The sequence below is a fragment of the Lissotriton helveticus genome, chromosome 8 (assembly GCF_964261635.1).
Source record: "Lissotriton helveticus chromosome 8, aLisHel1.1, whole genome shotgun sequence".
NCBI classification, from domain to species: domain Eukaryota; kingdom Metazoa; phylum Chordata; class Amphibia; order Caudata; family Salamandridae; genus Lissotriton; species Lissotriton helveticus.
In genome coordinates, this window is record NC_136069.1 from 1,348,478,107 (window position 1) to 1,348,550,195 (window position 72,089).

The window sequence follows — 72,089 nt, forward strand, 5'->3', positions numbered from 1 at the left end:
CCAGTGCATCAAAGATATCCCATGAAGGGACAGATATCCCATGAAGGGACAGATATCCCATGAAGGGACAGATATCCCATGAAGGGACCAGTGCATCAAAGATATCCCATGAAGGGACCAGTGCATCAAAGATATCCCATGAAGGGACCAGTGCATCAAAGATATCCCATGAAGGGACAGATATCCCATGAAGGGACCAGTGCATCAAAGATATCCCATGAAGGGACAGATATCCCATGAAGGGACAGATATCCCATGAAGGGACAGATATCCCATGAAGGGACAGATATCCCATGAAGGGACAGATATCCCATGAAGGGACAGATATCCCATGAAGGAACAGATATCCCATGAAGGACCAGTGCATCAAAGATATCCCATGAAGGGACAGATATCCCATGAAGGGACCGGTGCATCAAAGATGTCCCATGAAGGGACAGATATCCCATGAAGGGACCAGTGCATCAAAGATATCCCATGAAGGGACAGATATCCCATGAAGGGACAGATATCCCATGAAGGGACAGATATCCCATGAAGGGACAGATATCCCATGAAGGGACAGATATCCCATGAAGGGACAGATATCCCATGAAGGGACAGATATCCCATGAAGGGACAGATATCCCATGAAGGGACAGATATCCCATGAAGGGACAGATATCCCATGAAGGGACCAGTGCATCAAAGATATCCCATGAAGGGACAGATATCCCATGAAGGGACCAGTGCATCAAAGATATCCCATGAAGGGACCAGTGCATCAAAGATATCCCATGAAGGGACCAGTGCATCAAAGATATCCCATGAAGGGACAGATATCCCTTGAAGGGACCAGTGCATCAAAGATATCCCATGAAGGGACAGATATCCCATGAAGGGACAAAGTGCATCAAAGATATCCCATGAAGGGACCAGTGCATCAAAGATATCCCATGAAGGGACCAGTGCATCAAAGATATCCCATGAAGGGACCGGTGCATCAAAGATATCCCATGAAGGGACAGATATCCCATGAAGGGACAGATATCCCATGAAGGGACCAGTGCAACAAAGATATCCCATGAAGGGACAGATACCCCATGAAGGGACCAGTGCATCAAAGATATCCCATTAAGGGACCAGTGCATCAAAGATATCCCATGAAGGGACCAGTGCATCAAAGATATCCCATGAAGGGACAGATATCCCATGAAGGGACCGGTGCATTTAAGATATCCCATGAAGGGACAGATATCCCATGAAGGGACAGATATCCCATGAAGGGACCAGTGCATCAAAGATATCCCATGAAGGGACAGATATCCCATGAAGGGACCAGTGCATCAAAGATATCCCATGAAGGGACAGATATCCCATGAAGGGACCAGTGCATCAAAGATATCCCATGAAGGGACCAGTGCATCAAAGATATCCCATGAAGGGACAGATATCCCATGAAGGAACCAGTGCATCAAAGATATCCCACGAAGGGACAGATATCCCATGAAGGGACCAGTGCATCAAAGATATCCCATGAAGGGAGCAGTGCATCAAAGATATCCCATGAAGGGACAGATATCCCATGAAGGGACCGGTGCATCAAAGATGTCCCATGAAGGGACAGATATCCCATGAAGGGACAGATATCCCATGAAGGGACAGATATCCCATGAAGGGACCGGTGCATCAAAGATATCCCATGAAGGGACCAGTGCACCAAAGATATCCCATGAAGGGACAGATATCCCATGAAGGGACCAGTGCATCAAAGATATCCCATGAAGGGACAGATATCCCATGAAGGGACCAGTGCATCAAAGATATCCCATGAAGGGACCAGTGCATCAAAGATATCCCATGAAGGGACAGATATCCCATGAAGGGACAGATATCCCATGAAGGGACCGGTGCATCAAAGATGTCCCATGAAGGGACAGATATCCCATGAAGGGACAGATATCCCATGAAGGGACCGGTGCATCAAAGATATCCCATGAAGGGACAGGTATCCCATGAAGGGACCAGTGCATCAAAGATATCCCATGAAGGGACAGATCTCCCATGAAGGGACCAGTGCATCAAAGATATCCCATGAAGGGACCAGTGCATCAAAGATATCCCATGAAGGGACAGATATCCCATGAAGGGACCAGTGCATCAAAGATATCCCATGAAGGGACAGATATCCCATGAAGGGACCAGTGCATCAAAGATAGCCGATGAAGGGACCAGTGCATCAAAGATAGCCGATGAAGGGACCAGTGCATCAAAGATAGCCCATGAAGGGACAGATATCCCATGAAGGGACCAGTGCATCAAAGATATCCCATGAAGGGACAGATATCCCATGAAGGGACCAGTGCATCAAAGATATCCCATGAAGGGACCAGTGCATCAAAGATATCCCATGAATAACAGATATCCCATGAAGGGACAGATATCCCATGAAGGGACCAGTGCATCAAAGATATCCCATGAAGGGACAGATATCCCATGAAGGGACCAGTGCATCAAGGATATCCCATGAAGGGACAGATATCCCATGAAGGGACCAGTGCATCAAAGATATCCCATGAAGGGACAGATATCCCATGAAGGGACAGATATCCCATGAAGGGACAGATATCCCATGAAGGGACAGATATCCCATGAAGGGACAGATATCCCATGAAGGGACAGATATCCCATGAAGGGACAGATATCCCATGAAGGGACAGATATCCCATGAAGGGACAGATATCCCATGAAGGGACAGATATCCCATGAAGGGACAGATATCCCATGAAGGGACAGATATCCCATGAAGGGACAGATATCCCATGAAGGGACAGATATCCCATGAAGGGACAGATATCCCATGAAGGGACAGATATCCCATGAAGGGACAGATATCCCATGAAGGGACAGATATCCCATGAAGGGACAGATATCCCATGAAGGGACAGATATCCCATGAAGTGACAGATATCCCATGAAGTGACAGATATCCCATGAAGGGACAGATATCCCATGAAGGGACCAGTGCATCAAAGATATCCCATGAAGGGACCAGTGCATCAAAGATATCCCATGAAGGGACAGATATCCCATGAAGGGAACAGTGCATCAAAGATATCCCATGAAGGGACCAGTGCATCAAAGATATCCCATGAAGGGACCAGTGCATCAAAGATATCACATGAAGGGACAGATATCCCATGAAGGGACCAGTGCATCAAAGATATCACATGAAGGGACAGATATCCCATGAAGGACCAGTGCATCAAAGATATCCCATGAAGGGACAGATATCCCATGAAGGGACAGATATCCCATGAAGGGACAGATATCCCATGAAGGGACAGATATCCCATGAAGGGACAGATATCCCATGAAGGGACAGATATCCCATGAAGGGACAGATATCCCATGAAGGGACAGATATCCCATGAAGGGACAGATATCCCATGAAGGGACAGATATCCCATGAAGGGACCGGTGCATCAAAGATATCCCATGAAGGGACCAGTGCATCAAAGATATCCCATGAAGGGACCAGTGCATCAAAGATATCCCATGAAGGGACCAGTGCATCAAATATATCCCATGAAGGGACAGATATCCCATGAAGGGACCAGTGTATCAAAGATATCCCGTGAAGGGACATATCCCATGAAGGGACCGGTGCATCAAAGATATCCCATGAAGGGACAGATATCCCATGAAGGGACAGATATCCCATGAAGGGACAGATATCCCATGAAGGGACAGATATCCCATGAAGGGACAGATATCCCATGAAGGGACAGATATCCCATGAAGGGACAGATATCCCATGAAGGGACAGATATCCCATGAAGGGACAGATATCCCATGAAGGGACCAGTGCATCAAAGATATCCCATGAAGGGACCAGTGCATCAAAGATATCCCATGAAGGGACCAGTGCATCAAAGATATCCCATGAAGAGACCGGTGCATCAAAGATATCCCATGAAGGGACAGATATCCCATGAAGGGACAGATATCCCATGAAGGGACAGATATCCCATGAAGGGACAGATATCCCATGAAGGGACCAGTGCATCAAAGATATCCCATGAAGGGACCAGTGCATCAAAGATATCCCATGAAGGGACCAGTGCATCAAAGATATCCCATGAAGAGACCGGTGCATCAAAGATATCCCATGAAGGGACAGATATCCCATGAAGGGACAGATATCCCATGAAGGGACAGATATCCCATGAAGGGACAGATATCCCATGAAGGGACAGATATCCCATGAAGGGACAGATATCCCATGAAGGGACCAGTGCATCAAAGATATCCCATTAAGGGACCAGTGCATCAAAGATATCCCATGAAGGGGCAGATATCCAATGAAGGGACCGGTGCATCAAAGATATCCCATGAAGGGACAGATATCCCATGAAGGGACCAGTGCATCAAAGATATCCCATGAAGGGACAGATATCCCATGAAGGGACCGGTGCATCAAAGATATCGCATGAAGGGACAGATATCGCATGAAGGGACAGATATCGCATGAAGGGACAGATATCGCATGAAGGGACAGATATCGCATGAAGGGACAGATATCGCATGAAGGGACAGATATCGCATGAAGGGACAGATATCGCATGAAGGGACAGATATCGCATGAAGGGACAGATATCGCATGAAGGGACAGATATCGCATGAAGGGACCGGTGCATCAAAGATATCCCATGAAGGGACCGGTGCATCAAAGATATCCCATGAAGGGACCGGTGCATCAAAGATATCCCATGAAGGGACCAGTGCATCAAAGATATCCCATGAAGGGACCAGTGCATCAAAGATATCCCATGAAGGGACAGATATCCCATGAAGGGACAGATATCCCATGAAGGGACAGATATCCCATGAAGGGACAGATATCCCATGAAGGGACAGATATCCCATGAAGGGACAGATATCCCATGAAGGGACAGATATCCCATGAAGGGACAGATATCCCATGAAGGGACCAGTGCATCAAAGATATCCCATGAAGGGACAGGTATCCCATGAAGGAACCAGTGCATCAAAGATATCCCATGAAGGGACCAGTGCATCAAAGATATCCCATGAAGGGACAGATATCCCATGAAGGGACCAGTGCATCAAAGATATCCCATGAAGGGACCGGTGCATGAAAGATATCCCATGAAGGGACCAGTGCATCAAAGATATCCCATGAAGGGACCAGTGCATCAAAGATATCCCATGAAGGGACCAGTGCATCAAAGATATCCCATGAAGGGACCAGTGCATCAAAGATATCCCATGAAGGGACCAGTGCATCAAAGATATCCCATGAAGGGACCAGTGCATCAAAGATATCGCATGAAGGGACAGATATCCCATGAAGGGACCAGTGCATCAAAGATATCCCATGAAGGGACAGATATCCCATGAAGGGACCGGTGCATCAAAGATATCCCATGAAGGGACAGATATCCCATGAAGGGACAGATATCCCATGAAGGGACAGATATCCCATGAAGGGACAGATATCCCATGAAGGGACAGATATCCCATGAAGGGACAGATATCCCATGAAGGGACAGATATCCCATGAAGGGACAGATATCCCATGAAGGGACAGATATCCCATGAAGGGACCGGTGCATCAAAGATATCCCATGAAGGGACCAGTGCATCAAAGATATCCCATGAAGGGACCAGTGCATCAAAGATATCCCATGAAGGGACCAGTGCATCAAAGATATCCCATGAAGGGACAGATATCCCATGAAGGGTCCAGTGCATCAAAGATATCCCATAAGGGACCGGTGCATCAAAGATATCCCATGAAGGGACCAGTGCATCAAAGATATCCCATGAAGGGACCAGTGCATCAAAGATATCCCATGAAGGGACCAGTGCATCAAAGATATCCCATGATGGGACCAGTGCATCAAAGATATCCCATGATGGGACCAGTGCATCAAAGATATCCCATGAAGGGACAGATATCCCATGAAGGGACCAGTGCATCAAAGATATCCCATGAAGGGACCAGTGCATCAAAGATATCCCATGAAGGGACCAGTGCATCAAAGATATCCCATGAAGGGACAGATATCCCATGAAGGGACCGGTGCATCAAAGATATCCCATGAAGATACAGATATCCCATGAAGGGACCAGTGCATCAAAGATATCCCATGAAGGGACAGATATCCCATGAAGGGACCAGTGCATCAAAGATATCCCATGAAGGGACAGATATCACATGAAGGGACCAGTACATCAAAGATATCCCATGAAGGGACAGATATCCCATGAAGGGACAGATATCCCATGAAGGGACCAGTGCATCAAAGATATCCCATGAAGGGACAGATATCCCATGAAGGGACCAGTGCATCAAAGATATCCCATGAAGGGACAGCTATCCCATGAAGGGACCGGTGCATCAAAGATATCCCATGAAGGGACAGATATCCCATGCAGGGACAGATATCCCATGCAGGGACAGATATCCCATGAAGGGACAGATATCCCATGAAGGGACAGATATCCCATGAAGGGACAGATATCCCATGAAGGGACAGATATCCCATGAAGGGACAGATATCCCATGAATTGACAGATATCCCATGAATTGACAGATATCCCATGAAGGGACAGATATCCCATGAAGGGACAGATATCCCATGAAGGGACAGATATCCCATGAAGGGACAGATATCCCATGAAGGGACCGGTGCATCAAAGATATCCCATGAAGGGACCAGTGCATCAAAGATATCCCATGAAGGGACCAGTGCATCAAAGATATCCCATGAAGGGACCAGTGCATCAAATATATCCCATGAAGGGACAGATATCCCATGAAGGGACCAGTGCATCAAAGATATCCTGTGAAGGGACAGATATCCCATGAAGGGACCGGTGCATCAAAGATATCCCATGAAGGGACAGATATCCCATGAAGGGACAGATATCCCATGAAGGGACAGATATCCCATGAAGGGACAGATATCCCATGAAGGGACAGATATCCCATGAAGGGACAGATATCCCATGAAGGGACAGATATCCCATGAAGGGACCAGTGCATCAAAGATATCCCATGAAGGGACCAGTGCATCAAAGATATCCCATGAAGGGACCAGTGCATCAAAGATATCCCATGAAGAGACCGGTGCATCAAAGATATCCCATGAAGGGACAGATATCCCATGAAGGGACAGATATCCCATGAAGGGACAGATATCCCATGAAGGGACCAGTGCATCAAAGATATCCCATGAAGGGACCAGTGCATCAAAGATATCCCATGAAGGTGTGGAAAAGTAAATTTTGCCATGTTCTGTGTCCCTACGTGTTCCCCATGTTATGTTATATGTGCACGATTAATATGCATATGTATTCCCCATGATCGATTAAAGACGCAATTACAGTTGTGTCCATCTCTAGTATGCCAGTTTCCAGTTCTCGTGAAAGCTACGAGTATTAGGCCTATGTAAAGCTACGTTGCCACGTTTCTCAGTGTGCACGTTAAATTCATTGAAAAGTCTCCGTTTCTAGGCCTCAAAAGGGCCCGGACTCGGATTCAGCTCCTGTCTCCTGAACCCTCTCCGAGGAGCAATACAGCCCCCACCTGTATCCCTGACCCTTCACTTACTTCATGCCTCACAGTGCCCGGCTCGGCCTGGCTCTGCCTGCCAGTCTGCCAAGAGTATGTTATGATTCCAGTTATCAGTCCAGCCCTCCTTCTCTGCATTCCTAAAGCTACTGAATCGCATCAATAGTTTCAGTCATCGTCTAGCCTTTACGTCTCCATGTAAGAGAAATACTGTATTTATGGTCATTTAATATTCCTCAACACACACTACATGTAGAATAATGCATGCACCAGTCTTAGTGTCTGTTAGCCTTTGCCCTGATAACTTTTGGATTCTATCAACATGTTCTCTAAACATCAGATACTAGATAGTGTTTAGGTACATGTCGCTCTGACTCTCCAGACTTTCGTCTCTCCTTCTAGCTCAGAAGTCATAGCCCCCAGCTTCTCCTAGTTACACGTCATTGCCAGCTTGCGCGCACCACTAGGTTAGAGGTCCCGGCTCCTTAGGTAGCCCCCTCCATGTTTCCGCCCCATTTGTGACATATTCCGTTACGTTTACATCACATGTCTATGTACACGCCTCCTGTCACACCTACTTTCACCCTTATCTTTCGCGACTGTTACAGCCCCCACCCACTGTTCCGCCTATTGTATGTACTGTAATGCAATTGTTTTAGTATATATACTCGTGTACTGTTATTAAAGGTCAGCGCGCTCATTCCAGATCCTGCCCGACAGCTGTCGGGGCCCCCTGTTGGCTAGCCATCCCAGATCTTGCCCGTGCAGGTTGTCCTGTTCCTGTCCTTATGCTGTATTAAACCTGCAAACTCCTACTACCTCGAATCTTGACTCTTATTTATTGAGCTATCTGATTATTATTATGTCCAGTCAAAAATAGAGGTATTTATTTATTTACCACAAAGGGACCAGTGCATCAAAGATATCCCATGAAGGGACCGGTGCATCAAAGATATCCCATGAAGGGACCGATATCCCATGAAGGGACAGATATCCCATGAAGGGACAGATATCCCATGAAGGGACAGATATCCCATGAAGGGACAGATATCCCATGAAGGGACAGATATCCCATGAAGGGACAGATATCCCATGAAGGGACAGATATCCCATGAAGGGACAGATATCCCATGAAGGGACAGATATCCCATGAAGGGACCGGTGCATCAAAGATATCCCATGAAGGGACCGGTGCATCAAAGATATCCCATGAAGGGACCAGTGCATCAAAGATATCCCATGAAGGGAAAGATATCCCATGAAGGAACCAGTGCATCAAAGATATCCCACGAAGGGACAGATATCCCATGAAGGGACCAGTGCATCAAAGATATCCCATGAAGGGACCAGTGCATCAAAGATATCCCATGAAGGGACCAGTGCATCAAAGATATCCCATGAAGGGACCAGTGCATCAAAGATATCACATGAAGGGACAGATCCCATGAAGGGACAGATATCCCATGAAGGGACAGATATCCCATGAAGAGACCGGTGCATCAAAGATATCCCATGAAGGGACAGATATCCCATGAAGGGACCAGTGCATCAAAGATATCCCATGAAGGGACCAGTGCGTCAAAGATATCCCATGAAGGGACAGATATCCCATGAAGGGACCAGTGCATCAAAGATATCCCATGAAGGGACCAGTGCATCAAAGATATCCCATGAAGGGACAGATATCCCATGAAGGGACCAGTGCATCAAAGATATCCCATGAAGGGACAGATATCCCATGAAGGGACCAGTGCATCAAAGATATCCCATGAAGGGACCAGTGCATCAAAGATATCCCATGAAGGGACCAGTGCATCAAAGATATCCCATGAAGGGACCAGTGCATCAAAGATATCCCATGAAGGGACCAGTGCATCAAAGATATCCCATGAAGGGACCAGTGCATCAAAGATATTCCATGAAGGGACAGATATCCCATGAAGGGACAGATATCCCATGAAGGGACCAGTGCATCAAATATATCCCATGAAGGGACAGATATCCCATGAAGGGACAGATATCCCATGAAGGGACCAGTGCATCAAAGATATCCCATGAAGGGACCGGTGCATCAAAGATATCCCATGAAGGGACAGATATCCCATAAAGGGACCAGTGCATCAAAGATATCCCATGAAGGGACAGATATCCCATGAAGGGACAGATATCGCATGAAGGGACAGATATCCCATGAAGGGACAGATATCCCATGAAGGGACAGATATCCCATGAAGGGACAGATATCCCATGAAGGGACAGATATCCCATGAAGGGACAGATATCCCATGAAGGGACAGATATCCCATGAAGGGACAGATATCCCATGAAGGGACCAGTGCATCAAAGATATCCCATGAAGGGACCAGTGCATCAAAGATATCCCATGAAGGGACCAGTGCATCAAAGATATCCCATGAAGGGACCAGTGCATCAAAGATATCCCATGAAGGGACCAGTGCATCAAAGATATCCCATGAAGGGACAGATATCCCATGAAGGGACCAGTGCATCAAAGATATCCCATGAAGGGACCAGTGCATCAAAGATATCCCATGAAGGGACCAGTGCATCAAAGATATCCCATGAAGGGACCAGTGCATCAAAGATATCCCATGAAGGGACAGATATCCCATGAAGGGACAGATATCCCATGAAGGGACAGATATCCCATGAAGGGACAGATATCCCATGAAGGGACAGATATCCCATGAAGGGACAGATATCCCATGAAGGGACAGATATCCCATGAAGGGACAGATATCCCATGAAGGGACAGATATCCCATGAAGGGACAGATATCCCATGAAGGGACAGATATCCCATGAAGGGACAGATATCCCATGAAGGGACAGATATCCCATGAAGGGACAGATATCCCATGAAGGGACAGATATCCCATGAAGGGACAGATATCCCATGAAGGGACAGATATCCCATGAAGGGACAGATATCCCATGAAGGGACCAGTGCATCAAAGATATCCCATGAAGGGACCAGTGCATCAAAGATATCCCATGAAGGGACCAGTGCATCAAAGATATCCCATGAAGAGACCGGTGCATCAAAGATATCCCATGAAGGGACAGATATCCCATGAAGGGACAGATATCCCATGAAGGGACAGATATCCCATGAAGGGACAGATATCCCATGAAGGGACAGATATCCCATGAAGGGACCAGTGCATCAAAGATATCCCATGAAGGGACCAGTGCATCAAAGATATCCCATGAAGGTGTGGAAAAGTAAATTTTGCCATGTTCTGTGTCCCTACGTGTTCCCCATGTTATGTTATATGTGCACGATTAATATGTATTCCCCATGATCGATTAAAGACGCAATTACAGTTGTGTCCATCTCTAGTATGCCAGTTTCCAGTTCTCGTGAAAGCTACGAGTATTAGGCCTATGTAAAGCTACGTTGCCACGTTTCTCAGTGTGCACGTTAAATTCATTGAAAAGTCTCCGTTTCTAGGCCTCAAAAGGGCCCGGACTCGGATTCAGCTCCTGTCTCCTGAACCCTCTCCGAGGAGCAATACAGCCCCCACCTGTATCCCTGACCCTTCACTTACTTCATGCCTCACAGTGCCCGGCTCGGCCTGGCTCTGCCTGCCAGTCTGCCAAGAGTATGTTATGATTCCAGTTATCAGTCCAGCCCTCCTTCTCTGCATTCCTAAAGCTACTGAATCGCATCAATAGTTTCAGTCATCGTCTAGCCTTTACGTCTCCATGTAAGAGAAATACTGTATTTATGGTCATTTAATATTCCTCAACACACACTACATGTAGAATAATGCATGCACCAGTCTTAGTGTCTGTTAGCCTTTGCCCTGATAACTTTTGGATTCTATCAACATGTTCTCTAAACATCAGATACTAGATAGTGTTTAGGTACATGTCGCTCTGACTCTCCAGACTTTCGTCTCTCCTTCTAGCTCAGAAGTCATAGCCCCCAGCTTCTCCTAGTTACACGTCATTGCCAGCTTGCGCGCACCACTAGGTTAGAGGTCCCGGCTCCTTAGGTAGCCCCCTCCATGTTTCCGCCCCATTTGTGACATATTCCGTTACGTTTACATCACATGTCTATGTACACGCCTCCTGTCACACCTACTTTCACCCTTATCTTTCGCGACTGTTACAGCCCCCACCCACTGTTCCGCCTATTGTATGTACTGTAATGCAATTGTTTTAAGTATATATACTCGTGTACTGTTATTAAAGGTCAGCGCGCTCATTCCAGATCCTGCCCGACAGCTGTCGGGGCCCCCTGTTGGCTAGCCATCCCAGATCTTGCCCGTGCAGGTTGTCCTGTTCCTGTCCTTATGCTGTATTAAACCTGCAAACTCCTACTACCTCGAATCTTGACTCTTATTTATTGAGCTATCTGATTATTATTATGTCCAGTCAAAAATAGAGGTATTATTTATTTATTTACCACAAAGGGACCAGTGCATCAAAGATATCCCATGAAGGGACCAGTGCATCAAAGATATCCCATGAAGGGACCGGTGCATCAAAGATATCCCATGAAGGGACAGATATCCCATGAAGGGACAGATATCCCATGAAGGGACAGATATCCCATGAAGGGACAGATATCCCATGAAGGGACAGATATCCCATGAAGGGACAGATATCCCATGAAGGGACAGATATCCCATGAAGGGACAGATATCCCATGAAGGGACAGATATCCCATGAAGGGACAGATATCCCATGAAGGGACAGATATCCCATGAAGGGACAGATATCCCATGAAGGGACAGATATCCCATGAAGGGACAGATATCCCATGAAGGGACAGATATCCCATGAAGGGACAGATATCCCATGAAGGGACAGATATCCCATGAAGGGACCGGTGCATCAAAGATATCCCATGAAGGGACCGGTGCATCAAAGATATCCCATGAAGGGACCAGTGCATCAAAGATATCCCATGAAGGGAAAGATATCCCATGAAGGAACCAGTGCATCAAAGATATCCCACGAAGGGACAGATATCCCATGAAGGGACCAGTGCATCAAAGATATCCCATGAAGGGACCAGTGCATCAAAGATATCCCATGAAGGGACCAGTGCATCAAAGATATCCCATGAAGGGACCAGTGCATCAAAGATATCACATGAAGGGACAGATATCCCATGAAGGGACAGATATCCCATGAAGGGACAGATATCCCATGAAGAGACCGGTGCATCAAAGATATCCCATGAAGGGACAGATATCCCATGAAGGGACCAGTGCATCAAAGATATCCCATGAAGGGACCAGTGCGTCAAAGATATCCCATGAAGGGACAGATATCCCATGAAGGGACCAGTGCATCAAAGATATCCCATGAAGGGACCAGTGCATCAAAGATATCCCATGAAGGGACAGATATCCCATGAAGGGACCAGTGCATCAAAGATATCCCATGAAGGGACAGATATCCCATGAAGGGACCAGTGCATCAAAGATATCCCATGAAGGGACCAGTGCATCAAAGATATCCCATGAAGGGACCAGTGCATCAAAGATATCCCATGAAGGGACCAGTGCATCAAAGATATCCCATGAAGGGACCAGTGCATCAAAGATATCCCATGAAGGGACCAGTGCATCAAAGATATCCCATGAAGGGACCAGTGCATCAAAGATATTCCATGAAGGGACAGATATCCCATGAAGGGAGAGATATCCCATGAAGGGACCAGTGCATCAAATATATCCCATGAAGGGACAGATATCCCATGAAGGGACAGATATCCCATGAAGGGACCAGTGCATCAAAGATATCCCATGAAGGGGCAGATATCCCATGAAGGGACCGGTGCATCAAAGATATCCCATGAAGGGACAGATATCCCATAAAGGGACCAGTGCATCAAAGATATCCCATGAAGGGACAGAATTCCCATAAAGGGACCAGTGCATCAAAGATATCCCATGAAGGGACAGATATCCCATGAAGGGACATATATCGCATGAAGGGACATATATCCCATGAAGGGACAGATATCCCATGAAGGGACAGATATCCCATGAAGGGACAGATATCCCATGAAGGGACAGATATCCCATGAAGGGACAGATATCCCATGAAGGGACAGATATCCCATGAAGGGACAGATATCCCATGAAGGGACCGGTGCAAAGATATCCCATGAAGGGACCAGTGCATCAAAGATATCCCATGAAGGGACCAGTGCATCAAAGATATCCCATGAAGGGACCAGTGCATCAAAGATATCCCATGAAGGGACCAGTGCATCAAAGATATCCCATGAAGGGACCAGTGCATCAAAGATATCCCACGAAGGGACAGATATCCCATGAAGGGACCAGTGCATCAAAGATATCCCATGAAGGGACCAGTGCATCAAAGATATCCCATGAAGGGACCAGTGCATCAAAGATATCCCATGAAGGGACCAGTGCATCAAAGATATCCCATGAAGGGACCAGTGCATTAAAGATATCCCATGAAGGGACCAGTGCATCAAAGATATCCCATGAAGGGACCAGTGCATGACAGATATCCCATGAAGGGACAGATATCCCATGAAGGGACAGATATCCCATGAAGGGACAGATATCCCATGAAGGGACAGATATCCCATGAAGGGACAGATATCCCATGAAGGGACAGATATCCCATGAAGGGACAGATATCCCATGAAGGGACAGATATCCCATGAAGGGACAGATATCCCATGAAGGGACAGATATCCCATGAAGGGACAGATATCCCATGAAGGGACAGATATCCCATGAAGGGACCAGTGCATCAAAGATATTCCATGAAGGGACAGATATCCCATGAAGGGACCAGTGCATCAAAGATATCCCATGAAGGGACCAGTGCATCAAAGATATCCCATGAAGGGACAGATATCCCATGAAGGGACCAGTGCATCAAAGATATCCCATGAAGGGACCGGTGCATCAAAGATATCCCATGAAGGGACCAGTGCATCAAAGATATCCCATGAAGGGACCAGTGCATCAAAGATATCCCATGAAGGGACCAGTGCATCAAAGATATCCCATGAAGGGACAGATATCCCATGAAGGGACCAGTGCATCAAAGATATCCCATGAAGGGACAGATATCCCATGAAGGGACCAGTGCATCAAAGATATCCCATGAAGGGACAGATATCCCATGAAGGGACAGATATCCCATTAAGGGACCGGTGCATCAAAGATATCCCATGAAGGGACAGATATCTCATGAAGGGACCAGTGCATCAAAGATATCCCATGAAGGGACCGATATCCCATGTAGGGACCGGTGCATCAAAGATATCCCATGAAGGGACAGATATCCCATGAAGGGACAGATATCCCATGAAGGGACCAGTGCATCAAAGATATCCCATGAAGGGACCAGTGCATCAAAGATATCCCATGAAGGGACCAGTGCATCAAAGATATCCCATGAAGGGACAGATATCCCATGAAGGGACCAGTGCATCAAAGATATCCCATGAAGGGACCAGTGCATCAAAGATATCCCATGAAGGGACAGATATCCCATGAAGGGACAAGTGCATCAAAGATATCCCATGAAGGGACAGATATCCCATGAAGGGACCAGTACATCAAAGATATCCCATGAAGGGACAGATATCCCATGAAGGGACCAGTGCATCAAAGATATCCCATGAAGGGACAGATATCCCATGAAGGGACAAGTGCATCAAAGATATCCATTGAAGGGACAGATATCCCATGAAGGGACAGATATCCCATGAAGGGACCAGTGCATCAAAGATATCCCATGAAGGGACAGATATCCCATGAAGGGACCAGTGCATCAAAGATATCCCATGAAGGGACCAGTGCATCAAAGATATCCCATGAAGGGACCAGTGCATCAAAGATATCCCATGAAGGGACCAGTGCATCAAAGATATCCCATGAAGGGACAGATATCCCATGAAGGGACCAGTGCATCAAAGATATCCCATGAAGGGACAGATATCCCATGAAGGGACCAGTGCGCATCAAAGATATCCCATGAAGGGACCAGTGCATCAAAGATATCCCATGAAGGGACCAGTGCATCAAAGATATCCCATGAAGGGACCAGTGCATCAAAGATATCCCATGAAGGGACAGATATCCCATGAAGGGACCAGTGCATCAAAGATATCCCATGAAGGGACAGATATCCCATGAAGGGACCAGTACATCAAAGATATCCCATGAAGGGACAGATATCCCATGAAGGGACCAGTGCATCAAAGATATCCCATGAAGGGACAGATATCCCATGAAGGGACCAGTGCATCAAAGATATCCCATGAAGGGACAGATATCCCATGAAGGGACCAGTACATCAAAGATATCCCATGAAGGGACAGATATCCCATGAAGGGACCAGTGCATCAAAGATATCCCATGAAGGGACCAGTGCATCAAAGATATCCCATGAAGGGACCAGTGCATCAAAGATATCCCATGAAGAGACCGGTGCATCAAAGATATCCCATGAAGAGACCGGTGCATCAAAGATATCCCATGAAGGGACAGATATCCCATGAAGGGACAGATATCCCATGAAGGGACAGATATCCCATGAAGGGACAGATATCCCATGAAGGGACAGATATCCCATGAAGGGACAGATATCCCATGAAGGGACCAGTGCATCAAAGATATCCCATGAAGGGACCAGTGCATCAAAGATAACCCATGAAGGGACCAGTGCATCAAAGATATCCCATGAAGAGACCGGTGCATCAAAGATATCCCATGAAGAGACCGGTGCATCAAAGATATCCCATGAAGGGACAGATATCCCATGAAGGGACAGATATCCCATGAAGGGACAGTGCATCAAAGATATCCCATGAAGGGACCAGTGCATCAAAGATATCCCATGAAGGGACAGATATCCCATGAAGGGACCAGTGCATCAAAGATATCCCATGAAGGGACAGATTTTCCATGAAGGGACAGATATCCCATGTAGAGACCGGTGCATCAAAGATATCCCATGAAGGGACCGGTGCATCAAAGATATCCCATGAAGGGACAGATATCCCATGAAGGGACCAGTGCATCAAAGATATCCCATGAAGGGACAGATATCCCATGAAGGGACCAGTGCATCAAAGATATCCCATGAAGGGACCAGTGCATCAAAGATATCCCATGAAGGGACCAGTGCATCAAAGATATCCCATGAAGGGACCAGTGCATCAAAGATATCCCATGAAGGGACAGATATCCCATGAAGGGACCAGTGCATCAAAGATATCCCATGAAGGGACAGATATCCCATGAAGGGACCAGTGCATCAAAGATATCCCATGAAGGGACAGATATCCCATGAAGGGACAGATATCCCATGAAGGGACCAGTGCATCAAAGATATCCCATGAAGGGACCAGTGCATCAAAGATATCCCATGAAGGGACAGATATCCCATGAAGGGACCAGTGCATCAAAGATATCACATGAAGGGACAGATATCCCATGAAGGGACCAGTGCATCAAAGATATCCCATGAAGGGACAGATATCCCATGAAGGGACCAGTGCATCAAAGATATCCCATGAAGGGACAGATATCCCATGAAGGGACCAGTGCATCAAAGATATCCCATGAAGGGACCAGTGCATCAAAGATATCCCATGAAGGGACAGATATCCCATGAAGGGACCGGTGCATCAAAGATATCCCATGAAGGGACAGATATCCCATAAAGGGACAGATATCCCATGAAGGGACAGATATCCCATGAAGGGACAGATATCCCATGAAGGGACAGATATCCCATGAAGGGACAGATATCCCATGAAGGGACAGATATCCCATGAAGGGACAGATATCCCATGAAGGGACAGATATCCCATGAAGGGACAGATATCCCATGAAGGGACAGATATCCCATGAAGGGACAGATATCCCATGAAGGGACAGATATCCCATGAAGGGACAGATATCCCATGAAGGGACAGATATCCCATGAAGGGACAGATATCCCATGAAGGGACCAGTGCATCAAAGATATCCCATGAAGGGACGGATATCCCATGAAGGGACCAGTGCATCAAAGATATCCCATGAAGGGACAGATATCCCATGAAGGGACAGATATCCCATGAAGGGACAGATATCCCATGAAGGGACAGATATCCCATGAAGGGACCAGTGCATCAAAGATATCCCATGAAGGGACAGATATCCCATGAAGGGACAGATATCCCATGAAGGGACAGATATCCCATGAAGGGACAGATATCCCATGAAGGGACAGATATCCCATGAAGGGACAGATATCCCATGACGGGACCGGTGCAACAAAGATATCCCATGAAGGGACAGATATCCCATGAAGGGACCGATATCCCATGAAGGGACCAGTGCATCAAAGATATCCCATGAAGGGACAGATATCCCATGAAGGGACAGATATCCCATGAAGGGACAGATATCCCATGAAGGGACAGATATCCCATGAAGGGACAGATATCCCATGAAGGGACAGATATCCCATGAAGGGACAGATATCCCATGAAGGGACAGATATCCCATGAAGGGACAGATATCCCATGAAGGGACAGATATCCCATGAAGGGACAGATATCCCATGAAGGGACAGATATCCCATGAAGGGACAGATATCCCATGAAGGGACAGATATCCCATGAAGGGACAGATATCCCATGAAGGGACAGATATCCCATGAAGGGACAGATATCCCATGAAGGGACAGATATCCCATGAAGGGACCAGTGCATCAAAGATATCCCATGAAGGGACGGATATCCCATGAAGGGACCAGTGCATCAAAGATATCCCATGAAGGGACAGATATCCCATGAAGGGACAGATATCCCATGAAGGGACAGATATCCCATGAAGGGACCAGTGCATCAAAGATATCCCATGAAGGGACAGATATCCCATGAAGGGACAGATATCCCATGAAGGGACAGATATCCCATGAAGGGACAGATATCCCATGAAGGGACAGATATCCCATGACGGGACCGGTGCAACAAAGATATCCCATGAAGGGACAGATATCCCATGAAGGGACCAGTGCATCAAAGATATCCCATGAAGGGACAGATATCCCATGAAGGGACCAGTACATCAAAGATATCCCATGAAGGGACCAGTGCATCAAAGATATCCCATGAAGGGACCAGTGCATCAAAGATATCCCATGAAGGGACAGATATCCCATGAAGGGACCAGTGCATCAAAGATATCACATGAAGGGACAGATATCCCATGAAGGGACCAGTGCATCAAAGATATCCCATGAAGGGACAGATATCCCATGAAGGGACCAGTGCATCAAAGATATCCCATGAAGGGACAGATATCCCATGAAGGGACCAGTGCATCAAAGATATCCCATGAAGGGACCAGTGCATCAAAGATATCCCATGAAGGGACAGATATCCCATGAAGGGACCGGTGCATCAAAGATATCCCATGAAGGGACAGATATCCCATAAAGGGACAGATATCCCATGAAGGGACAGATATCCCATGAAGGGACAGATATCCCATGAAGGGACAGATATCCCATGAAGGGACAGATATCCCATGAAGGGACAGATATCCCATGAAGGGACAGATATCCCATGAAGGGACAGATATCCCATGAAGGGACAGATATCCCATGAAGGGACAGATATCCCATGAAGGGACAGATATCCCATGAAGGGACAGATATCCCATGAAGGGACAGATATCCCATGAAGGGACAGATATCCCATGAAGGGACAGATATCCCATGAAGGGACAGATATCCCATGAAGGGACAGATATCCCATGAAGGGACAGATATCCCATGAAGGGACCAGTGCATCAAAGATATCCCATGAAGGGACGGATATCCCATGAAGGGACCAGTGCATCAAAGATATCCCATGAAGGGACAGATATCCCATGAAGGGACAGATATCCCATGAAGGGACAGATATCCCATGAAGGGACAGATATCCCATGAAGGGACAGATATCCCATGAAGGGACCAGTGCATCAAAGATATCCCATGAAGGGACAGATATCCCATGAAGGGACAGATATCCCATGAAGGGACAGATATCCCATGAAGGGACAGATATCCCATGAAGGGACAGATATCCCATGACGGGACCGGTGCAACAAAGATATCCCATGAAGGGACAGATATCCCATGAAGGGACCGATATCCCATGAAGGGACCAGTGCATCAAAGATATCCCATGAAGGGACAGATATCCCATGAAGGGACCAGTGCATCAAAGGTATCCAATGAAGGGACCAGTGCATCAAAGACATCCCATGAAGGGACAGATATCCCATGAAGGGACCAGTGCATCAAAGATATCCCATGAAGGGACAGATATCCCATGAAGGGACCAGTGCATCAAAGATATCCCATGAATGGACAGATATCCCATGAAGGGGCCAGTGCATCAAAGATATCCCATGAAGGGACAGATATCCCATGAAGGGACCAGTGCATCAAAGATATCCCATGAAGGGACAGATATCCCATGAAGGGACCAGTGCATCAAAGATATCCCATGAAGGGACAGATATCCCATGAAGGGACCGGTGCATCAAAGATATCCCATGAAGGGACAGATATCCCATGAAGGGACAGATATCCCATGAAGGGACAGATATCCCATGAAGGGACAGATATCCCATGAAGGGACAGATATCCCATGAAGGGACAGATATCCCATGAAGGGACAGATATCCCATGAAGGGACAGATATCCCATGAAGGGACAGATATCCCATGAAGGGACAGATATCCCATGAAGGGACAGATATCCCATGAAGGGACAGATATCCCATGAAGGGACAGATATCCCATGAAGGGACAGATATCCCATGAAGGGACAGATATCCCATGAAGGGACCAGTGCATCAAAGATATCCCATGAAGGGACGGATATCCCATGAAGGGACCAGTGCATCAAAGATATCCCATGAAGGGACAGATATCCCATGAAGGGACAGATATCCCATGAAGGGACAGATATCCCATGAAGGGACCAGTGCATCAAAGATATCCCATGAAGGGACAGATATCCCATGAAGGGACAGATATCCCATGAAGGGACAGATATCCCATGAAGGGACAGATATCCCATGAAGGGACAGATATCCCATGACGGGACCGGTGCAACAAAGATATCCCATGAAGGGACAGATATCCCATGAAGGGACCGATATCCCATGAAGGGACCAGTGCATCAAAGATATCCCATGAAGGGACAGATATCCCATGAAGGGACCAGTGCATCAAAGGTATCCAATGAAGGGACCAGTGCATCAAAGACATCCCATGAAAGGACAGATATCCCATGAAGGGACCAGTGCATCAAAGATATCCCATGAAGGGACAGATATCCCATGAAGGGACCAGTGCATCAAAGATATCCCATGAATGGACAGATATCCCATGAAGGGGCCAGTGCATCAAAGATATCCCATGAAGGGACAGATATCCCATGAAGGGACCAGTGCATCAAAGATATCCCATGAAGGGACCAGTGCATCAAAGACATCCCATGAAGGGACAGATATCCCATGAAGGGACCAGTGCATCAAAGATATCCCATGAAGGGACCAGTGCATCAAAGATATCCCATGAAGGGACCAGTGCATCAAAGATATCCCATGAAGAGACCGGTGCATCAAAGATATCCCATGAAGATGTGGAAAAGTAAATTTTGCCATGTTCTGTGTCCCTACGCCTCATCCATCATGTGTTATGTGTGCATGACCAATATGCATATGTTATTCCCCATTTCTGATTGAAGACGCAATTCCAGTTGTGTCCACCTCTAGTATGTTAGTTTCCAGTCCTCGTGAATACTACGAATATCAGGCCTATGTAAGTAATGTTGCCACGTTTCTCAGTGTGCACGTTATTCAATTATAAAGTCCCCGTTTCCAGGCCTCAAAAGGGCCCGGACCACAGATTCAGCTCCTGTCTCCTGAAAGCCTCGCTGAGGAGTGATACAGCCCCCACCTGTATCCTCGACACTTCATTTACTTCCTGCCTCGCAGTGCCCGGTGCACCCCGGCTCTGCCTCTGAGTCTGCCAAAAGTATGTTATAGTTCCTGCTATCAGTTCAGTCCTCCTCCTCTGCATTCCTAAGCTACTGAACTGCATCAATAGTTTCCGTCATTGTCTAGCCTTCTCGTCTCCACGTTAGAGAAATACTGTATTTAATGGTCATTCAATATTCTTCATCACGTACTACATGTAGAATAATGCATGGTCCAGTCTTAGAATCAAGTTAGCTTTTCCCCTCATGACTTCTAGTTTATATCAACATGTTCCCTAAACATCAGATACCAGATAGGGTTTAGGTACATGTCGCTCCGACCCTCCAGACTCTAGTCTCTGCTCCTAGCACAGAGTTCGTAGCCCCAGCTTCTCCTAGTAACACGTCATTGCTAGTTTTCGCGCACCATTAGGTTAGAGGTCCCGGCTCCTTAGGTAGCCCCCTCCAATGTTTCCGCCCATTCATGACATATTCTGTTACGTTTTGCATCACATGTCTAAGTAAACTCCCAGTTACACCTCTTATTACTGTTATCTCTCGCGACTGCTACGCGTCACGCCTTCTACTCCACCCACTGTTACGCCTATTGCAATGTACTGCTATGTATTTGCGCTATGTATATAAGTCAATGTTTTGTTATTAAATGTTAGCGCGCTCATCCCAGACCAAGCCCCGGCAGCTGCCGGGCCTTATTGTCCTATTCCTATGCAGGTTGTCCTGATCCTGTCCTTATGCTGTAATAAACCTGCAGAAACTCCTACTACCTCGAATCTTGACTCTTATTTATTGAGCTATCTGTTATGCTATAAGTCTAGTCAAAAATAGGGTATTATTTATTTATTTACCACATAATGGCGCCCGAATAGGGACTTGCCCTTTCCCCACGCGTCGGTGAAGCCACGCCGACCCCCTGACCCTCTGCAGTCGTGACGGAACCATACTGGCCAAGTGCAGATATTTCTGCTTCAAGTATCCCTCAGGCCCACGGAGGAGACGGAGGAGGCGGTCCAGCATCCGAACGAGACGGTGGAGGAACGCGGCGAGTCCCGACCAGAGCCCAAGCCGAGAGTCCAAGGTCCGAGGTATCCGGAGGCCCACCCGTAACTGAAGTCCGAAGTTCGTCGTCATAGTCCAGTCCCGTTCGAGGCCTTCCGTTCCGTGCTGCCCGGTGAGTACCATTGCTGGGGTAGTGTCTAGACAGGGTCAGTCTAAATTGACTCCTGGTCCGTGGGTTGGTGGTACCCAAGCCCACAAACGAAGTGTTCACCTAGGTGGATACGGGTCTTGATGCGTTCCTTTATGGGACCGGTATGTTCCGTACTGTTATAGCAGTGCATCCAGTAACTCTAGTCTGTTCCGTTCTCGAGAATTCTGTTCTGTTTTCAGTATTTTCAGGAAGTATTCTGTTCGAACTGTTATTTATAATGTTGTTTAATGTATTCCCAATGTCGTGGTATGCCTGAATTGTTTTCCCAATTGTTATTGTTTTTCGTGTATTGTATTGTGTTCCGATTCAAGTTTAGAATGCCGCTCTTTTCCAAGTTACGTCAGTTAAAAACTAGAAAGGGTCTGCTGGAAGCAGCAGTTCCTGTTCCGCCTAGGGACAGTCCAGGTCACTTTATGTATCAGAAACATGGCATAAGCGCCATATTGTATCTAGATTTATGGGTAGAGTATACCAAACAGTTAGAAGAAAAGTATAGATGGCCCGTATCGGGTACATGGGATGCCGAATGTATCATGCGAGTAGAAGAAGCATTATGGAAAAAGAAAGCCAGACAGTCACAGAAAGATGCCATCGAGTTATGGCGTAAGGAAGCGCATAGAAGAACGGAAAAGGAAGTCAGAAAGTCAGAGTTAAGTAGAGAATCCCAAGAACGAGCCCAAGAAAGAGAATTAATCGAGATAGGTGAACAAGTCAAAGCCGAACAGTCAGACAGAGAGAGGCATGCCCTTATTAAGGGTATGTATCCTCTCCTTGCCGAAGGCTTGCCAAAAGCGACCCCAGAGGCACCCAGTAATTTCCCGCCGCCATTAGTTCCGACCAAGTTACGTCACAAACCGACCGCAGCTGATATTTTTATTTTCGTCCTATTTGGACGACACAGTTCCAGAATATGCCAATCCTGTTCGCGCTCCGCCTGTCCCTGTAAATCAGGCACTTCCCGTTTCTCCAGACACCGGAGTACCTGTTACGGTACCCCCGGGTCAGCCAGCCATACAAGTTCAGCCCACGTTACAATTACCGACCCTGCAAGCACGAAGAATGTCAGTCGACGATTCTAGTCTAGGGGCCGCAGGAGGAGGTCCTCCTCAAACCCCGCCGCCACACAAGCGTTTGTCAGCACTCGAATTACATGCTCAAGCATCACAGCGTACTCCTAAAAGTAATAAGTCAGTTACAGAAATCAGACAAGCCCTTGCCGAATGTGTCTATGACACAGTCCCAGGCGAGTATAATATGGTTTTATATTCCGTACGCGTAAGAAGGGTGACCGAGTATCTAGTCACCTTACCAAATATGAAAGAAGATCTAGACAGAATATATCGTTTCATCCGTACAGGGGATGATCCAGAAAGTATTCACGAAGCCATGTCTCAAAGGAAAGCCGAGATTCAGCTCATGATATTAAAGTTCCTGATCAATTGTCTAATAAGAGAACAAGATTACCCGTCTAAAGATCCCGCCGAAATGAGAATCCTGACAAGGTGGAGTGATAATATAGCCGAGGGTAAGCACAAGACCATTAGTGCCATGGAAAGTATGTACAAGAAAATTCGTAAAGAAGTAATAAGGTTACACGAACAGCGTAAAGCAGCACAAGTAGGCGAGAAAGAAAGTATCTCTGATCCTGAAGAGGAAGACGAGAATCCCGCCAGAATAGCGTATGTAGGAAAATCCAGATTTCCAGATCGCCATTTACGTCTAGAACCCAAGTCTATGTTTCATCATCCAGCACCAGAACGAGGCTCTCTAGAACAAGTATTTCAAGCTACCGATCACATTCTGAAATCACGAGTCGGTTATAGCGAATTAAGTACCATGCACGAACAAGAACTAGCCCGATCAGCAGTCCGATGGATTACTGATTCTACCACTTTTCCAGACGAAATAGTGGCACAAATGTTTCTGAAACTGCCCCCAGCCGAGCAACGACTGGTGGGTATGTATATGATCCAGCACCTCATTACCCTGTATGAGGGTCAACATTCTGATCCAGGCCCGTTACATGATATCCTGAACGAGTTACTCCAGTACAGATGGAGAGGTCTAGGTACCGATTTAATTAGTGTCATTCTAGAACAGCGCCACAAGTATAGAACGTTCCTGAACCCGCATTTTGTTCATGTTTCACCCCCAGAAAGTAAACCATTCTACATAGACAGACAGAATCCGCTACGAGAAGTCCACCCAGTCCAAGGGGCGGGTGGCGTAATGCAACGAGTGTTTGTATACACTCCGATATCAAAGATGGAACTTCTTGAAATGAAGAAATTAATTCCCAGTCATGACAAAGATCCAGCAGGGTTCCATCGAGAATTAAAAGACATGCTCCGTATGGGAGAATACACTTACCCAGATATCATTAAAATGTTAAAGGTCCTGCTACCCGCAGGGGTGTATGAAAAGTTAAAGGAAAAAGAATGGGAGGTGGGAGAGAAAAAGATCGATTGGACAGCTCTAGAAGCTGAAGACAAGGCACGAGTACCAGGTACCGGTCTTGGAGATAAATGTAAAGAACTACCAGAATTATTGATTCAAGTTTTACCCAGATTATTGACAACTAGGAAAGAAGACTGGGATGCAATCTCAGCCTGTAAACAGAAACAAGATGAGGATATTAGTGATTTTTATTCTAGATTTGAGAAATGTTTCAGTATTAACAGTGGTCTCAAGACAAGTAGTGAGTCATACCCTCATCTTTTCGTTACCAAATTAGTCGAGAATTCAAGTCCACAGATTAAAAACCGAGTTTTGAAAGTCGAAAGCACCTGGCAAGCAAATACTCCGTCCCAGATGCTCCAGATGCTCCAGTACCACCAGAACAGAATTAGAGAAGAGCAAGAACACGAAAGAAAACGTATGAAAGACACGAAAATGAAAGTGCTAGTTGCACAATCTATTCCTCAAGACAGTCAGAAGAGGGGTCCGAATCAAGCCAGTCATCCTGCAGCTCCCGTTAAAGGGAACTGCAACTATTGTAAACAGCCAGGTCATTTTATAAACGAGTGTGCAGTTCTGAAGCACAACATAGCTACTGGTAAGACTAAAGAAAGACCACGTCCGCCGAGACAAGAACAAGTTTCACAGACTCCTCAGTCACAGAATGCACCACAGACAGTTACAGTACCGCAGCCTATTGCTGCAACACAGCACGTTACATCGCAGATGTACCAGTATGCACAGTCCGAGTATCCAGAGTACCAGTCATATTCATGAAACAGCCTAGAGAGGGAGGTAGGCTTGCCTCTCATCGAGATACCTGTAGACCAAGAAGGTCCCTATGTTCATAGTCAAGTATTAGGGAAAGACAGAAAGTTTTTGATCGATACAGGGGCAAGTAGGACCACAATTAGTCACGCCGAAGTTCCAGGGGCTCCGCTCTCAGGCTCAAGAAATGTTTCCCTTGGATTTTCAGGAAAACCCATAGTTAATGAGATATCAAAGCCAGTTACTCTAGAAGTAGGTCCATTGTCCCGTACTACTGATCTGTTACTTACTAAGTCATGTCCAGAAAATCTATTAGGCATTAAGACACTGAAAGAGTTAGGTGCAGTTATTTGCTGTTCCCCAGAGGGAATACGTCTGTTCCTACGTGACTTTAAGGGTCACTATGTATTACGAGATTTTGATTCAAGATTGTCTAATGTTCCGCAGCATTTATGGGCGCAAGGTCCAACTGATGTAGGTTACATGCAAATCACACCCTATCGTGTGACTCTCAAACCAGGTGTAGTGTTACCACGAATCAGGCAGTACAGATTGCCACCTGAGGCCGTAGCAGCCTTATCCAAAATTATTGACGAGCTCATGGCTCAAGGAGTAGTTGTAGAAACTGACTCCAATGTATGTAATTCTCCGATCATTCCAGTCATGAAACGTACTGATCCAAATGCACCGCCAGTATATCGATTAGTGATTGATTTACGAGAGCTTAATAAATGTATTATTCCTCAGTACCCAGTTGTCCCAGACATTTCTTCCCTGTTAACAGCCATTGATTCCGAAGCCATGTTTTTCACTGTTATTGACCTCAAGAATGCATTTTTTAGTGTTCCAATTCATCCAGACAGCCAGTTTCTTTTCGGATTTTGTTTAAATGGAAGGAGCTATATGTTTACACGCGCTCCTCAAGGTTTCACAGAAAGCCCTAGTATTTACAGTCAAGCACTCAAGAGACAACTAGACAACATTCACATGCCAACTGACACTGCCCTGCTCCAGTATGTCGATGATCTACTGATCACGGCCCGTTCTGAACATGCTTGCGAACGAGCATCACTTACAGTTCTGTATTTTCTAGCCGAGATGGGGCACAAGGTGTCACCTTCGAAGCTTCAATTCTGTGTCCAGCAAGTGGTATACTTAGGACACTTGCTGTCCAAGAGGGGTAGGCAGTTGACACCCGACCGTATCCAGTTAATAGCGAGTCTTCCCCAGCCCAGAACCCAGAAGGAGGTACGTGCTTTTATCGGCCTTACTTCTTATTGTAGACAATGGATTCCCCAGTATGCATTCCTAGCCAAGCCACTGATACAGTTAACGACACAGGAGGCAGCCGTATCGACTGTCCTCCCTTGGACATCTGACCATACACTTAGTTTCAACGAGTTAAAGAAAGCCCTATGTCAAGCTCCAGTTCTAGCTACACCGAACTACAGTAAGCCTTTTACACTTTTCGTTACAGAACGCGAAGGTACAGCATTATCTGTTCTCACACAAGATCAAGCAGGTCAATACAAGCCCTGTGCTTATTTTTCGAGCACATTAGATCCAGTCGCCCAGGCGTTGCCTGCGTGCCTCAAGTCAGTTGCAGCCACAGCACTAGCTATCAGACAAAGTGATTCTATAGTTTTAGGACATTCCCTGACAGTACAAGTCCCACATTCAGTAGAAGTTCTTTTAAACCAAACACAAACTCAGCACTTGACAATTGCACGTTTAACAGGTTATGAATTGACACTGTTCCAGCCACACATAGAAATCAGACGCTGCAACGTCCTGAATCCTGCTACACTGTTACCATCAGTTAGTTCAAACCCAGACCCACATGATTGTGTGGAAGTAGTTAACATTACGACAAAGCCAAGACAAGACCTGACAGACATTCCGTTACCAGATCCTGACCTGACACTTTATGTGGATGGTTCATGTATGAGAACTAGTACAGGAGAACTAGTCGCCGCGTATGCAGTGACTACTGACACTGAAGTTATTGAAACACACCGTATTGATACTCTGTCCGCTCAAGCAGCAGAGCTAGTCGCTCTGACACAAGCCTGTATACATGCCAAAAACCTGAAGGTTAATGTTTACACAGATTCACGTTACGCATTCGGAGTTGTACACGACTTCGGAGTGCTCTGGCAGGAGAGAGGTTTTATGACTTCTCATGGAACCAAGATTCAGCATGGTCTCCTTATTCAAGCCCTGTTAGATGCCATACATTTACCGACATCTATTGCTATCATGAAGTGCAAAGCACATACGAAAGTCACTGACATTATTTCCCAAGGTAATGATTTAGCAGACCGCACAGCCAAGCTTACAGCACAGACTCCAGACATTCCAGTTAATCTGACACATATTCCAGATCTGACTACATGCATGACAGTTAAGGACCCTACTCAAGATGCCATAGATATCCAGTTACATGCTACTCCCGATGAAATCAAGAAATGGTCTGTACAAGGAGGGGTCCAGACAGATCAAGGATGGTTAACGAAGGGTAGAGCCACATGGTTTCTCCCCGATTCTATGGTTCAAGTCATTATCAATACCGCACATAGTCCAGCACATTTAGGAGAAAAAGCTATGTTAGACAGTATCCAGAACATTTGGTTCAACAAGCATTTACGAGCTGCAGCCAAGCAGAAAGTCCGTACCTGTATGATATGTTGTCAGTTTAATCCAGGTAAAAGTGTCCCGGTGGAACAAGGTGGTTTCCAGCCCCCTGACCACCCTTTTGAGGTCCTCCAGATGGATTATATTCAAATGGAGCGATGTCGAGGTTTCAAGTATGTCCTTGTAGTTGTATGCGCTTTGTCCAGGTGGACAGAAGCATATCCAGTTCCAGATTATACAGCCGCGACCACTGCCAAGCAGTTGGTTCGTGAATTCTTCCCTAGATATGGACTCCCTAGAGTCGTATATTCTGATAACGGCCAGCCATTCTCATCTGAACTCATGAAACATGTTTCCCTTTTGTTAGGGTACCAGTGGAAGTTCCATTGTGTACGCCATCCAGAAGCAGCTGGACTAGTTGAAAGGCATAATCAGACTCTGAAGATCCGTATAGCTAAAGTCTGTAAAGACAAGGGTGTGGACTGGCTAGTAGCTCTGCCAGTCGCTTTGTTTTACATGCGTATGGTCGCACATTCCAGATCAGGTCTGTCCCCGTATGAGGTCGTTTTCGGCCGCCCCCCTAATATGTGGGGTACTCCTAGACCCCGAAGTATTACCGATGTTTCATGTAATATGCTGACAGATTACCTAGCTTCCTTGATGTCTGCCCTCAACTCATGTCGTTCACAGGTTGCCGCCGCATTTCCAGACAATACCGAGGTGGCACCGCACGAGATCGTTCCAGGGTCCCTTGTGATGATCAGAAATTTCGACAGATCAAGTCCGCTGGAACCACGTTGGAAGGAGCCACGCCAGGTCCTCTTGACCACCCGAACTGCCGTCAAGTTGGAAGGCAGGAAGGGGTGGGTCCACCTTTCTCATGTAAAACTTTTCAAAGGACCGAAACCAGTCTTCAAAAACATTTCCAAGAACATTTCCCAGGATTCGAAGGATTGCCAGAACATTGTTTTAAAGGACTGTCCCGCACAAGACATTATTACAACCCCTCCCTTGTTAGAGAAAACTCCGCAACAGGAGTATAAGTTAAAGCTCAGGTCTAATAAGTCAGCCAGTTTGATTGTATAAGTCCTCCCCTAGGTGAAACGGTTAGACTGTTTCTGACATGTATAAAATAGACCCCCATAGTGAGAGAGTCAGTCGAAGTTCACTTCAATGTATCGTTTTTCTGAGTTTCGTATTATTCATCAGCCTAATGGTTTCTTGCACCAGCTATGCTTTCTATCTGTGTTTTTCAGTTCCTCATGTAAATATGTCTGCTCATGCTACAGTAGAGCACACGTTTAGTGATCTGCCTCCTCACGAATATTCATACCGCCTCGCCATGCGTAATAACACATTTATCCGTATGTTACATTATTCACACCAGACCAGCAATGCCACAAATTGTTGGGTGTGTGGTCGACTCCCCCCTTTCCAGACACCGAAGGGAGTTCTGCCACTCTTTCCTTATCCATTCTCACACAATGGTTCGTGTGGAGCATGGTCCACGTTAACGTCATCCTCAACAGATATGTCTTTTCTTAACAGTACATGTTTCCCAGACAAGCAAGGTTTCCCCCACAGAACAGGTTTAGATTTAGAAAATGAAGTATATAATTTAGGAAATTATTCGTCGAATTTCATGGTTCTGAATGTTCAGTCTGATACTACTCCAGACTCACCCGCTATTTCAGTACTACCAGTCAAAGGCGAATTATGTGTCCGTAGTTATGGTTCTGTACATATAGGTCATAGTGAATGTACTACTGTTATCAAGTATAGTGACAGTAGGAAATCTATTTTCAAAGCTTCACGTCATTCTTATTTTGTTTGTGGTCAAACTGCATATGTCCGTCTGCCCCTCGATTGGGAGGGAACCTGTTACATTGCTTTCCTACTGCCACCTGTTTTTCTAGCCCCACCTGACTATCATAGGAATTCTTTCTTAGTACACACTAGACACAAGAGAAATCTCCCGATTGTCGATTATACTGAAACCGCCGCAGAGCAATTCATTGATATAGATAAAGGTGTTTTCCCTTATTTAGGCACAGTTGTAAACAGTAAGCTAATCCGTAGGTTAACAAGAACCCTTGAAGCAGTAGTAGATGAGACTGCCTCCGCTCTAGGTAACTTAACTGAAGAGCAATCCTTTATGAGAATTGTCGTTTTACAGAATCGTCTCGTCCTTGACGTCATACTGGCCGATAGGGGCGGGGCCTGTAGAATTCTCGGATCCAGTTGTTGCATTTTCATTCCAAATAACGCGCCGTCTGTTTATTCAGCTATAACCAGACTCCATAAAATTGCCCATCTGTTACACCAAGATCCAGGCACCTGGACATGGTCCGGTTGGTTCTGGAATGTAATTTCCGCATGGGGATGGAAAGTCCTGTCCTTTCTAGGTATTGCAGTAGCGATCATATTTAGCTGCTGCCTCTGTATACAATGTGGCCCTGCGATTTGCAGCATGTGTGCTACCTCTTGTATTCCCAGTCCCAAGCCCCGTTCTAAATCCCGTTCCAAGACAATTCGAGACGAGCAAATGGTACTGTATGAAATGATAGACGGTATCATGAATATTGATGTTTCCTGATGGAAACGTAGTGACAAGGAGGGAATGTGGAAAAGTAAATTTTGCCATGTTCTGTGTCCCTACGCCTCATCCATCATGTGTTATGTGTGCATGACCAATATGCATATGTTATTCCCCATTTCTGATTGAAGACGCAATTCCAGTTGTGTCCACCTCTAGTAGGTTAGTTTCCAGTCCTCGTGAATACTACGAATATCAGGCCTATGTAAGTAATGTTGCCACGTTTCTCAGTGTGCACGTTATTCAATTATAAAGTCCCCGTTTCCAGGCCTCAAAAGGGCCCGGACCACAGATTCAGCTCCTGTCTCCTGAAAGCCTCGCTGAGGAGTGATACAGCCCCCACCTGTATCCTCGACACTTCATTTACTTCCTGCCTCGCAGTGCCCGGTGCACCCCGGCTCTGCCTCTGAGTCTGCCAAAAGTATGTTATAGTTCCTGCTATCAGTTCAGTCCTCCTCCTCTGCATTCCTAAGCTACTGAACTGCATCAATAGTTTCCGTCATTGTCTAGCCTTCTCGTCTCCACGTTAGAGAAATACTGTATTTAATGGTCATTCAATATTCTTCATCACGTACTACATGTAGAATAATGCATGGTCCAGTCTTAGAATCAAGTTAGCTTTTCCCCTCATGACTTCTAGTTTATATCAACATGTTCCCTAAACATCAGATACCAGATAGGGTTTAGGTACATGTCGCTCCGACCCTCCAGACTCTAGTCTCTGCTCCTAGCACAGAGTTCGTAGCCCCAGCTTCTCCTAGTAACACGTCATTGCTAGTTTTCGCGCACCATTAGGTTAGAGGTCCCGGCTCCTTAGGTAGCCCCCTCCAATGTTTCCGCCCATTCATGACATATTCTGTTACGTTTTGCATCACATGTCTAAGTAAACTCCCAGTTACACCTCTTATTACTGTTATCTCTCGCGACTGCTACGCGTCACGCCTTCTACTCCACCCACTGTTACGCCTATTGCAATGTACTGCTATGTATTTGCGCTATGTATATAAGTCAATGTTTTGTTATTAAATGTTAGCGCGCTCATCCCAGACCAAGCCCCGGCAGCTGCCGGGCCTTATTGTCCTATTCCTATGCAGGTTGTCCTGATCCTGTCCTTATGCTGTAATAAACCTGCAGAAACTCCTACTACCTCGAATCTTGACTCTTATTTATTGAGCTATCTGTTATGCTATAAGTCTAGTCAAAAATAGGGTATTATTTATTTATTTACCACAAAGAGACCGGTGCATCAAAGATATCCCATGAAGGGACAGATATCCCATGAAGGGACAGATATCCCATGAAGGGACAGTGCATCAAAGATATCCCATGAAGGGACCAGTGCATCAAAGATATCCCATGAAGGGACAGATATCCCATGAAGGGACCAGTGCATCAAAGATATCCCATGAAGGGACAGATTTTCCATGAAGGGACAGATATCCCATGTAGAGACCGGTGCATCAAAGATATCCCATGAAGGGACCGGTGCATCAAAGATATCCCATGAAGGGACAGATATCCCATGAAGGGACCAGTGCATCAAAGATATCCCATGAAGGGACAGATATCCCATGAAGGGACCAGTGCATCAAAGATATCCCATGAAGGGACCAGTGCATCAAAGATATCCCATGAAGGGACCAGTGCATCAAAGATATCCCATGAAGGGACCAGTGCATCAAAGATATCCCATGAAGGGACAGATATCCCATGAAGGGACCAGTGCATCAAAGATATCCCATGAAGGGACAGATATCCCATGAAGGGACCAGTGCATCAAAGATATCCCATGAAGGGACAGATATCCCATGAAGGGACAGATATCCCATGAAGGGACCAGTGCATCAAAGATATCCCATGAAGGGACCAGTGCATCAAAGATATCCCATGAAGGGACAGATATCCCATGAAGGGACCAGTGCATCAAAGATATCACATGAAGGGACAGATATCCCATGAAGGGACCAGTGCATCAAAGATATCCCATGAAGGGACAGATATCCCATGAAGGGACCAGTGCATCAAAGATATCCCATGAAGGGACAGATATCCCATGAAGGGACCAGTGCATCAAAGATATCCCATGAAGGGACCAGTGCATCAAATATATCCCATGAAGGGACAGATATCCCATGAAGGGACCGGTGCATCAAAGATATCCCATGAAGGGACAGATATCCCATAAAGGGACAGATATCCCATGAAGGGACAGATATCCCATGAAGGGACAGATATCCCATGAAGGGACAGATATCCCATGAAGGGACAGATATCCCATGAAGGGACAGATATCCCATGAAGGGACAGATATCCCATGAAGGGACAGATATCCCATGAAGGGACAGATATCCCATGAAGGGACAGATATCCCATGAAGGGACAGATATCCCATGAAGGGACAGATATCCCATGAAGGGACAGATATCCCATGAAGGGACAGATATCCCATGAAGGGACAGATATCCCATGAAGGGACCAGTGCATCAAAGATATCCCATGAAGGGACGGATATCCCATGAAGGGACCAGTGCATCAAAGATATCCCATGAAGGGACAGATATCCCATGAAGGGACAGATATCCCATGAAGGGACAGATATCCCATGAAGGGACCAGTGCATCAAAGATATCCCATGAAGGGACAGATATCCCATGAAGGGACAGATATCCCATGAAGGGACAGATATCCCATGAAGGGACAGATATCCCATGACGGGACCGGTGCATCAAAGATATCCCATGAAGGGACAGATATCCCATGAAGGGACCGATATCCCATGAAGGGACCAGTGCATCAAAGATATCCCATGAAGGGACAGATATCCCATGAAGGGACCAGTGCATCAAAGGTATCCAATGAAGGGACCAGTGCATCAAAGACATCCCATGAAGGGACAGATATCCCATGAAGGGACCAGTGCATCAAAGATATCCCATGAAGGGACAGATATCCCATGAAGGGACCAGTGCATCAAAGATATCCCATGAATGGACAGATATCCCATGAAGGGGCCAGTGCATCAAAGATATCCCATGAAGGGACAGATATCCCATGAAGGGACCAGTGCATCAAAGATATCCCATGAAGGGACCAGTGCATCAAAGACATCCCATGAAGGGACAGATATCCCATGAAGGGACCAGTGCAACAAAGATATCCCATGAAGGGACAGATATCCCATGAAGGGACAGATATCCCATGAAGGGACAGATATCCCATGAAGGGACAGATATCCCATGAAGGGACAGATATCCCATGAAGGGACCAGTGCAACAAAGATATCCCATTAAGGGACAGATATCCCATGAAGGGACCAGTGCATCAAAGATATCCCATTAAGGGACAGATATCCCATGAAGGGACCAGTGCATCAAAGATATCCCATTAAGGGACAGATATCCCATGAAGGGACCAGTGCATCAAAGATATCCCATTAAGGGACAGATATCCCATGAAGGGACCAGTGCATCAAAGATATCCCATGAAGGGACCAGTGCATCAAAGATATCCCATGAAGGGACAGATATCCCATGAAGGGACCAGTGCATCAAAGATATCCCATGAAGGGACAGATATCCCATGAAGGGACCAGTGCATCAAAGATATCCCATGAAGGGACAGATATCCCATGAAGGGACCAGTGCATCAAAGATATCCCATGAAGGGACAGATATCCCATGAAGGGACCAGTGCATCAAAGATATCCCATGAAGGGACAGATATCCCATGAAGGGACCAGTGCATCAAAGATATCCCATGAAGGGACAGATATCCCATGAAGGGACCAGTGCATCAAAGATATCCCATGAAGGGACCAGTGCATCAAAGATATCCCATGAAGGGACCAGTGCATCAAAGATATCCCATGAAGGGACCAGTGCATCAAAGATATCCCATGAAGGGACAGATATCCCATGAAGGGACAGATATCCCATGAAGGGACAGATATCCCATGAAGGGACAGATATCCCATGAAGGGACAGATATCCCATGAAGGGACAGATATCCCATGAAGGGACAGATATCCCATGAAGGGACAGATATCCCATGAAGGGACAGATATCCCATGAAGGGACCAGTGCATCAAAGATATCCCATGAAGGGACAGATATCCCATGAAGGGACCAGTGCATCAAAGATATCCCATGAAGGGACAGATATCCCATGAAGGGACCAGTGCATCAAAGATATCCCATGAAGGGACCAGTGCATCAAAGATATCCCATGAAGGGACAGATCCCATGAAGGGACCAGTGCATCAAAGATATCCAATGATGGGACCAGTGCATCAAAGATCATGAAGGGACAGATATCCCATGAAGGGACCGGTGCATCAAAGATATCCCATGAAGCGACAGATATCCCATGAAGGGACCAGTGCATCAAAGATATCCCATGAAGCGACAGATATCCCATGAAGGGACCAGTGCATCAAAGATATCCCATGAAGGGACAGATATCCCATGAAGGGACAGATATCCCATGAAGGGACAGATATCCCATGAAGGGACAGATATCCCATGAAGGGACAGATATCCCATGAAGGGACAGATATCCCATGAAGGGACAGATATCCCATGAAGGGACCAGTGCATCAAAGATATCCCATGAAGGGACAGATATCCCATGAAGGGACCAGTGCATCAAAGATATCCCATGAAGGGACAGATATCCCATGAAGGGACAGATATCCCATGAAGGGACAGATATCCCATGAAGGGACAGATATCCCATGAAGGGACAGATATCCCATGAAGGGACAGATATCCCATGAAGGGACAGATATCCCATGAAGGGACAGATATCCCATGAAGGGACAGATATCCCATGAAGGGACCGGTGCATCAAAGATATCCCATGAAGGGACAGATATCCCATGAAGGGACCAGTGCATCAAAGATAGCCCATGAGGGGACCAGTGCATCAAAGATATCCCATGAAGGGACAGATATCCCATGAAGGGACCAGTTCATCAAAGATATCCCATGAAGGGACCAGTGCATCAAAAAGATCCCATGAAGGGACAGATATCCCATGAAGGGACAGATATCCCATGAAGGGACAGATATCCCATGAAGGGACAGATATCCCATGAAGGGACAGATATCCCATGAAGGGACCGGTGCATCAAAGATATCCCATGAAGGGACCAGTGCATCAAAGATATCCCATGAAGGGACCAGTGCATCAAAGATATCCCATGAAGGGACCAGTGCATCAAAGATATCCCATGAAGGGACCAGTGCATCAAAGATATCCCATGAAGGGACCAGTGCATCAAAGATATCCCATGAAGGGACAGATATCCCATGAAGGGACCAGTGCATCAAAGATATCCCATGAAGGGACAGATATCCCATGAAGGGACAGATATCCCATGAAGGGACAGATATCCCATGAAGGGACAGATATCCCATGAAGGGACAGATATCCCATGAAGGGACAGATATCCCATGAAGGGACAGATATCCCATGACGGGACCGGTGCATCAAAGATATCCCATGAAGGGACAGATATCCCATGAAGGGACCGATATCCCATGAAGGGACCAGTGCATCAAAGATATCCCATGAAGGGACAGATATCCCATGAAGGGACCAGTGCATCAAAGGTATCCAATGAAGGGACCAGTGCATCAAAGACATCCCATGAAGGGACAGATATCCCATGAAGGGACCAGTGCATCAAAGATATCCCATGAAGGGACCAGTGCATCAAAGATATCCCATGAAGGGACCAGTGCATCAAAGATATCCCATGAAGGGACCAGTGCATCAAAGATATCCCATGAAGGGACAGATATCCCATGAAGGGACCAGTGCAACAAAGATATCCCATGAAGGGACAGATATCCCATGAAGGGACAGATATCCCATGAAGGGACAGATATCCCATGAAGGGACCAGTGCATCAAAGATATCCCATGAAGGGACAGATATCCCATGAGGGGACCAGTGCATCAAAGATATCCCATGAAGGGACAGATATCCCATGAAGGGACCAGTTCATCAAAGATATCCCATGAAGGGACCAGTGCATCAAAAAGATCCCATGAAGGGACAGATATTCTATGAAGGGACAGATATCCCATGAAGGGACAGATATCCCATGAAGGGACAGATATCCCATGAAGGGACCGGTGCATCAAAGATATCCCATGAAGGGAACCGTGCATCAAAGATATCCCATGAAGGGACCAGTGCATCAAAGATATCCCATGAAGGGACCAGTGCATCAAAGATATCCCATGAAGGGACCAGTGCATCAAAGATATCCCATGAAGGGACCAGTGCATCAAAGATATCCCATGAAGGGACAGATATCCCATGAAGGGACCAGTGCATCAAAGATATCCCATGAAGGGACAGATATCCCATGAAGGGACCAGTGCATCAAGGATATCCCATGAAGGGACCAGTGCATCAAAGATATCCCATGAAGGGACCAGTGCATCAAAGATATCCCATGAAGGGACCAGGGCATCAAAGATATCCCATGAAGGGACCAGTGCATCAAAGATATCCCATGAAGGGACAGATATCCCATGAAGGGACAAGTGCATCAAAGATATCCCATGAAGGGGCAGATATCCCATGAAGGAACAGATATCCCATCAAGGGACCAGTGCATCAAATATATCCCATGAAGGGACCAGTGCATTCCCCTACTTCTCAGACCATTCGTAAACATTTATAAAAGTGGGGACCATACATGGGGTAGTATCTAGACTATACGAAAACCTGATAGATCACCTATATCCCAACAGTTGAAAATGTAGTGGTCGGATAGGTTTCAATGGAACTACTTGAACAATGAATGGTCAGCCCTCATGGCTTCGCATGATAAACCATTACAGAAGCACATTTGTAGCAACTAATATAAAGTACAGAATAGATGGGACTGGTTTCCACAGAGGTTGAGTGCCGCCTAAATTGTTACTTCGGCAGCATTCCAAAGATGTTACACCTCAGAAGGGGACATTGTCCACCTGCTCTGGGATGGTACCATGTTGAATAACCTTTGGACAGGTGTGGAGATGAAGGATACAGTCGACATAGGAGCCACCTGACAGTGCAGACCGTTCTTCTACGTCACTTTGACGTTTACCCTGAGATTGCATATGGACACAGCAGACTGCAAAAGCTTTAGCCATAGCAGTGGTCTGCATTCTTAGACTTTGGAGAATGGAACTTTGTCTTAGGCATCGAATCTTGGTTACAGGAAATGTACAATGGTGTCTCTTATGAACGTGGGATTTAGGCACTGAATGACCAAAAAAAAGATAGAGCCTACAACCGGTCCTTATGCTTAACGTTTTTGGTACAGCCAAGACAAACAAAACAAGAGCCAGGTTGCCTTGAACCAACTGTACAACGCGGTGCTGTGGTTCTGCTGGCAGCTAAAGCACCTCAGTGAGAGCATTAGCTCAAGGCAAGATGGAAACCAAGAATGAACAACCTTTCCCTAGGCTAAACATGTTTAGTTTATGGTTGTCGAAGTTCCTGGTCCACCTAGAAAGGGAAAAAGAGGGTGTGCCTACAGCCTGTCCCTGAAGTAAACATTCTTAGTGTAGACACCCGAAACAAAATGAGTTAGGTTGCCTTGAACCAACTGTACAACATGGTGCGGAGGCTCTGCTGGTAGCAAAAGCACCTCAGTGAGGGCATTAGCTCAAGGCAAGCTGCAAACCATGAACCTACAAACTTTCCCTAGGCTAAACATGTATAGTTGATGGTTGTCGAAGATCCTAGTACACCTAGAAAGGGAAGAGGAGGGAGTGTGCATACAATCTGTCCCTGAACTAAACATTCTTGGTGCAGACAGCATAAACAAAATGAGAGCAAGGTTGCCTTGAACCCACTGTAAAATATGGTGCTGTGGGTCTTAAGTTAGCAAAAGCACATCAGTGAGGGATTGGAGAAGGCAAACTGCAAACCACGAATCTACAAACTGCCCCTAGACTAACTATGTTTAGGTTAGCAAGTTTACTGGTCCACCTGTAAAACAAAGTATGCCTATAACCTGACCCTATTCTACTCATGCTGAACAAGTAGATAATGGATCCGGATTCCCAGAAAGTATACCAAGTCGCTTTTTGTGGGTTTCCCAGGAGGTCCACAGATTTGGCATACCTTCTAGTCACCGACTTACCTTACTGACACCTCTGACAATGGTCAACAGTCTTGCCTGCAGGGCCACATGTTTGTTAGTGTTCTTCTTCAGTCCGCCTCAAAACACACCACTTATCACAATGTTCTCACATGTTAGGTTTCCACCATGTAAAGATAAAAACTTTAAACATTAAGCAAAGTTAGTCAACAGGTCTTCACCTCAATAGTAGCGCAAATAAAGCTATATCTAAATGTGCTGTTGAGGTGGCAAACTCTTGCATCTTTTTGACTTCTCAATCAGGGAAAGACTAAAGGTTGTCCCTGGCAAGAACTATATCCTGTTTAACAAAAAACTGCATTACTACCCAGTACCCCCTCCCTTTCACAAAACTTAAATGCTCAGTAAGTATAAAACCAGCAGATATTTGCTTATAAGGCCCTCATTGAAATTCTACAGGTAGCCCAGTCTTTAGCCTCCATCAATACTATGTATGGGTTGCCACACTCCAGCCACAGAAATGCAGGCCATTTACTAATGCTATCTGGAGACGCTGTGTCCATCATTACCATTGAAGTTGCTGTGACTGTTTCTGTGGGTGGCACACTCAGTGCTGTAGGCCCACTAGTAGCATTTAATTTACAGGCCCTGGGCAAATGTAATCCACTGACCTAGGTATATATAAGTTAATTAAGTCTTGGCAAGAAAACACTTTAGCACTAGTTAAATGTGCAGAATCCGAAGGTCAGCAAAAATAGGTCTGAAAGCAAAAATTAAGGGGGAAATCACGTCATGGATGCCATCTCTAACAGGCATCTTCAAATGCCTCCATAAACCAAACATCCATAGCACATGCAGGAGCTAACCAATACAGATATCCCAAACAATAATATTAAGCCAACAATCACTAACTTTCATAAATCAGCATGCAGTATCAAAAAGATATGCAAGTACTCCCTATGAACAAATGGTTGCACTTAGTCACATGAGGTCTCATCAACAGTATCTAGAATACTTTGTGTCAGACATTTACCATAAAACGTTCATGTTTACTGCCTGACAAGAAAGGACTCTTGAAACCAAAATACAGCACAGAATTGCACACCTGCCATCCAGGGTCATTGTCCAACATCCATACCACAATACATCATGTACATACGACACCCATGCATTTAAACTTTTTTCAGACATCCACACCTACCACCACCAGACACCTATACACACCACCATTCCTATATTTCCACTGAGATACGTACTTTCAGAAACCCGTACGGACGCCAAAATTCACATTTGATAGCAAGAACCTTCAAATACATGCCATCAGATACTTGCACCAACCTTATATAATCATATCAGTTCCTTACAACTCAAGCTCCAAGAGACAACGTAAGGCACCCAGGGAACTGGAAACTCATAGGGATGTCGCATATGCATGTAAAGGTAACAGGTCCGTGGATATGTTCCCATAGCACACTATCAGTTATCCATCACACACACACGCACAAGCACACACATCTATTTAGACATGCAGGCATTCACACATAGGGCCACTGCAAGGTAAGCTGTTGCCTCGTGAAAACAAGTTTTTTTTATCTCGCCCACAGCTCTTCCCCCTTACCTGTTGCAGATTTACTCATTTTTTTCAGCTAATTTCCTCTTCCAGCTCTCGCTTAACCCTTTCATTCTCATTGCAGCCCTCTCCTGTCACTTATGTTTTTGCTGCATTCCCTCACACCTCTTTAGACCTCCATGTTGATTCCCATTCATCTCTTCCTTAGTCCTCTTCTCCCCTCTGTACCATTCTATCCACTAACTAATTCTGCAGCCCTCCCTGTCACTTGTGCACCTTCACCTTTTGTTTTCACCTGCCCTGCTGTATATCTTGCTCACCCTCTAATCCAGGGGTACTCTTAGTACGGCCCGCGGCCCGCTGGTGGCCCGCCCGGCCTTATTTGGCGGCCCGCGGACCCTGTTGCCGTGCATGTCCTTCATGGATAAAGTTTTAAGTTAAACAGGGAAGATGGCCGCAGGCGCATACGTTGTGAATACGTATTGACTAAGTTTGCTCCTGCGGCCATCTTTGCTTATGGTTGCCTTTGATTGGACTGCGCCCCTGTGACGTCACTCCCGGCACCAAGCACAGGCCCTTTAAAAGTCAGCTGTAACTAGCGCCGTTACAGCTGACTTTTAAAGGACCTGTTAAGGAGCTTCCTGTGTCCGTGGTGACGACCCTCTCTGCAGCAGCCCCGGAGATCCTTCATCGCATTGCAGCAGCCATCGCGTTCCTTGCAGCAGCAGCCCAGGAGAATCTTCACTGAAGTCCTCGCTGCCCCCAGCCTCGGAGAATCTTCACTGCAGCAGTAAAGTCTTCACCCTCGATAGTTTAACTGCAGGTAAGTGAACCATGGTCATATTTCACTTTTTGTGGTGGGGCTCGGGTGAGGGGCACCTCAAGATGCGAGGCCTGTGCATGAAGGACTGTGTTGTCCGGGGGGGGGGGCACTCCTCAGCTTTATTTATTGATGCGTTTTTCTATATAGCGGACTTTACCCGAAGGTGTCAGAGCACTTCATAATAGGAACGGAACTGATACATGAGAACAAATACATGTGAACACATTACAACAGCAAACGTTACATTACATGAGGCAAAAGTGACAATCGTGAGCAAACAAAATGCAAGAGGTAGCAAAGGGTGCATTACAGGGGAAAAAAGTGACGTGTCCAGGTTACAAAAGTGTACAATGTACAAGTAGAGGTATAATACTGCAATAAATGGAGGACACAAGAACAGACGTTACTTAGGCAATGGTGGCACTTGTGCAAGTATCGAAAGCAAACAATGTGAGGTAGCAAACTGTGTTACAAGAGAAAAGTGGCGTGTGCATGTTAGTGGGCTCTGGGGGGAGACGTGCCTTTCGGAAGCATCCTTTTTCCTGTTACCTGCAGTTTAACTACTGGGGGTGGGAGTGGACTACACCTGAGCTCGGGGGACTGAAAGCAAACTTGCTTAATTTGTGCCGGCACAGCAATGAAGCACGCTGAACAGGGGTCTGAGAAACAAATAGAAAGTGAGTGGGAGACAAGGGGGGGAGAGAAAGAGATAAGGGGAGAGGGGATGGAAAGGGAGGGGAGGTGACTGGGGAGGGATGGAAAGAGGTGAGGGAACGGAATGGAAGTGAAGATGGGGCAGTGAAATGAATATGGGGCAGTGAAATGAATATGGGGCAGTGAAATGAAGATGGGGCAGGGAAGTGAAGATGTGGCAGGGAAGTGAAGATGGGGCAGGGAAGTGAAGATGGGGCAGGGAAGTGAAGATGGGGCAGGGAAATGAAGATGGGGAAGGGAACCTTAAACTGCAATCCACCTTGGGTGCCCTGATACCTCCAACTCCCGCCGAACCACCTGAACACGTTTCCATGAAGGTGGATTCACCAAAGTGGCAGGGTAGAATTTGGTGACATAACTGACATTGACCTCACTTATATGACATGGATGCAAAAGGGGTGAACACCTGTTTTGCAGTATCTATTGATTTGTTCTTAGGGAAGGACTGGCTTTTGCAGCAGGGATTTACGTTAAAGTGTTTGACAATTGCAAGGTTCTGTACTGAAAAACACTGTCATTCAGACCGCCTTACATCCTTTCCGCATTCCCACAGCCCACGATGTCCCAGACATACTGCCATGACGTGCTCCTCTCCCACCTGCCCTACCCAAAATTATTTTAATTAAAATGCCCTGTGTAAAAGAAAATGTTGTTTTTTTTAAAGATTTGCATTTCAAAAAATACTAGCCAAAAACTGAAAACTTGTTTCAGGGTTTCTGATGGGAAGTTTTTCTTTTGTCAAATTGTGTTTAATTAAAAAAATAGAGATGCAGTAGCATTTGCTTCATTCTAGGGGTGGAATAATACGGAGTGGATCACAATAAGGAACTGTAAAAGGGGATTGTTTTATTGTCAAGTTTAGTGCTAAACCAGGCAGCTCTGCTATGCTATCACTGCTTCCTCTTTGTTCTTTGTGTTAGGGAATCTTTGCTCTTGTTGCTATACCTGTGTTATATGCTTCTGAAGCCAAAGCAATGGACTTTGTGAGGAAGAGGGGTGCAACGAGGTGGAGCACGTGTAAAAGATGGGCAGGTTTCAGGCTCCCACACACAGCGGTGCGTTTAGGTGTCTTTCCCACACAGCTAACCCGCTCCCCCTCCCGTCCAACCACCTGGGCCTAGGCTTCATCCTGACCAGCAGTTCAACACGACTGGTATCTACAAGTCGTGAGTTATTCAATACAATAGGAAAGCATTAAGTCTGGGTGGAAGGGTGGTAGGAGTGCTGGCTGTGAGTATTCTTTCTCCCCACCTGTCTCACATGCCATTGAAATAATGTTAGATCAAAACAGGAACTCACATATGAGAAATGGGAGTGGAGTCACAGACATTACTTGCAGTAATATTAGTGAGCTACTGCTGTTACAATATTGAAAACACTGTTACTAGCCATGATTAATAAATGTAAACACATTTAGAATTTAGGCGCGTGCACCTGTGCACTTTCAGTGACTGGGCCAAAGACTGCATCAAGCTCTCAATTCATTGCAATCTTGCCAAGGCTAGACCTTTTGGCTTAGCTAATGCTTGCTTCCTTGTTTGTACTTTCAGCTAGCTGGAGATATTTAAGAAGCTGCATTGTTGAATTATATAACGTAATAAGCTGTAACTGGGCAATGAAATGCCAAACAAATACTAACAATTGGGATGTTTTGCTCTTTCTGGCCACACCTGACTCTGCCCACTGGACCAATCTTCTGGTTATTGCTGCCCTCTGATTCTCCACCTGCTCTACTAACCCCACCTGAAACCTGTCCCCTCCCCTATCCCCTCTCTACAGACCTGACCATTGTATATGAGCCTTTCAGATTCCTTTAGTTTGGCAGGTGCTTCACACCAAACAGCGCTGTCCAGATTAGCTCCCTCCATACGTTTTCTACTCTGTATCCTTGTACTGTGTCCATGCCGGGTCTGGTGGCGCAGTGGACTAATGCGCCCGCTGCAGGGGCCTGTGTTCTACCTCATTCTCACAGGTTCAATCCTGGCGGGTCGTGCCTTTCATCCATCTGAGGTAGATAAAATGAGTTGGGTAGCAATAAACATCTGTTATTCAGCACCAAGATACCTATGGGTGGACTTGTGCTTGTATATACACGTGTGTGTATGCCATTTATTTCAAATCCCTTTTGAGTGACATTTAAAGCCTCCTGTTTTTCATGTACAGGTTTACCCATTACTTTGTATGTTTAAACAAACTATTACTTTGGTGTTGCTCACAGATCTGTTGCGAGAAGTGGTGTTGGTCCATCGATCGTGACGCAGTGTCGGTCAATCGGTCGTGGGACGTGGTGGTCCATTAGTCGTGTCGGTTCATCGGTCATGGGGTGGTGTCAATCCATTGGTCATCCGGTGGAAAATCAGATTCCTGGTCCTTGTTACTTGTTGCATAGTAACAAACTAGCTGGAGAGCTCCGCAATGGCCTACAGTCCAGTTTCCAAGCCTTGCAAATGACCCAGATCGATACAGAGCGAACGCAGGACCTTCCAGGAAGCATGGGATGAAGAGTACTTGTTTGTAGAATGTCCAAAAGAAAAAGCCACCTGTATGCTTTGCAAAGAAAAGGTAAATGTTCTTAAGAGGTATAACCTGGAACGGCACTACAAAACGCGGCACTCTGGATACACGGCAAACTTCCCACTGAACTCAAAACTGCATTCTGCAAAAGTGGCATCGTTGAAGCAATCTCTTCTTTCCCAGCAGAAGATCTTCCATTGCCAGATGAAGGAATCTGAGGCTGTAACCGCAGCTACTTGGCATTGCCAATAGGTCTCGCTTGTGGGAACTTATAAGTATTTAGTTTTGCAGCACAATATCCGATTATGCAACAAGGATATTGTGCTGCAAAACAAAATACTTATAAGGTCCCACAAGCGAGACCTATTGGCTATGCCAATGCTTGTTTTCTTTTTCATCTCCTCTTCATGGTCGAGTCAAGCTTAAATTCTCTGGGGCTTGTTTTGTGTTATCGCGTTCTCGTGAGGGGAACATCAGCGCACCTAGCAATTGGCATTCTCAACTAGAGCACCGCATTGATGTACAGATAAAGAAAGCGGCAAACAAAAAGCAAAATTACAAAAATCTCAGATGAGTTCCGAAACAAAGGAGATAAGATACCAGGAACAGGCTATGTTGTGTGTTGATGACTGTGTGATAGCGAGTTAGTGTGAGCAAAAACTACTGTGCTGGACGCTGGTGTGGAAGAAGAGATGCGCAGAGAGGACACGGAACTGGTGTGAGGCGGAAAGGAAGGAAAGTAATGACAAGAAGGGAAGAGGACCGAGATGGGAGGAGAGAGGATGAGCACGAGGGGGAGAGAGGATGAGAAGGAGGGGGGGGAGAAGTAGGAGGAAGAGATGGGATCTGAGAGAGATCGAGGAAGGGGGTGGGGAGAGAGACGGGAAAGAAAACAGAAGTGCAAGTGTGTGGGGATTGCGTGTGAGAGAAAGATTGCGATCTAGATGAGACAGAAGGGGTGAAACGCTAACCTCGAGAGTGCAAGAGAGAGAGAGAGAGAGATGGAGAGGAACGGAAGGAGAGAGGGAACAAATGACACGAGCAGTGGAAAGAAGAGATAGAAAGATACATCTGTGTCAGTGGAAAGAGGGGGCAGCGAAAGACCAGCAATGACGAAACAAGACTGCCTGTGGAGACCAACTACGGGCAAAAGCAAATGGAAGCAAATGGTGGGGGCCTGAAGGAGGAGGGGGTGCGAGGGATGAGGGAACACGGCCTGGGGGAAGCTGGCTGGGGAGGGGGAGGAGAAATGCAAGGAAGGCCGTGTGCGGCGTAATTAGGGGAGGAGAAGCAGAGAAGCCGCAGAGCGCACGCTGGGCGAAGCCCTTTGATGTGCTGTGCGTCAAATGGAGGGAGGCTGATGCGCGTTCATGTTTGAACACGTGGTTCACATGAACTTCATGAAAACGGCAGGCAAAAAGCTGGTGGTTTCATGAAGATTTTGCCGACTTGAATTCTCCCTCCGCTCGATGCGCATGCGCGCATCGATAGGTCGCGAGACCTAAAAACCATTCTCAGATGCAGAGCTGCTGAAGCAATGTTTCCTTTCAGCAGCCAAAATTTTATTTGACAACTACACTAATAAAGCCAGCATTTTAAAGGAAATTGGTGGATTCCACATGTGCATGCAGAATAGAGGCAATGGGACAAAACGTCCAGGAGCAGGTGATCAAAGCAGTGAGAGAGTCACCGTTCTTCAGCATTGCCATGGATGAGTCCACAGACATAGGCGATGTGGCCCAGTTATTAGTTTGGGTGAGGTATCTGGACCATTCGCTTCATCCCAAAGAAGAGCTCCTGTGCCTTCTACCACTGCAAGGGCACACTAGAGGAGAAGATGTACTGGACAGTATGTGCAACTACTTTAAAACAAATGACATACCACTGAACACTCTTGTCATCATAGCGGATGGGGCTCCTGCCATGGTAGGCCATGAAAGTGGCTTCATATCTATGCTTAAAAAGAAGCTCATAGGACAGACTGTGATAGACTACCACTGCATTATTCACCAGGAAGTGTGTGCAAAATTAAAGCATGAAGAACTGAATAATGTTCTAAAAGGCGCAGTGAAAATTGTTAATTTTATCCGTGCCAAAGCTCTGAACCATAGACTTTTTAAAGCAATGCTGCAGGAATCTGAAGCGGAACAAACAGACGTCTTGATGCACACTGACGTGAGTTGGCTAAGCAAAGGGAAGGTTCTGGAGCGGTTCATTGCATTGCTTCCTGAAATTGAACTCTTTGTGAACAGTAGAAGCCAATCGTTCCCAGAACTAACAAATGTGAAATGGCTTGTTATGCTCCATTTTCTTTCAGATCTTTTCACAATTTGACCCTGCAAGGTAAACAGCTTGTGTGCTCCCTCATGAATGGTATTTATGCTTTTGAAAGTAAGCTTGTGCTATTCAAGGAACAACTGGATGATAGTGACTTCACCCACTTTCCAAAACTGTTGGCTGTAATGCAGAGGTTTACAGATGCACAAGAAATTCTGGCAAACCTTGACCCTGGTGCATGTCTTGAGGAAATTTCTGGGGAGATCAAACTACGATTTTCGCAATTCAGAGCCCTCACCCCTCTGTTCAGGCTGGTTGAAAACTCCGGGATGGTGAGTTCACAGAATCTTGATGTTGCCCTTATTGGCATGTAAAGGGCCCAAGCAGAACTAGAGCTCATTGAAATGCAGCACAATTCAGCCCTCAAAGCATCTTTTTTGGGGCAAGCACCAGAAGAATTCTGGAAAATTGTGCCCCCTGACAAGTTTCCTCTTCTTTTAACAGTGGCCCAGAAGGTACTTTGTATGTTTGGGTCAACCTATGCTTGCGAATGTTCATTTTCCACAATGGGACTGTTGAAGAGTAAACTTAGAAATAAACTTACAGACATACATCTGGAGCAGCTCTTAAGGCATGCCGTTTCCAACTTGGTACCAGATTACAGAAAACTAATTGGTGACATGAAATGTAAAATAAGATCTTAGTGTTTGTCTTTAACATATCTACTTTTGGGACTCTGAAGCCTGTGCTGCCCTGGGCATGTGCTGAATATCCGGTTGCTGCAAATTGCCATTCAATCCCACTTAAGATTGATCTTGTCTGCTAATAAAACAATACTATAAACATGTGCTGCATGTAGTTACATCTGCTTTGGAAATACAGCACTGTCTAGTAATGTTTTGATACGGCAGTGGTCTTTTTTTACCCCCCTCTAACCCTGCCTCCAAATGACACCGCCCCCACCGGTGCGGCCCTCGGCCACAAACCACACTGTAAATTCAGCCCCCGAGAGAAAGTTTGTGAGTACCCACGCTCTAATCTCTCCTCCAGCTCTTCCTAACAATGCCTCCTGCACCCCTTCACTTTTTTTTAATTCCACAAGAATATGAAGACCTGGCTTCGAGTAGTCCCAATAGGCCCTTGGTGTGGCTAGACTCACACCTGCTCAGTGCCAGGATACCCTTCGGGGTGATCGTGCACCACAAATCTACATAACACCTGTCATAGATCATCCTTGCATTTCTTCTTCTGCAACTCCCTCCATGTTTCGCTGCATCTCTCCCTGCCAAGTATCCAGCTCTCCCTCCACCCTCATCTCTTGTAACTATGTAACTTTTCTTCCTTTATCTCGTCCTCTGACATTTATGTCACTGACTTTCTCTAGTTCAACGCTCTTCAGTGTTTTGTAAAAGTAAATATTTCAGTCAAGAGAGATTAGTGATCCAATTAGTTTACACATCACACAATAAAAAGAGCTAACTGATCAGTGAAGTGTGCCTTGAGCGCACAGGATGCTCTTGCATGCAACAAGAAGCAAATGAGGGGGTGATAAAATATTAATGAAAAAATATGGCTATAGGTTAGTATTACACGTCATTAAACTCCACTTACTGGACATATGGCCTTTTTCAGCCCTGTTAAGTACCACGCATTAAATGTATGTGTAAGAAGGGTAAAAGCCACACCCCCTGGTCAGCAGAGTATCCAATTAATGCCATCTTGGCAAGAGAGAAGTGAGGTTACTATGCAAAGTATCTCGGAGGGTAGAGAACCAAATAGCATCCTGTATTAAGAAGGGATGAGGGTGCAAAACCGATGACACCTGGATTGCGGGGCACCAAAAGGGCAACTCTGGATGGCAGGGCATTAAACAGCATATATTGGGAAGGGGGTACGAAAGAGCATCTGTGGGGCTCAGAGTACCACCAGAACCTCTTGAGGAATGGAAGCATGGGTACCAGCCCCAGCCTCCGAGTGGGGAAAGAAACCGAATCTGCCTGGTACAAAGCAGAGCATCTCAAGGTGGAGGGGGAATATTCTCTGCAAATGTTTTCCACATATGGCTCTGCCATATTTGACACATAGGACATCTTCAGCTGCACAATCTGACAGTTGTAACTAAAAAATTGGTTTTAGCTCCAATGAATTAAATTTTACTAAAAAATTTGGCTTGTGTTGCAGCAAAGACGAGTCCCTTTGCAAACGTTGACTGGTCACCTATCTCAATGCATTTGGATGTTACACTAGTACTGAGGCAAATTTTTTGCAAAGACTTAGTATGTGTACAAATGTCAAAATAAGTATCAGAAAATGTACAGCATAATATGCTGCAGCCTTTTTTGCTGTAAAATTTAGTCAACACTTCGACAATGTCCTCTATTGCTGCATAATTCCAGTGCTCCCAAAGCAGGCAGCACATATTAAAAGTGTTTGTGCATGAAGCAGAGAGACCGTCAAGTTTGCGAACTTAGTTTGGTGTCCATGCAAATCCTGCATTGTCGATTCCTGGTGAGTTGCTCTACTACTGATGAAAAAAGGCAAAAAGGTACCAATGGGTGAAGTGGACTGGCCTGAGAGTCCTGTGGCCAAAGTGGCAGTCACTGTTGCTCTAGATTTGATACTTCATAGGCCTGCCTACAAAACTTGAGGTGGACTTTAGTATGGTTTGTAGTGAACAGGCCGTCAAAGTTAAAAACTTGCCACCGCTAGGGTCTATCTGCTTGTGCTAGGACACAGAGGCTTCTAAAGTATAGCATGAGAAAGTGCTCCCTCAGGAGAGTGGTCATGTGGAATGGTCATGAAGGCTGAACCTGGTTCCCCAGTTCCAAATTCAGCAGCTCAGGCTATAGTGCCACATCCTCTCCCCCACTAAACACCATCCTGCTCCACTGAGAGAAACGTGCACTGCCTTCAGCTACAACCCAATTGAGCCCCGCTAACATCTGGATGTGACTCAATTCAAATTATGCACTTGAAAAAAGTAATAGGATGCCTGAAAAAAAAGTAACGTCCTGTAAAAAGCAAACACTCATAGGGAATTCAAGATTAAGTAATGCATGTGAAATGCAAACGGAAACTTGGTTACCTTAACGCTTTTACACATTCAAAATTTGTGTTTTTCCCTGAAAAGTTAACATAACTGCAGGGCCCGGAAGGGACCCATTTCAATGTCCATTGCTTAGATCCTTACAAAACTTAAGCAGTAAGGTTTAAAAAGATCACATCCCTGAATGCAGAGCCACAGTACACGTTATAAACTAATATAAGGAAAACAGCTGATAAGGATCAAAAAACGTTTTGCGCTCCACGCATATACCAGGTATTGCAGTACCTCCAGGAATGGTGCACTTACCCACCTGGAAAAAGCAATGTTCAAAGACGAGAAAACAAAAGTTGCGCTACACTGGCAGAGACCACTATGTCATGCTTTTAGTTTTTTGTATTTTGAACCTTTTCTTCTGTCCCGAGACTGCACTTTGTAATATAAAAAAAATAAAATCTGAAAAAAGGGCATTTACAGGAAAAGTGTTTTTCTTTTTTGCATTTATTTGATAGGGGAAGGATGAAGGCAAGGACAGCAAAGAAGGTAGAAGCAGTTTCTTGAAGTCATGGTTTTCAGCAGGTGAGGAGGAGCGAGACGGAGACAAAGAGGGAAGAGGGCGTAGATGAAAGATGGCGGGGCAGCTGACAGTGGCAGAGCAGGAGAAATAGACACTGCCCTTTGCGTTGTCTTGGCAAGAAGGAAAAGAGTCCTTTCCCTTCTCAGCATCCGTCACCAATCCCTGGACCGCCACAGAAGGCTGATCCTAATCTGTAGGCCTGGGATGTATTTTTAAAATTAAAAGTAAGAGGACGGACAAAAGGGAAAGAAAAACTCAGGCATCCACAGGTAAAAAAGGTTAGAAAGCCAATACCAATAACTATGGAAACAATGCAGTCAACGGAAAAACATCAAAAAAACTCATGAAAGTCTGCAGCACTGAATTTACCAGTGAAGATTAATGCGAGTGTCAAAGCTCACAGCAGTCTAGGGAACATCTGCACTCTGGTGTCTGTTCTCTCGTCTTTAGTCCACGTTTTAAACTTAAACTCATTAGAAATATATGCTTCTGAACAAGGATTGACATGGTCTGTTCTCTTTTGAAGTGTGTGAACTTAAGCAGACTGTGCATGTGTGTTTTCAATTGCACATGCTGCCTCTTATGTGGTGTATTACAACTCTTACAAGCAGACGTGCTGCGTTATTTTACCAGCGCATGCAGGGTCCAGCAATATAGGCATCATTTTCATAGAATACGGAGTAAAAAGATTTATAAACAGTGAAAAATTAAATTTACTTTTTTGTTTTATCACACATACCTGACTTGGTGGATTTAAAACAAAACAAACAGTGTGCATCATCAAAATGAAATGCAATTAACTGGTTTGCAAAAGGAGTTTCATTGGCACCCAAATTCCAAAACTCTATACAGGTATTTCACCAGTAGGTTTCTTGGATTTTAAAAGTAAAATCCAACACGATTGCTCTTTCCACACTGCAAAAATGTTTGCCAATTGCTGGCGAGCCGAACTGTGCCTAACTGAAGTGCCTGAGAAGACTGCCTGGGGTCATGTTCTGGTCACGCCAGGCAATGTTGACGCGTGATGCACTGTTTCTGGGGCGAAAGAGCAGTGCTGGGCAGATATAGCTCACCAAATGGAACGTAGCTCCCTGTAATGTTGCCCTAGAGAATGTGGTGCGCAAAGTCAATTGCCCAAGGTGCAGATACAAAGGTTAACTTTCTCCTACATATGAGCAGTCAATATCTGATCATACCCAAAAGTCTCTGAATTACGCAGACACCAATACCTGCCACTGAATTAGTAATCATGCCGTGTTTACAGGGTGTGTAATGTAAAAAGACATGTTTCCAATGTTAGTGATGGAGCAGATTTCATTTGCAGTCAGGCATTGTTTTATTTTTGTGCTACAGACAGACTGCATTTAAATTGCCACGCACATTTTGGTGCAAGTTAAAAACATGGCACATGAAAAACATGAAAGTGAGGCCTATTCTATCTGAAATGCTTTTGCTGAATTAACATGTGTTTTTACAGTGTAGAGTAAAGTGCCCTTTTCCGCTTTGAAGATTAAAATAATGTGTTTTTCTCTTCCCAGCCCATCCCATGCAATCTAAAATTCACTATTTCTGTCTTAAAAGACTTTGACGTTGCATATTTTGATAAATATTTTCAGTTAAATAACACCTCTTTTTATAATGTGTGTGAATTAACCAATTCACCAAACACTACACAGGGGACTAAATGCTTTTTGCATGAAAAGCTATCTAAAACACTAATGCATGTTGCTGTGTGCGCTGTAGTAACTATTTGTGCTTTTAAATTTTACACTAAATGCATGAAAATGCTATGTTGCACATTTATTTTGCATCTTGTCATAAATAGAAAAGCTGCTTGAAACTAATAGCTTGGCTAGGTAAACATTTATAAGGGGTATTAGTATGGAGTTGGGAAACATAATGGGCTGATGTACATGAAATTAATATTATCTTTGTATTTGTTTTATTTTTGGGGCCTACACAAAACATGGCTGCCTGTGAATCCAGCAAGGCTATGACATGCAATTTTACTGAAAAGGGAGCATTCGCAGACTGTACCAGCTTTCCTAAAGGAGTCAAGGACACTTTGAACTTTGTACATTCTTGTGATTGTGCCAATGTACCAGTGCTAGTTAAAAGTGTCCATCTGACTGCGCTGTGGAAGGAAGTGAATTAGAATGAAACATTTTTCTTAGTAAATGTTGCAAATGTTTATAAATGTAGGTATTCATGTATGCTTCTTTTGTTAAAACTGGTAAAGTCAGGATTTTAGAATGAGTCAGGGTATTGAGAACTCATGCCATCATGACTGACCAATCACGTACAGGTTTTCCTGAAAGATGCTACATCTTTGTATAGTCTGCCAATAATTAGGGTATAAAATAATGTCCTCTCTGGATGGGGGCTGGCTTTTCTCAGCTCAGCTGGCTTCTATGGGTTAGGTACGAGAAACGTCCCGGGAGATTGTTGAAGGGGAGGTGCGTCCGAGGAGATTCAGGGGGAGGTTTCTTGCTTCCACGTCATATCTTGGCACATCAGTCCACATTCCTTTGAGGTCTGGTGAAGGGCGGGCTGTCTCCCTCCTTTTTGCTCTTTAGACACAGAGATGCACAGACAGCAACAGATAGAAAGGCTCTTTAGATTTAGATGCTAAACTTTAAGTTTTGACTAATTAATTAGGTCTAAAAAGATTTATTTGTTTTATGCATTTATTTCTCTTAATGGGAGATTTTTGCCAACTATTTAATTATTGATTAGCTTTGCAAGACTATTTCTTAGAAACTAAGAATTTTGACTGATATTTTGCGCCACATTTTCATAACTACATGTAATGCTTATATGCAGACTGTAATGTGTTCTGTATTATTGATATTTTTCCTGTTTTCCAAATTATGTAACCTGATTGATAATTTACTAATGAATAAAGGGTCAGAGAAAAATTAACTTTTGACTCGAAAATAAAACCCTTTAAAATACTCAACAACTCTCTTTATTGGCTTGAATAATAAATTGCATTTTTGACTGTTCAGGTTTAATTAGAGGTAGCATGAGGGTTTTACATCGAGAAATTACCAGAAAAAACTTACCGCTCCATCATTAGCACGTAGGTTCAGAAAATGTTTTTTCCTTCCCCGCTCGCCATGACCAATCACTTGCCACTAACAGCCAGTCACAGAGCTGCTGTTTTGACTTTCCCTAAACACCAGAAACATTGATGATTTGATGAAGAGATCCAGACTAAGCAGGCAAACGCTCAAACTTGATCTTAAAATAAAGAACACATTCAAGGTAATGAAAACCAAATTGTTCATTTAAGCAATACTAAAAGCTTCTCAGTAGACATTTGTTTTATTTCTGGTGCATCTGACTGAATCGGTGACAGGCATGAGGCAAAACAAAACTGAATTTTCATTTGCAAAATGCATGCAATCAACTCATTTGTTTTATCAATCACACTGCCACTAATTCCAAACCTGGACTGCTTGCATTTTAAATTATGCATTTAACAAGTTGCCATTAACGGCGAGCAGCACCTACCCTGGTGTACTACTGTATTTTGCTGGGAGCTCTGCTGAAGTACCTAGAGCACGTGTAAGCACCCGATCTGGGGTCATCGTCTTGTCAGGCCAGAGTGGGACACGTGATTTATCATCTCTGCTGGCAAAAGAAGTCAGATATCCCTCACAGTAGCAACCTCGTAACAGAGCTGCAACTACAGGAAGAGCCAGTCAAGGTACCAGCACACCGCTCAGTTTTCTTTTATACTCAATAAGAATTTAAACAAGCATTGGCATAGCCAATAGGTCTCACCTTTGGGACTGTATAATACCAGTATTTGTAAAGCGCGAACAATTACCCCCAAGGATGTCAAGGCGCTGGGGGCCGTCGGATAGGTTAAGCGAGCTATTGCCCAGAGTTGCATGGTGCTAGGCTAACCTGCCTCAGGTGCCAGGGATCGAACTGTGAGCTGGAGTTCCGGAGTCAGCCGCCCTGGCCGCTTAACCACACCTCTTCTATAAGTGTTTAGACATGCAACAGTTGATGTTGCAGGAAGGATATTGTGCTGCATAACTAAATACTTATAAGGCCCTAAAGGCGAGACCTATTGCCAATGCGTGTTTTTCTGCCCACGGAAAGGATTTGAGGATGATCCGCTCATCTCCAAGTTGAGAAAAGAAATACATACAAGGAGCGTAATCGGGAGGAGGCCGCTGAGCTGATAGGAAGCAGGGTCTGCTGCCAGACGGGCGGGGGACAGGGGGGGAGAAGTGAGAAGGAGGAGGTCTCATCTTTGTGAAACGTGGGAAAGGAGGGAGGCTGACATTTCCCTATCTCCACACTCACTGCTGCTCCAAGACTTGAAAAGACGAGCGAAGTTGCTGCCTGTAGTACATTGTTCTAGCTGAAATAAGATTGCAAATAAAAACGAATGTGAATACCTGGTGATGGATGGTAGGAGTTCACTAGACACTTAGTTTTTAGTTTACCGATTTGCTGCTGATTAAATACTAACAATTTGCAGTACAGGGTGGTGCAAGGACTTGCCACAATAACGCGACTTCTGATGAAGAGCTAAACATTAGATTAGCACTCAAGAAATGAGGGTTCAAGGTCAACATTAATAGATTTGAATATGTGAATAGCGTGCAAATCTATAAGTTTTTTTATCGAGGTCATAGATGGATGAGGAGAGGGCGGCGCAGACAGTCAACTGCGTCATCTACAGGTTGCACGCAAACATGAACATGCTGTTAACCGAGTAGTGTTGGTTAAATGTTCACCCCTATATGTGGTGTGTGAACAAGGCAGGTATGTGTGATCCGCAGCTGGACTCCAGCTTTCTGCAAGGGGGGAGGGAGGGTGTTAATGCCTTAGAAGAAATTATATTTTGGCACAAGTCTGGCTCGCAAGCCTCTTGTATTTATTTCCATAATAAATCTCGGATGGGGAAGGTTTAATGTCTGTGGCAGATAAGACTGATAGACAAAGTAGCTCAAAAACAATCAGCATGAGTCTTCATTTCAGGTAGACGCAAGATGCGAGTGCCAAGAATGTAAGGGGTACAGTTCAAACTCACCAGTATTTATCCAGTGACCCCCCTCATTTCCATCAATGATTCTGGCTGAGAAATCGTAAATGGACTTGGCTGCTTTTAAGTCATCCACGTGGGCACACTGTAGAAGAGAGCAAATTGAGAAGTCAATTCCACAGAGCAAGTCGGAGGTATGCACAGAGAACAGTATGAAAATACTGAAAAATTAATGTAGATAGCGGTATGCAAGATCGCCTCATGAAAAGACAAGAACCAAAGCACTGAAGTCAAATATGCAGAGCAAGTCAGAGGAATGCAAGATCGCCTCACGAAGAAACCAGGGCATCGAATACGGATATGACAGTCCCTCAAAGTAGCTTTATTTGGTGTTGAGGATACAAACCATAAAACCAAAGTACAATTAAAATTTAAGATAGTAAAGATGAAAAGAAATGCAAATAAAACAGAATTTAAAAAATCCGCTAATCTTTGTACATTTCTGAACATGCAGAAGTCGTTATTCAGTACATCGTAGTTACTAGAGAACCTAAGACAGCGTAAAAAAAAATTTTTGCTGGTTATAGATGCTTTAGGCACAGTGCCACTGCTCTTCAGTGCCACAGTGCAAGTGCTCCCTATGGTAAATTGATGTATGGATTAGTGACTCCATGATTGGCTGGTTTGATTTACTTGTCAGACCCTAGTACAGTGCACTGTGTGCCCAGGGCTTGTAAATCAAATGCTGCTGGTGAGCTTGCAGCACTGGTTGTGCCACCACCCACAAAAGCAGCCTGTAAAATGTGTCTCAGGTCTGCCATTGCAGAGCCTGTGTGCAGTCTGGTATTGCCATGTTGATTGGGCAAGTGCACCCACTTGCCAGTCCCTAAATCTTCCCTTTTCTGGATATTAGTCACCCTTATGGTAGGCCCATGGGCAGGGTGCATTGTAGGTAAATGGTACGACATGCCCTGATGTATGTGGCATGTCCTGATAGTGAATTACAGCCATTTTCGTTTTTCACTATTGCAAGGCTACCTGTTCTCCATAGGCCAGAATGGGCAGTATTATTATAACAGTTTATAATCAAACTGACTCAGGGAACTAGGTGGAAATTTGAGTTTAGTATGCCTGAACTCAGATTGATAAATACATATTTTAGTGAAGTTGGTTTTAACATTCTGTGTTTGAAAATACCACTTCTAGAAAGTAGGTTATTTTCTCACCTAACTAAGCCTGCCTCTGCTAGGTTGTGTATTCCTTGGCTGGTGTTTGAGTGACAGGGGCTGGGGGGTTCAGGAGACAGGGTGAGTCCGCTCAAGGCTGACTAGAGCTATCTACATGTAGATGGGTGGGAGGAGTTGCACCTGGGACCCGATTAGGGCTGTGCCTGCCTTTCACAATGCTGGCTCCATCTCCTGTGGTGCGTCTGATGTCCCTGGCCCACACTGTCAAAGGAAAGGAGCCATGTCAACAAAGTGCTCCAGGACTGCACAGAACTGGTTTGGAATGGGTACAGGACTATCTGCCTTCATAGGACAAAAGATTTGCTAGTATAAATATGGGGACCCAGAACTTTAGATCACTTTTGCGAAACAAGAACAGCCTTTGCTGAGTTGAGAAACTGGAGGAGACTATCCCTAAGCTGAGTGCTGTTTGGGGGATTGGCCTGCAGTGGTTGACGGACTGCCAAAGAAAGGAGAAAGGAACTTTGTGCTATTGTCATCAACTTGAAAAGGATCTCCAAGGTATTGGAAATTGAGCTTGCCTCCTGCTGAAGTCTCAGGGACTTGCTTACATTGTTAACCACTTGAACGCTATGGGGATTTTTTCCCCTGTGCTGGAAATCCAGGAACATCATTATTCATGACGAGCTGGGCTCGTCATCAGTGTAGCAGGAGGCTACTGCATGACGAGCCCAGCTCGTCATGAGCGTGGAAGGGGTTAACTTGCAGTTACCCCTGATGAAAGGCTAGAAACAAGCCCGAAATGCATTGGGTTCTTAATAAAGAAATGCTGCTCTGAACAATTCTTTGTATTTTGATCGTATTTTCCGGTCCGGATGGGCACACTTGAATATGGTAAACATTCAAAGTGCATGATGCCATACATGTGGATAAGAAAAAAAGAACGATAAATCTTTGGCAAATATTGTGGATTAAACTGGATTGATTTTGAGCAAGGCTAAATTTTGAATCACTAGCAGGATCTAGTATCCATTTACGCAGTGCGTTTGGGAGAGGAGCGTCTAAAACGTGCTCCCCACAGTATTGAAGTCTCAGGGATAACAGACTTAACCAACCAGCTCCCCGGAGTTCTTTTGAAGTGCCTGCTGTTGTGCTAGGCCTTTTGAGGGGCTGCGTGTCACCAGGAGCTGGAAGTGCGGCTCACGAAGAGTGGCTCCGCCTCAGCCATCACATCACTGAAGAGTGTCGCCGCAGTGGCATCACATTGCAGAAGTGCCTTGCAACACCAAAGACGCAGTCGCATCACCGGAGAAGCGTGTTGCAGGGCCTGTTGAGACTCAGAAGATTTGTTGAGTCGCCGCACGGACGTTGGGCGTGCACACATCGTCACCTCAAGGCGACGCCATTTCGTTTCATTGCACTGGATCTTCATCCCATCACTGCTTTGCGGGTCGCATCGCCACGGAAGTGCAATAAGAAACCGACGCATCACCTCACCATGCAGAGAAGAACCAACGCATCACCTTCCCCTACGCAGCAGTAGGGAACCGACGCATCACCATTCCTGTGTGTAAGGAACACCATGCATCACCTTCCCTGCAACTTTCGTTGTATAGTGTTACGCATCCAAAGGTACATTGAACTTAAAGTGTCGCATTTACCATCTAAAGAGAACTAAGCTATTTCTACCATTTTAAAAGTACAGTATTGTGGATTTTTGTCGTTTGTAGTCTTGTGTAAAGTCTGTATAAAAATATTCATTTTTATACTACAACTTGTGTGGTGTCCATCTGTAGTGTTGTGACTGGGTTACTGTAGGTGTTCACAAATGCTTTACACACTGCCTCTGAGATAAGCGCGTCTGCTCGTGCCAAGCTACCAAGGGGGTGAGCAGGGGTTATTTTAGGAGTGTACCCCCTGACTAGAAGCAAGGGTCCCTATTTGGGGTAAGGTACCTACCTTTGCCAACTAGAGACCCCCAAATCTAACAAAGGAAGCCAACTTAGTGCTGAATCGAATAGTATTCAGAAATAAAAGAATATTCTGGCGTGGAAAAAACACTGGATCCTAACGTAAAACTAGTTGATTTAGACTACCATCACAAAGGATTCCTTCTTATTAATCGAAAAGTTCAAATCTTCTTTGAACTTAGAAATGGATGTCAACAGGGCTTGTAAGCCTCAAGCAGTCTTAGCCATGAAGACCGCGATACCCGCATATAATACAGGTAGACTACATGACCCACATTCGGACAATCTGATTACACATCAGGGCCATCTCTAAACTGTCAATGTATACTTTAAACAAAAACAGCCAAAATACAACCATGCCACACCCCTCCTTTAATCCTTAAACTAGGTGAACACTGCAAGTCTTCAGAGAAACGGACATGCCTCTGTGTCCCTATGAAGGTCTATCAGAAACAAAATGTCCATCTCCTCCCCCAGTGAAACAGGGTTGAAACAATTTTGTTCCGTTTACCCTGTCAAACGCAAATGAAAGGTCCATAAAACCTAAGTGTATGGGATCAGAACAAGCAACTATGTATTTACCTAAAATCAAGTATAAGTTCAAACACTTGCATACAGTGGACCGTCCTGCACAAAGCCCATACTGAAATTGACAGCACCTTGTTTTACTCAGCCCACACAGACAGTCTTTTCAGTACAATACAACATACAACCTTCACTACAGAATCGAGTAGGGAGATCGGCCTACAGCAGGATGGGCTATCTGTCCCAGTTTAAAAAAATTGGTAAAATAATGAACATAGCCCAAGACTGCGGTGGACCTACCAACACAGCTTCATTAAGTGCAGTAAGAAAAGGCACTCAGACATCACTCATGATCCTATCAGGCGGAATGCCATCCAAGCTTGGTTCTGTTAATAGATAAACCCATAAAGCTCTAACTATCTCACAGGAGAAGGTCAACTTAGCGGACCCAATCACAGAATTGCAGTCCTGTTCCAACTGGCCTATCTTGTATGTATCCTTAAATTGAGCCACCTATGTATCTTCAGTTGTTTGGCTCCAGGGAAGCAACTTCAGAACCAAATCAGGGGCCATTGATAATACTCCAGAATCTTGAGCTGCTATTCAGGGTACTTACCTCAATTAGATCTGTCCAGGCCTCCTCATTTATGTATTTTTTACGGCTTGCCTGTTCTTTTATACAAACAGTGACATTTCTTTATGTTTGCTAGATCCCATGGCTCAACACTCAAATCACTCTTAAGCTCTCTCAGTGCTTTCAAGCATTCAGAGTCAAACCACCTGGGACGATTAGTACACTTGAGGGACTTAGGTGTCTCCAGCAAACCAAACACTACTTTAGAGATCTCAAAAAAGGCCCTTAAAATATCTCGGGCATTACTTGTAGTGGACATAGAATTATCTAGCTCCCTTTCACAACTGGAGTCCAAGGACTTGTAAAAAGTCTCCAGTATTATCTGGGTCCACTTAAGTCTCCTGCCCTGGCTTGTAACCTTAACCACTTTGACATTGGCCCCAGGGCTTTTAGTCAGTGCAGAGTAACCGATCGAGATGCATACAGGATTATGGTTGCTGAAAGGGCTCATCTGTATCCAAAATTTGGAAATATACATCAAAAGTGGAGTGGAGACAACAACAAATCTATGTATAATTCACAACCTCTTACTATTACAGTAGGATTAACATCCCTTCCGGTTAGCAACATTGTATCCAATGTAAAGGCTAAATTGAGCCCAACAAGGTGTTTAATCCAATCCCCTAACAAATGTGTTCAAGCTGGGTTCCAGATACAAGAGCACAACATCCAAACCCCCCCCCCCGATTCCCTCGAGACCACACAGGTCAACATCAAAGTCCCCTCCAACATAATATATGCCAAAGAAGTTTTTAAGCCCATCACATTTTTAATAAACTAACCCAATATCTGTACATTGCATTCCTCAAGCAGAAAAGATTTAGCATTATACAAATGTACCATTACATCTTATGTGGGCCAGCGGATGAGACTAATAAATCCTGCACGGTGGGGACTCCAGTTGGTAACACCTAAAACCTCCCTTTTTTAATGCAAGTGAGAAAATAATCAGCCAGCCTCTCCCTCTTTGCTTGTCCAGCTCTGGATTCTAGTGCTGGTGAAAAAAAGTTTCATAATCCCTATAAAAAGCATCTATTCTCAATTGCCCAATTCTTTTGGCATGTGCGCAGAGGCCTGCAGTACCCCTTGAATATGAATGAGTGCACCCGCTTAAGATCCTTCAGCATGTTCCTGCTTTATAAGAATTAACTAGTCTTAAAATCCCCATCCAACATATATATGTAAAACAGTTCTGTCGGTGCATTACAGAAAGATTTCCAGAATTTGCAACAGAGTATGGATTTCACAGGTCTCTACATAGCTCATTCACTATAAAACAAATGCCACAGCTCAATACAACCATCACGACCTCACTGTCCCAGGATTATGCTGTGAAATGGTGGGCGCTCTTCCATGTAAGAGCTGATTTGCATCTTCAGTTCAGCTGTCTTCATCTCAATTGTTTGATCCTGCAGTCTCAATCAAACGAGCACCTAACCAAACACTAATTTGTGCAAAAGTAAATACAGGGCTTTAAGTGGATCGGGGCCCACCAGTTCTTAACGCTTTTACACACATTCAGAATTTGTGTTTTTGCCTGAAAAGTTAACATGACTACAGGGCCCGGAAGGGACCCATTTCAATGTCCATTGCTTAGATCCTTACAAAACGTAAGCAGTAAGGTTTAAAAAGATCACATCCGTGAATGCAGAGCCACAGTACACGTTATAAACTAAAATAATGAAAACAGCTGATAAGGATCAAAACACGTTTTGCGCTCCACGCATCTACCAGGTATTGCAGTACCTCCAGGAATGGTGCACTTACCCACCTGGAAAAAGCAATGTTCAAAGACGAGAAAACAAAAGTTGCGCTTCACTGGCAGAGACCACTATGTCATGCTTTTAGGTTTTTGTATTTTGAACCTTTTCTTCTGTCCCGAGACTGCACTTTGTAATTTAAAAAAAAAACCAGAAAAAGAGGGCATTTACAGGAAAAGTGTTTTTCTTTTTTGCATTTATTTGATAGGGGAAGGATGAAGGCAAGGACAGCAAAGAAGGTAGAAGCAGTTTCTTGAAGTCATGGTTTTCAGCAGATGAGGAGGAGCGAGACGGAGACAGAAAGAGGGAAGAGGGCGTAGATGAAAGATGGCGGGCAGCTGACAGCGGCAGAGCAGGAGAAGTAGACACTGCCCTTTGCGTTCTCTTGGCAAGAAGAAAAAGAGCCCTTTTTACAAAAATGCCCGCGAAATCAGCATTTTTGTAGAAATCGCTGCATTTTTCGCTATATCCTGGGGGGTCTGCTTTATCAGCAGCATTGGAGAGGCACAGCGGGATGGCAACCCTCACACCTCCAGCCCTTGATGAGCTGTTAAGAGGTGCTTCGAAGGTGACTGAGAGGGAGGGGCTGCAGGTTCAGGAGCAGCGATATCTATTCAGATGCAAACAGCCCTGCCTGATGGTGGAATCCGCGACTGCCATTTCCCTCTTGTTACCCCGAGCCAACAATCAATTTGTCTCCAAGTTGATGCTAATTATCAGATAAAAGCACCTTTCAGTGGCTAGCCTGCGCCCCATTGATCCCAGCTCGCACGTGCTTGTTAAGGAGCAGACAGGTTCAGCTATCCAGCCATGGAGAGCCCGAGAGGGGCCAGCCGCAGAGGTCACAGGGTCCCAGGAGGGCAGCACGCGCCAGCAGGTGGAAGAGGGGCTGGAGAGAGGTGAGGTTGGAGGGTTGTCTCGAGCTCTGGGGCGGCAAGCGCCCTGCGTCTGTGAATTCCTGTACGAGGCAATGTGCCATGTCTCTGCTATTTAGAGGGGGGCTCACACATTCCATTTCTACCCAGGGCCCAAACATCCGAGACTCGGCCAGATTACACCCCTGATTACACCGAGGTAGCACGTGGTTCTCTTCACAGAGCGTAATTACTGTCACTAAATTGTAAGCAAACCTCGGTTCTGCAAACATGCAGTCTATAATTTAAGAAAATAAAGAAATGTCACAATCGCACCCACACTGATTAACAAAGTATGGAGGACAATCAGTTCAATCAGTTCTCTTAGAGTATCTCCTGTAAGTACTGTACATCATAGAGTATCTCCCGTAAGTACTGTACATCACAGTGGGGGATGGCATTTTGACAGAGAGCCTGTCTTCTCGTTGTCTTGTGCAGGAGGGGGCGAGGAGCCCAAGATGATACTAGAATACTGCATGCCCACCCCTGTGCCTACCCTGGTGGATCCTGTTCCCTCTCCTGTGATGGCTCCTGCCCTCCCCTCAGTGATGGCTCCTGTCCCCCCATGTGGTGGCTCCAGTCCACCCCCGCCTGTGATGGCTCCTGTCCCCCCATGTTGTGGCTCCAGTCCACCTACACCTGTGATGGCTCTTGTCCCTCCCTGTGGTGGATCCTGTCTCCGCCCTGGGTGGCTTCTGTCCCAGTCCTGGAACGGCCCCTGCAGCGAGGGTGAAGTTCTTGATGGGCCTCTTCTCAAAAGGGCTCAGCTCAAAATTAATATGGAAAGGTCGGCGAGTAAGTAAGTGAAGGGATGGGTGAATGGCTGGGTGAATTATTGAAAGGGTGAATGGATGAATGAAAGATTGAATAAATGGATAATGAGAGAGGATGGATGGATTGATGAGGGGAAGATGGAGAGAAAATGTAAATAGCTGGATGTATGGGTGGAAGGGTAGCTGGATGAGGGGAAATATGGATGAGGGGAAATATGGATGAGGGGAAATATGGATGAGGGGAAATATGGATGAGGGGAAGGATGATGGATGAGGAGAAGGATGGATGGATGGAGGGGAAGGATGGATGGAGGGGAAGGATGGATGAGGGGAAGGATGGATGAGGGGAAGGATGGATGGATGAGGAGATGGATGGATGGATGGATGGGTGAGGGGAAGGATGGATGATGGATGAAAGGAAGGATGGATGAGGGGATGGATGGATGGATGAGGGGAAGGATGGATGAGAGGAAGGATGGATGGATGAGGGGATGGATAGAGGGGAAGGATAGAGGGGAAGGATGGATGAGGGGATGGATGGATGGATGAGGGGAAGGATGGATGAGAGGAAGGATGGATGAGAGGAAGGATGGATGAGGGGAAGGATGGATGAGGGGAAGGATGGATGAGGGGAAGGATGGATGAGGGGATGGATGAGGGGATGGATAGAGGGGATGGATAGAGGGGATGGATAGATGGGTGGGTGAAAGGATGGATGGATGATGAGGGGAAGGATGGATGGATGATGAGGGGAAGGATGGATGGATGATGAGGGGATGGATGGATGGTTGATGAGGGGGTGGGTGAAAGGATGGATGATGAGGGGGAAGGGTGGATGGATGATGAGGGAATGGATGGATGATGAGGGGGTGGATGAAAGGATGGATGGATGATGAGGGGAAGGATGGATGGATGATGAGGGGAAGGATGGATGAAGAGTGGGTGGGTAGATGGATGGATGGATGATGAGGGAAAAGGATGGATGGATGATGAGGGAAAAGGATGGATGGGTGATGAGGGGATGGATGGGTGATGAGGGGAAGGATGGGTGATGAGGGGAAGGATGGGTGATGAGGGGAAGGATGGGTGATGAGGGGAAGGATGGGTGATGAGGGGAAGGATGGGTGATGAGGGGAAGGACAGATGGATGGATGATGGGTGGGTGAAAGGATGGATGGAAGGAAGGATGGCTAAGTGAAAGGGTCGATGGAGAGAGAAAGGGAGGATGGATGGATGACTAAAATAGTGGATGGGTGGAAGGATTAGTAAGTGAAAGGATGGCTGGATTGGTGAAAGGGTAAATGGCTGAATGGATGAGTGAATGGATGGATGGGATGAAGAGTGGATGGATAAGTGTACAGATGGATAGGGTGAAAGGGTGGATGGATAATGGAGATGAGTGAAAGGATGGATGAGGGGATGGATGAAGGGATGGATGAGTGAAATGATAGATGGAAGGATACATGATAGATAGGTTTGCAAACGGTTGAATATGTTTGGAAATGGCTGGGCTTACTTATATACTATTGCGCGACCTCTGATGTGTCTGTAAAACGTACCTATTGTCCTGAAGTTTTGTCCTGAATTTTGAGCTCCTGTCCTGAATTTGTGTCCTGAATTTTGACCCTTTGTCCTGAATTTTTACACTCACCGTCCTGAATTTGCACCAATGCCAGTTGGTCACGCTATTCGCTGGCTTGGAGACGGAGCGCCATGCAGAGATGTCTGTCCCTCAAGATAAACAGACAGAACCACTCAGCCGCGAGAGCTAAGGCGCACACGGGACGGGGTATCTGCAGAGGCGCGCTGGACAAGGGATGAAGTCAGAGGGTTGAGCTCACCTATTGCAGACCATTTCCCCCTGGGAGTGAGGCATGGGAAAAATCCTAGAGGCGAGAAATTTAACACGGGCGTCAAGTGGCCCCATGTCATGGGTGTCAACTTCAACCAGTCCCCGCTTTTAAATCGGAGACGATTTGCAGGCTGACATTTTGCAACGAAACTACAAGTACCAACATGCAGTTCGCTACTGTTTAACAAGTGACCACTTTGCGGTTTTGACTGCTCTTTCTCTAGTGTTTAGGTCTGTCGAATGGGCATCCGGTGGGATATCAGGTCGTGTTCAAAATACACTGTACTATTTAACGTGCTTACTAATAAAAAGGGCGATAGGTATAGCCATCATTAGTGCAGCAGGTACAGTGGCACCAAGCTCTAAGGATATTGCAAGACACAAACTGACCTGCAATGGTACGCCTCTTCTGGCGCAAGGCTTTGCAACGTGACGCATCTGGGAGATGCGTCACGTAGTAAATACCCTGCACCATGGTGCATCTTTTGCGCCGCCGCTGCGTCACAAAAGTGACGCAACGGTTGCGTAAAAGCAGCGCAAGGGGCTTGTAAATCTGCCCCAAAGTGTCTACATTGTAAAGAAACCAAATATACATAGCTTCATGTTGTTAAATAACTAAAAAAACTAAGATATCTGTTTGTTGTAGGAAAAATGGCCACATAAAATGGCGCAAAATTTCCATATTTGTGCCGCTAAATTTCCATTTTTGTGCCGCTAAATTTGCTAATCCATGCCGCTATATCCTGGGGGTCTGTCTTTCCCTTCACAGCAACCGTCGATGTGATGACTAAGCAGATGCCGGACACTAGGACCCTGTGGGTCACAGGGCGGTGACCAGGTCACCAGACCACTTCCTGTGGACGGACAGGAAAAGGACAGTATGTAGCAGGACGAGGACGAGGGCGGACGTGCCCAGACAGACGGACGCTATACAAAATAAAGGAGTACCTCTGCACACCATCTGTGTCCTGTGTGGTTCCTGTGTGTGGCGAGATACACAACACGACATCTGGCGACGAGGCGACGTGTCCAATAAACGATCTGCCACCGGAAAGGAATCTAAAGGAAGACGTGAGGAGCTACACGGGAGCCCACCCCGACAGCGTCCACCAACAGTCTACAAGCGCGGTAAGGTGCGTGAGCAGAGACGCGCTACCGCCTGAGATTGGAGGCGCGAGGTCCTCGCATTTAAAGAAAATTGCAGCGCGAATAACGCTAGTGCCCGAGAGTGCAGGCGCGAGGTCCTCGCGTTTGAAAACAGAAGCGCGAGGTCTCGCGAGAGAGACACATCCCGGCGGCCATGACAGGGTCAGGCAAAAACAGCCAATAGAAACAGCGCAGCAACGCGGCGGCCATCTTAGGACCAGGCAACGCGAGATTTCACGATCGAAATCTCGGCGGCCATTTTGTGTGGGACAGACAAGAAATGACCATCAAAAGTGCATGGCCGCCATCTTAAAGACAGGCAATATCGAAGAAAGAGCAGAAATACGAAGAAACAAAGAACTACAAGCATAAGAGGCACAGCAAAAGGCCTAAAGTAACAGAAAGATAAGAGGTGCAAATAAGTGCACAAGGCACAGAAAAGCCTACGGTCACTGAGACAAAAGTAAGAAAAGACACAAAGAAGCATAAGCAAAGGCAACAAGAGGCCAAATAAAAAATAAAAAAATAAAATAAAAAGATTGAACAAGCAGCAATAGAGCAGAGAACAGGAAAGAACAAGAAAAATGTCAGAAACAAAGCAAAGCGCACAATTCCGCAGACCAGTGCCTTTCACTGTATCGGAACCACAAGTGGGCATCCGATGGGAGAAATGGATCATAAAATTTGAACGATACATGAAGGCGACTGACGTGGTGGACGGAAAAAAACTGGATCTATTCCTAAACTATGTGGGGGATGAGGTGGATGACCTCCTCATAACACTGCCACAGAGTGAATTAGAGACCTATGAGAAGTTAAAGGAATGTCTAACGGCCAAGTTTGACCCCCAAAGAAATGTCGACTTTGAGAGATATTCTTTTCACATGGCATATCAGCAACCAGAAGAGTCAATGGATGACTTCGCAACAAGGCTGAGAAAGCTGGTAGCACATTGCGAATTTCAAAGATACGACAATGAACAGGCACTTCGCCTCAAACTGATAGAAGGCTGCCGAGACACGGAGTTCCGCACAAGACTACTAAAAGAACCAATTACCCTAGAAAAAAATTTGGATTTAGCAAGGGCTGAAGCAAGAGCAATGATGCAAGTGAAACAGATGGACCGAAAGGGGGAGCAAATACATAGACTGTCGGACGCAGGCAAGAAAGGGAACTGGAAGGGAGGACACAAGGAACAAGCGGCGAAGAGACAAGGTTCCCAATGCTACAGGTGCGGTCTGGAATTCCCTCACAAAGGACCATGCCCAGCATTCGGTCAAACATGCAAGAAATGCAACAGAAGCAACCATTTCGCTACCATGTGCCAAGGTGGGCAATTTAAACATTAACGTGGCAGACCCGGAAGGTCAAGAGCAGCAACGACAAGACATGTAAGGCACATGGACGCGACGGAAAGGAGCTCGTCTGGAGAGTCAGGAGGAGAAGAGGAAGAGGAAGAAATAACAAGAAAAGTAGAACGCCTGTACCTTATGACCACCGATGGAGGGCATGAAGAGGAACACATCAGGCTAATAGACAGGAAGTCAATAAAGAAGACGGACTGGGTGACCATTGAAGTAGGGCCCCACCAAACTGAATTTGTACTGGACAGCGGAGCAACGTGCAACATCATGTGTGCCACCGAATATGACAAGATTAAGAAGAAGCCACCGCTCCAACAATCAGGCGTAAGAGTATTTACGTGGGGTGCACAAAATCCTGTCACGAACATGGGAAAATTCACGGACACCATGACGCACAAGGGCAAGACTGTCACAGAAGAAATACACGTGTTACGAGGAGACATTCCCGCACCGTGTCTACTAAGCAATGTAACAGCAAAACTAATGGGCCTACTGAAAATGACGTACCACATGTCGGAAAAGGAGAACATACTACAGGAATTCCCGACCCTGACGGAAGGACTAGGAAAGCTGAAAGGAAGACAAATAACGCTGCACATAAATGAAGCTGTCAGGCCAGTCGCACAACACCACCGAAGGGTACCAATACATCTACAACCTCAGGTGGAGGAAGAAATAAAGGCCCTACTAGCACAGGACATCATTGAGCCAGCAGAAGGACCAACGCCATGGGTGTCCCCAATAGTGGCTGTACCAAAAAAGGACACCACACAGATAAGAATCTGTGTGGATATGAGAATACCAAATACAGCCATCGAAAGAGAACGGCATCCAGGGCCACATCTGGACGACATGATAAGTTGCCTGACAGGAATGAGAAATTTTTCCAAACTAGACCTGTGCAAGGGATACCATCAATTGGAGCTGGACGAACAGTCCAGATACATAACGACGTTCTCAACGCACCTAGGATTGTTTCGCTACAAGAGGCTGAGTTTTGGAATATCTTCAGCAGCAGAAATATTTCAAGAAACGATCAGGCAGATAATAAGACCGATAAGGAACAGTCTCAACTACAGCGATGACATTCTGGTCTTTGGGAAGTCAGACGGAGAACACGACACGGCACTAAGGGAAGTGTGCTCACGGCTAGTAGAGGTGGGCCTGACTGTAAATGAGAAGAAATGTGAACTGGGAAGGGAAGAATTAGTATTTTTCGGACACATTCTCACGGAAAGGAATGAGGCCAGACAGGAGCAAGATAGACACGCTTGAGAAAACGAGTGAACCAAAAGACGTCGCTGAAGTGCGATCCTTTCTGGGCCTTGCCAGCTACTGCGCGAGGTATATAAAAGACTTCGCAACGGTGAGCACACCATTGAGAGAACTAACAAAACAAGGACACGCATTTGAATGGACGACAGAGTGCAAAAAGGCGTTTGAAGAAATAAGAGCGTCAGTAACGGCAGTAGACCACTTGGCATATTTTGTCCCGAACTTATGCACTGAGCTAACAGTAGACGCCAGCCCGGTAGGTCTGGGCGCAATACTAGCACAACACAAACCTGGAAAGGATTCACCTCGACAGATAGTAGCCTACGGAAGCAAGAGTGTCAGATGTCGAGAGAGCATACTCTCAGCCAGAGAAGGAGAGCTTGGCAGTAGTATGGGCATGCGAACACTACCACATGTTCATATATGGAAAACCCTTCACAATAGTGACGGACCACCAAGCACTAGTGACCATATATGGCAACCCAAATGCGAAAATACCCCCAAGAATAGAAAGGTGGGGAATAAGGCTGATGGACTATAATTTCAAAATAGTGCACAAACCAGGCAAAGACCAAAACCCCGCTGACTATATGTCGCGGCACCCGCTCCCGCACCAAAAGGGTGGTACCACGATGGCAGAAGACTATCTGAACTTCATTGTGAAGCAAAACACTCCAGCGTCAATAACAAGTGAAGAATTGGAGCGGGAGACAAAAAGAGACCCAACAATGAAGGCAATAGGGACGATAGTGAGGCTACAAAGATGGAGACATATCAATAGCAACACTGTCACAGAAGAAGGGGTCGACAGAGAAGAAATGCTGGCGTTCAAAAAGATTGGCGAAGAGCTGTCTGAGACGGAGAACGGAGTCATGATGAGAGGTTCAAGGATTGTAATATCACATCGGCTGAGGAAGAGGACCGTTAAGATAGCTCATGAGTCACACAGAGGAATGGTAGCGACAAAGAAGATGTTGAGAGAAAGAGTGTGGTTCCCAGGACTGGACAAAATGGTGGAGGACGAAGTGTCACAATGCCACACCTGTCAAGTAACAGGGTCGTCTAGTAAGCCCACACCGTTGAAGATGTCGGAACTGCCCTTGGCAGTATGGACGGAACTAGCAGCAGACTTCTATGGGCCACTAGAGACTGGAAAGTACTTGCTGGTAGTGATTGACGAATTCTCCAGATTTCCAATAGTGAGGGAAGTGTCGTCGACATCGGCAAGTGCCACCCTACCTGTGTTAGACGACGTATTTGCTGCCGGCGGAAATGAACGGTGACATACCTTACGGCTCGCGTCAATTGAAGAGCAAGTGTCCGTTTTTTGAAGTATTTATTTAAGTCCGTCGAGGATCGGTGGGGCATCCGCTGTAAATAGATAGCGGAATACGGATTATATATTGAACACGCTTGTGTCCTCTGACAAAACGGAGCGAGCGGTAGCAACGTACCTTTGTCCGCCCTCGTCTCCGTCTGTGACTTTCTGCAATAGATCCAAGGCGGAACAAGGAAGTGTGAGCTTGGTAAATGCGCTCGCATCCCTCTATGGCTTATGGGAGTTGTAGTCAAATATATGGCCCAGAATGGTTCGTGCAGACCTCGGTGCGAATTTTACATGTAAAAAATGAAATGAAAAGGTGGCCATTTTTGGTCTTACAGTTGGAAAATTCCATGTGTTTCCATCTAATGTCGCCCTGAAGGAACTCAGACCCTTCGATGGTATTAGGGCACATGACGCAGGTGCCACACTTGTGGTGCCCTGTGATTGGTTTGAGGTTACACAATGGAACCTCAAACCAATCACAGGGCACCACAAGTTCATTTCCGCCGCTTAAGGGCTTGGTTTTTCAGAAGGGAATCTCACTAAAACACATTTTGATGCTTGCCTTTTTCTCTAGCGCCCGCGGCCTCTTGCCTGCGATGAAATCCACCAGGCGTTTATGCTAAAACAGCGACAGCCCCCCTCCGCCATCACACTGGCAGAAGGTAGATTCCTCAAATAATTTCCAAACACTGTGCCCACTGATGTATGAGGGTATTCTCACAAGCATGTATAAATCTTGTAGGTGGCCCCAGCTTTTCGTTTTCTGCAGTTTGAGAAGCCCATTTCTGCACAGCCTGAATCATCATGCCCTGCTACTTGAATTCAGTTCTCCTTTTACTCTGGTAGGTTCCCCCTCTTTGTCTGAGTGTCACACATTGGGGAGTTGTACCCACAGTTCCATGACTCATTTCCCCTTCCTCTTTACATTTTCCCTTAACAGACAGACTGATTGTGCCCTGAAGAGATTCCAGGAAATTGTTAACTGGATTCGAAACGCGTCGGCTAGTCAGAAAGGACCAATCTGGAATTCAGTCCTTTTTATCAGCGCTTGCTGGTGTTAAATTAATTTAGAAATTTTCTGTTTTCCTTTCTCACTTTTTCCTCTTTATCCATTTTTCTTTTTTGCTTAATTCTTTAAGCTTCGTTCTTTACTCATACATGTAAAATTGTACTGTATTGTTGTAGGATTGTATCAAATATTAGTTATTGATTATTCTTTGTTGTATAGTGTAAATATGTTATATAGATAAGTGTTTTTGTGTGCTTTCATGTATCATTTTTTCGACAAATTTCGATAAAACAAAAAAATGGTTTGGTATATGTAGGAAGGGGGAGTCTCTAGTTGGCGCAGTGCAGCACTGGCGACAAGCAGGGACTCTCTCTTCCCCGTCAGGGCTGAGGGTTACCTCTAAGAACAACCTCTGCTTACCCTCTAGGTAGTGTGGCGCAAGC